Here is a 72089-nt window from a genome sequence, read left to right as displayed (position 1 = left end):
AGTTTCATTTTTCTTTCTCCGGAAATCCTCCTGGCTTAGACTCTTAATACTCCTGCATTTTTTTTAAATTATACTTGTGTTTTTAGAAAACTACCCATGCTTTTAAATGATGATTGAACTTAGACTAGTTTTCCCACTGTTTTTGACAAGGAGTAAATGAGGGTATGCTTTGAAAATAGGATTATGCGTTTTTAAACCTTGAGATTGATTAATTGAGATACTAGCCTTGTCGGAAGGATATTTGGGCCTTAATTTGTTAAATTGTGTGAATCTGTTTAGTTTCATATTTCTCTAGAACTTGCTGTAATTCTTAATCAAAGCCTGGTGAATCAACATGTTGTGGACATGACGGAGGTATTCGATTCCAAACCCCTATCACCCAAACACAAGCCCAAACACCTTACCATTGTCAACCCCTTTAGACCTACTCTTTGAGTACATGCATGCAATTAAATTGTGGATTTTGTTCTGATTGGCCATATATATATATGCCAAAAAAACACAAAAAAAGAGAAAAAAATATAATAATAACAATAATAATTATTTTATTATTATTAACTCCTTTCTTCAGGAAGGTTTATGTTTATGGCATAGGTAGAATAATTGTTATGCTTGTACTCAATTTTACTTTCTCTTTTATCTTATCCATTTCACTGGACCATCACCAAAATTTACGAACCCTAAGTCCTCTTGATTTGCAATGTGTGGTTCTTGTGGTGGAGAGGTAGAATTATTACAAGCCTATGGTAGAGATTGGACTGAGCAGACTTAGAGTGAAATAATCCCAAAATAAGTGAGTTGAGAGCTAAACACATACCTCTGAGAAAAATCTCTTTTGCTCAATCTTTTGGATTAAATGTCCATAGTGTTTATTTTCTTAGCATGTCTTTACTTTACTGTTGTCAATCTCTGTGGGAATTTCATGCTAATCTTCTACTATCATCTTTAAGCATGTTAGTATTTCTCATTGCACTTGTATCTTTTTGAGTCATTTTTGAGCTTTGTCCAGGAGTACAAAAGTCTAAGTATGGGGGAATTTGATTGAGCTCAAATTGTTTATACTAATTCATGACTTTTTCCATATTTTTGTTACATTTTTTTGCTCATTTTAATGATATTTGTGCTTAATTGAGATTGAGGGTCTTTGATCTGAGTTAGTGTTATTTGAGAGTAAAATTGTCATATTTATTCATTAATTGGATTTAATTAATTTCTGGGACAATTGATACCTCAAACCATTACTTTTTATTTCAAGATACTCAAGAAGAAGAGCCAAGAGTGAAGATCAAGGAAGTCCAGCACACAAGAAGGAATGACGCCTCTGCCAGGTTTCGTCACTGCCAACTTTGACTTCATCGCAGTGAAGACACTACTCCAGCAGAAGTGCTCTCAGCCAAGGTTCGCCGTGGCGAACAAATACTTTCGCTGCGACGAACCCCTCAAATTAGCAACCCAGACCCGAACCATTTTCAGAAATTTTACCTACCCACTCTCATAAATCGACCCAATACACTCCATTATCGGTTTAGAAACCCTATTTTCGTGCAAGTGACATCATTCATTTAGACTACAGCCCCCATCTTCGTTCTCTCTCATCTAACCCTAATTTCCTCCATTTTCACTATCAAACCTCCACCATGGGAAGCTCAGATTCATACTAAGTTGAGATACTTTAGATTTCTATGAGTGGCTAGGTGTTTTCTTTCCTCTTGGAGGTGTAGCAATGGTTGGAGTCAATGAGCTAAGAAGGGGAGTAGTTTAATCCTAGTTTAGTTATGAATTTATGAGTTTCTAGGTTTAGGATTTGTATTTTGTAGTTGAACTACTTGATTATAGTTGTAATCAGCTTGGATTTTCATATGTGTAGTGAATTGATTATTGTAGAACTTTGAGCTTAAATATGTGAAGTCTCATATATGTCAATTGTAATCTCTTGATTCTTTTTACTCTTGTACAGTTGTGTTTTGATATTGAGACAATTTTGATTGCATTTGACCTATTGCATTAATCAATTTTCCTATACACACTAAGAGCACTTAACAGGATCTTGAGAAATAGAGTTCATTTATCAAGATTCTGGACTTAAAGAGTACTTTGAGGTTTATCAATTCAAAACTTAGTGATTTCTACTCCCACACCAATCGATTTTGAACTATGACGGTCTGAGCACACTTTCAAGAGGAACTTGATTATCATTTGGTTATTGTCTACTTGCATCCATCACTTATTCCCTAAAATCCAAAAAAATTATATACATATATTTTGTTTACCCTTCATCCAATTCACTCAATGATTTTGAAAAAGACCAAAACCCCCTGTTTATATTCAAGCTTGCATTGCATGACATTTAAGCTAATTTAGGTCCATTTCGCTAAGGCTCCGTTTAAGTGAGACGACTCGAGGTTGCACCCTATGGTGCAATCCTTGGATAAAAGTTTTGATTTAACCTCCAAGGTCTAGAATAGGTACTGGGTAAGAATCACTCCCTTAGGATGCTATCATAGTCTCTAAGCTCTTTCTTTATCAGTAAGGGTCTCTTCTTGATTAGTAGGTTCTTAGCCTTGATCTGTTCCGGCTTCACAATTTGGATAGGTACTGCCCTGATGGCACTGGAACCTGCCTCATCAGGATATGGCTGAGTTCTTATGGTGCTCTGAGCATTCCCTTTCCCAGGCCTTATAATATCATTAGAATTTTCCTCCGAAAATATATCCTCTATCTCCCAAGAAGCTGGTAATATCTAGGTGGTGGAGTCGGGTCATCGGGGTCAGAAACATGTGGATGGTATCGGTCTGGGTACAGTTCCCCTGGCATCCTCTGGTTTACTATCTCCCCGGAATCGTCGCTACAACAGGCCATAACTCTTCCTGCACTCAACTCAATCAATAATATACCAATCCACCCCATATATAATCCCAACTAGAATTATTCAATCAAACAACCACAAATCATGTTCAATAGTAACAATCGGAAGAGTGCACCTACTAAACACTATTCACAATAATCAATCATTGTGCACAGTACATAACAGTAAACACAATGCACAAAAACAGAGCCAGAACCTTTGCTTTGATACCAAAAAGTATCGCACATCTCTTTATATCCAATTATACATTAATTGGAACCAATATAAGTCATTTCATAACATTCTCTGATGAAAATGTTTAGGGGGTGTTTGGATGAAACTAAATCATGGTTTGGAGAATAGCTTCTGGAGAATAGATTATGGGCAGAATAGATTTTGTGAAAAAGTGATTCTAAGAAATAAGAGTGTTTGGATAGTTGTTATCAGAAGCACTTTTTATATATATAAATTACTAAAAAAGACATAAGTTAATATGATAATTACATAAAAGATAGATTTTATGATATATTTTAATTTGAAGGAATAAAATTGTTAATAATATATTTTTTACCAACATAATTAATAATATATATTAATTAATTGTTAATATGTGTATTAATTAATTGTTAATAATTTTACATATATTTATAAAATATAAGAATAAATATGTTTTTAAAAAAATAAAAAAATGCAACAAAAAAATATTATTTTAAAAGCAAGAGAACCGGTCAAAAGGCAAAAAGAATTAGGGAGGAGAAAGAAGGAGAAATGTGAGGTGTGAAATTGTGGGGTTCCTCACTGACAACGTCCATCTTTCATTCCAAAAGCGAAAAATTTTCGCTCATCACAAAACCACAGTTTTGATGGGCAAACTATGGTTTCATGACAAAACCATGGTTTCAAAAAAATGAGGGGTGTTTGGATGTTTTTAAGGGCAAACCTTGGTTTGGGATGATACCTAAACACCCCCTAAATTTTAGAATTGTACTATTCATCTTGTCCGTACACTGTTCATCCAAAGAGGGCTAATTTTGAAAATTCATAACTAAATTTAGAAGAATCAAAATGATGTGGTTCTGATTTTCATGTGAAGCTTGCTAAGACTTTATGGAGGAAAAATAATGATTAGGTCCAATTCCATCCAGAATAATTCCAGGAAATTCGTCAATATGTACTATTCATTTGGTAAATTTTTGAATTTTCAGTATTTTTGCCCAATTTTGGAAGGACATAACTCTTAGCACACAACTTCACATTTAATGAATTACCACTTGTTTTAAAGCTAAAAGTGACATCTTTTAGCCTGAAAAATCTCATATTCAAACTTCGACAATTCTTCATTATTTTATGTGCCACAAATTTAGCAAATTTTAGAGAATTTCTATCCCCTAATTACCACTTTCTTAATTTATTTCCTCTTTTTCCTTCATCCATATTCTTTCTACAATGCACCAAGCATAATTTCGATATTGGAACATGGAATAACAATATAACTTATCATAAAGTCAACATAAAGTTTAGTACACTTGATAAAAGTTTCTAACATAGCATAATATTCATAAAGTCATTTCATTCCAAGTCCAATTCTTTCTATTGCTCCATGCTTGGTCCACTTCCTAGTTAGTGCATAAAATGACATAGGAGAGTGAGACTTCAAAGAAATCTTAGTAGTATATGAATTATAATTATCATGTAAATCAATGCAAGTTTAATTGTGACATGTCATGCAATCCAAACTATTCCCCACTCATATGTATCCATACCATATATCATGCAAGCAGAGGAATATTATATTATCCACATTGACATACCACAAAGCATTTGGTCAAAGCATAACCAATGTCAATCAAACAATGAAAATCACCACACAGTTCCGCCAATCCAAGCAAACAACAAATCACAACAAACAAGCAAGATAAACAATCAAATTATAATTCTAAGTTATCTTTTTAAAAGTTTGTCCAAATGATTACTCCAAAGAGCAATGCTTCTCCTTAGTTCCTCCTCTCAATGCCTATTAAACCAAGCATAAACATAGGCTGTATTAAGCACAAAACAACTTGGTTCCAACACTTTAACATTAACTTAATAATTTTCCCTTTTTTCTTTGATTTTTAACAAAATGATTCCTTCTTTAGAATCAATCATTTCATAACTTAATCCTACACAATTTTTCATGAGGAATCCAATGGTGAAATCAGATTTTTAAAATTCACACTCCTTCCCCATGATCTTCCCTTAGCCGAATAGGGGGCTATATGTTTCCAAATTTTCTATTTTTTATTCTAATGATTTTAAACACTTCCCAACAACATATCCCTACACAAAAACATGTTTTAAAGCCATTGGAATCATCAAATCAATGAAAAACAAACTCCTTCCCTATGAACAGCACTGGACGAAATGAAGAACCAAAACTGTAACTTGGTTTTCTTCTAAAATCAATCCATACACAACTTAATCTTCCTTATTCCACTTGATTATTAAGGCTTCTATCCTCTCCTAAGCATCACACATCCCAACTAAAATTTTTAGCATTTTTCAGCATTTTTCCAAGCAAAAATTTTAATCTAATCAATGTGATATTTAAGAATAATGATGCTTAGACATACCTTAATGTTTCCTTGGTGTGTGTTAGAAGATTTCTTGCCTAAAAAATATCAAAAATTTTGAACAAAGGGGCAGGGTGAATAGTGGTAGAGTCTCCCCTTATTTTTTCCAATTTTCCAACATTTTCTTGGTATTTTCTGGTGGTGTTTACAGAAAATTCAAGTCTGCTCCCTTGCCTCCTGATTTGGCTGAATTAGAACACCTAAGGAGGTGTATGCAGCAGCCATCAAGTGTAAGACATGTCAGGATTGAACAAGTGGCACGTTGCTAGATATTTCCAAGTATTTTCCGTTGATTTTTCATTTTTTATTTAATAAAAATGGAGGGACCTGGAAGGTGCATGAAATTAGACCCTTATTGGGCTTAACGTGGATCCCATAAATGGTTTGGGCTGGTCCAGAAAGTTGGCCCACAAACCAAATCATTATCCCAAACCAAGTTAAAACTTTATCAGTTATTATTCACTAGTAACATTTCATAATTTTTTCAGACCTCCAAAAATTCATTTCTCTCCATAGTAATTCACCTTTTAATATGGGAGTATGATCTGGAAATTTTCATAATTTTATCTGTAAAACATCCTACCTTTAACCCCTCAGAGTACGCATTAGTAAGCGTTATAGTTCAAGTAGGTCACGACACAAGCCCGTGGATTTAAAATTTCAACATAATTCCTCAGGTTAATCAACATAATTTCAACACAAGCCCATGACCAATTCATATAGTTTAATCAATAAAAATTACTATTCATTTGGTAAATTTTGAAACTCCCAGATTTTGTGCCTTAACTTTGAAAATTTGTATCTCCTTGTGTACACATCCAATTAAGGTGATCTAGCTCTCATTTTAAAGCCTAAGATATGTACTATAACTCTGCAAATTTAGTGGCTTAACTCATTCATTTGATATGTCAAATTAGAGCTACAAACTCACTGTTTCATGACCTATGTTTTATCCCTTAACCTCCTTTTTACTTTAATTCTTTATATTTCTTTGGCATACATAAATTGGGTTTACACTTTCCTAATCATCCTCATCTATTTCTATTCATCCTATAAATATTGTAATTAAATACATGGCATCATTGGCATCCATAACATAAATTACATGATAGGAGAATTACACATTGAATAATAACATCATTTATTAACATCAATAATTCTCCACTTTCTTCTCCTTGCCTCCCATGCCATTATTGCCCACTATTGATTGACCTAAATGGTTGTGATCTCAATAGCAAACACTACCTATAAGCATACAAGACATAATGCAAATGCATGACATGATATAATGTCCCAAACATTAACATGTGAATACCATGGAAAATAAGCTAAAGCATTTCATGCTTTCATAACATATTGCCAATGCAAAGCATAACATAAACTTACAAATATAACTTTGTAAACATTTCATCATAGCTTAACCACATCATGGCAACACAACCACATCATGCAAGCATACATATCAAGCACACAATATAGGTAAGTTTACTACCTTGTAACATAGCTTTCCTCTTGTTTTTCCTTTGATTACCTTGTCTTTCCAACCCTATGGATTTTCAGTCAACACCATTAAACGTCCTCTTGGATGTTCCAAGGTCCTACCACATCCATACACAATGCCAAACATTCATTAGAACCAAGACATCAACCTATTTCTTACTTGGTTCTTTCTTGAACATAATTGATTTCTAACTTTTGAGTTTTAATTCCAATCATCCTAAAATTAATTCCACATACTAATCCCACATAATTTTGCATATAGAATCCATTTCCAAGCTCAACACAATCCAATCCTAACTATTCAGAACAATCAAGGTCGAACAGAATCACAAACTAAGGGAAAGTTGGATTTCTTGCAAAATCAACATAGAACTACTTAATTCTTGTTGTTTCCAAGCCTCTAAACATGTTTCTAACATCTATTTCATCTTTTCCTAACCTCATCAATTTTGTGCAGCATGCCCCCTAAGGGTTTCAAGCTCCCAAAAGCCATTAAAATCCACAATCAAGCTCAACAACAACAAAGGTAGTGAAAACTATATCAAAAACGGCACACATACCTTGTTTTAGAGCTTGATCTGGCTTGGGATCACTTGGCCTTTCTTTCTACCTCTAGAAACCATTTTGCAAGAGCTTCCCCATGGGTTCCTTGTGCTTGGATGAAATGATAGGGAGAGGAGGGGTATTTATAGAAAACAAGACTGAATCTCGGCTGTTGATCTTAAAAATACATGGCTTGATTTGGACCGTCTATTTTCTCTTTGGATCTTGTGATGACATGTGTACTATGACATCATGCTTGCCTCATCTTGATGACATCATGCTTACATCATCAAGCCATATGGCTTCAATCCAACGGCACACGTGTCTTGCATCTGACTGTACATGTAATACCTTCTTTTCCCATCTAACCGTACACTTGTCTCTTCCATATTCCTTCATCATTTTGGCATTAAAATAGGGAGAAATTAATATAAAATTCATGCAAAATATAGCCCTTAGGCATTTCTCTACCTATTTTGCCATTCTGCACTGTATCAGGTATTTTTTTTAGAGTCTTGACTGACTTGGTACCACTGGGACATGTTTTGGCACCATTTTCTCATCTTAGTTAAATACATATATGGTGCCATCTTAGAGGAGCATAGATGAAAATAATTAGTTCTACTGACAGGCTACTTAACCTTACTGAGTCACGCAGTAGAGATTTCACTATAACGGGTAGACAATGGACTATCTAAAATATTCCCATACTGCGTTCTGATTTTTATGCTGTCCATAAATATCTTCTGCTGACTCAGGATGATGACTCGTAAGTGTCATGATTGCATTTGGTGACTCAGCATGATGACTCGTAGGTGTCATAATTGCATTTGGTGACTCAGCATGCTAACTCAGCACCATCATGATGGTCTTTAGATATTTCTTTCTCCTTTTCCCAGAAATATTATTAAATAATACTTAATCGGGGTTGCCTTCTCTGAATTCTTTCTATCGGTTTGTAACTTCGTTGATCTATCTCTGGGTTTCATTCTTTCCCTTTCATTATGGGAAATTCCTCTAATTTTTCTCGGGTCAAAAGTCAAACTATGGACAGCTAGTTTGACTTTCCCCGGATAGGGTATAAATAGACTTTAAACTTAATTAAAGCTAACCATGTCAGTTTCTGAGGAAAGAATTAATTTTACAATCTGTGTAAATTGCTCAACTACTGTTCTCGAATTTTTCCTGATTATTTGAGGCCGTCTTATGGCTTAAATAATTCAATTTAAGTTACTATCTCAAATTGTCCAAAACCCTAGAATGACTTTTGGGCATTTTCTTCATTTCTAGCCTTATATCGGCTCTGGGATCCTATTCCTATTTTTCTAAAATTTTTCTAAGTCATTTGGGCCTTTTTAGCTAACTCTGAGCATTGGCTGACCAGAACTTTTGTTATTTACAATTAGGTCCCTACTTGGCCTAGGAATCTTTTCTTTGCAATTTGGTCCCTCCTTAGGCCTAACCTTTAGAACCATCTCTTACAAGTTTCTGGTATAACCTTTGGCCCTTAGTTGTTTCCAGTTTGTTATTCTTTAGTCCCCGAACACTATTGTTTTACACATTTGCCCTTGAAAAATCTCTTTTCCTTCCGAGGGATCTTCGGGACTTTTGTTGCATTGGACTTAGTAATCATCCTTTCCTTGTGCTATTACTTGTGTCTATGAGCCAAAATTTGGGATGTTACAGTTTGCACTTAGGTATTTATTCTGAATTTTCTCCGATTAGTCCTCTATCGATAGTTCTGAAGGAAAATAAATTCCCTAAAATTAATTTTTGAGTTCCCAAAGCCTAAAACCAATTTTACAAATTCAAATAAAAATTTAGATGAATCATGCATCACTTTTTAAAATTTTTTGAGGCCTCTAACTAATTAAAATAATAATTTTCCTTTGATTTTCTAATATTTTCCCGAAAAACCTTTATTTACGGAAAATTTCGTAATAAATCATTTTTATCGAAATTTCATCTTTCGAGCCTCAAGCAAGTTTCCAAAACCTCTACTCTACACTTTTCCCATTTTTCAGAAATTTTCTGGAATTGTTCCTAAATTTTACTGTTTTGCCCTTCCTAAACCGATAATTACAGAAATGCCAGCCTAGACCTTATCAGGGTTTCACATCAAAAGTTTTTTCATTTTCCTGTCTAGTTCCTACATTGACTCATCCTAACTTTTTGATTCCCTATAACAAAGTGAAAATTCTTGGGATGTGACATAAATCACCATGAATAGCAGCTTCCATGGCTAAAATCGAGGGTATGCTTACTCCAGAAGATAAATAGGGAAAAGGCAGAGAGGATAGAGAGGACGGGTGGGAGGGAGTCAAAGGTGAAGTTCAACATTAAACCTATATGTCTGATAGATTGGTGATGATTTGGGTTTAACATTGACGATGAAGGAATTCAGCTGCCATTTATGACAATGATTGGTGTTAAACCCAAAATGAGGTTCAACTCAGGAGGGCATTCAATAGTGGGATATGGGTGTAGCTTCGATTTCAAGAACGTGGGCTGAGAGGTAGCAATCTCTTCCTCATATGAGTTTGTGCAAATATAGCTTGATTCTTATTTTCTTCCATTGATGGTTCTGGGTTTTTTTTTCATTTTGATTTTTGAGTATGCTGATCTTGCAAATGATGTGTTCTTTGAAGATTATTGGTTTTGATTTTGCTTGTAATGCATGAGCTCTCTACCTCTCCTTTAAGTGCTCAAATTCATTTCTTGGTTCACGGCTTCAAATAATCTTTGATTGCTTCGGCTTTCGACAAAGAATGATTTTAAAGTTTAATATTTGACTGTTGTTTTTAATGAGATCTAGATGTTAGGTGATTGTCTTGCATGATTCTTTTCCTCTAGTTTATTTTCTGGGTTGTGATAAACATTTAGAACGAAAGAGTGAAGGGGATGATGCAGATGTGGATTTTTTTATTTTTTAACTTTTCCATATAGCTCCCATATCAAAAGTTTAGTCAAACTAACAGTTAACATAACAGAGATTAGCAGGGAGGGTATTTTTGCTCTCATTTTAAAAGATTATAGGTACTTTTATACCTCCAAAAAGGTTATGGTGGTGGGTGCACTTTTGGTATAAGTTTATGGGTATTTTTGCACCTAGACCCATTTTTTTATCACTTTACCAAATTAGTTTGGTTTTAACTATTATATAACTAACTATAGACTGGTAATTTCACCTTATATTATACCTCTATTAAGCATTTGGGTAATTGAGTACTAAAAATAATTAATAATCCAGAAGAGAAGACTGAGGTTAGGATCTTGTTTCCATAACCACTCAAACAGAGCCTTAAGTTTAGTCAAAGTTTGCTGGGGTTGATAGAGTTTAGTAGTTCAAAGCATCTTATACTAAAGGAGGATGCTATTTTTGGTATCCTTGAGGCAAATGATGTTAGTAGCAGCTTCAGCTAAGAAGGGGGTCAATTGGGTGAGGTAAACAGTAAACCAAATTAAACAGAGGAGATTGAGTTAGGAAGATTTCATCGAGGAATGAAGACACAGAGTTTATACTAGTTCAGTCTCTACCACTTGACCTATGTCCAGTTCTCAGAACACCTCTGAGATTTTCACTATGTTTCTAAGATTAAACGGGCTCTTGGTGCCTGAGTATAGTAAGTGATTTTCTCAATCACTTCCTCTTACTACCCGTATGGCTACAATACCCTCAAGAGTTCACACTCTTGAGTTACTCTCAGAAAATGAGTAAAGAAAGGCGTATCAAACTCTTTTATAGAGTAAATGAATATTAAACATTGAAGCTCGATAAAAAATAAAAAAAGAGTATTGAATGCAACAGTAAATTTCTCGACAGATGGTAGCTCGCGTATTCAATACTTCATTTAATGCCCTTCGTGCCCTTTATAGTTGGAGAAGTTTAATTATCCGTTAGATTGAAGAGCGTCTAGCTGTTGGAAGATCGCTTGCGTGTGTTTGGCAGTTACAACAATAGTTCGCCATTAATGCTCTTAACATGGTAGGTTAAAGGTTACTAAATAACCGTTAAGTTTTGTAATCTGTAAAAAAAAAAAAAACTTTGATACAAGTAAGTCTTCTTTTTGAAGAAATTTTTGTAAAGATAATAGAATAAGTGATGATCATTGATATTGATATAACAGTTTGGAGAGCATAGAATCAATCATCAGATATTTCAAATATAATATGAACTTAATTTGTTGATGTCTTGATTGATGAATGGTTGATTGATCAAGTTATCGATTAAATACTAGGAAAAAGAACTGAAATAGGTATATACATTTATTGAGTAAATTATGGATCAAAAGACGGTTGAACATATGATTGATAAATGATGAAACACGAATACAGTGAGCTCTAAATAGATTATGCAAGAATAAACTCTTTAAGTTATGTTTGCCTTCAAATCCTTTTAATAGAGATTTAAGTCAAAAAGGAAGGCCAAGAAAAGCTTAAAGATAAAGAGATAAAAGATTTTGAAAGATTATCGTGAAAGGTTGTTATGAAAAGAATTGGTTCAATGATCGAACAAGTGATCAAAAATTATTTGATCGATCATATTATCGACAAAGCTAAGTATGAAAGAAATATATTTTCAAAGTGTGTTGATCGAATACTTTATCGATAAACGATTGATAGGAAAAATGATTGATAAAAGATTTCAAAGAAATTTTCACAATGAGGTCATAGAATAGATGATGATCGAGTAAATGATTGATTAATGATTAATCGATTAAGTGATCAATAAATGGTCGTTGAAATTTGTTTTTAAAAAAGATCAAGAAAAAGACTTTGATTGATCATATTATGCGAAAAGAAGATGCAGAGGTCTAGATGACTGATCATTTTATCGATAAATGAATGATCGATTAGGTGATCTGAAAATGGCTCAAAAACAAATATGTGTAGTAAAGGTAATTGATGATCGATCAATTTATCGACAGAACATATTATCGATAAACCAGTAAATTGACATGCAATATTTAAACAGGTTATCGATGAAGATCTAATCGATAAAGTGATCGATTAAAGGTGAATTAAACAGAATATAAAATGAGTAGGAAGACTTTACCATTTATCTGTGTTCTTATCGATAACTAATTGATCGATCTTGTGATTGATAAATGCTTACCAAGATTTTGTGGCTTTTTCTGATGGTTGGTCGAACACTAAATTATCGATCAATCGATCGATAATTTTCTACTAGCTTTTACATTAAACAGTGTTATTGATGATTAATCAACTCATAAATTTTGAATTATCTGTCAAGCTATCAATCAAACTTAGTGCTAAGTTACTAAAATACAAAGACAGTTTGTCTGATACATAATCGATTAACCTTTGATCGATCGGGTGATTGATCAATTTACTAAACCAAAAATAAATTAACTTGTTATTATCAAAACCTTAAATCTAACGTTCCCCTTTTTGATGATGACAAAACACATGTGTAAAGTTAATAATAGATAAAAGTTTAAGCAAAGTTTGACAGAACCAGAATTTAGCAGAAATGCGCAAGTTAGAGAAGAGATTGGCAGGTAGGGAAAAACTTAAAGCATCAATATTCATTCAATAAACTCAGAAAAATATCAAACTGTCAGAATACATAAACAGTTAAGCAATTTTACATGACATAAACATAGACAAAATAGCAAAGAACAAAAAAGCTAAACAGAACTTTTCTTCTTTTGTTAGCATCAGAGGAGGAGGAAGGAGAAGGGATAGTATGCAAGGTGAAAGGAATAGGGAGAGGAGGAAACTGGGAAATAGGAGAGAGAGCTTGAGAAATAGGTGGTAGAGTAATAGAAGGGGTAGGCTGAGGGACTGGAACAATAGCTAAAGTGGTAGAAAGAGGAGTAGGAGAGGATGTCTGTGAAACAGGACGAGAAACAGAAGTGGGAGAGGTAGAGATGGGAAAGGATGTTGGTTAGGATTAGGGTAAGGAGGAGAGGGTGGATGAGAAAGAAGATCCTCGAAGCTGAAAGGAGTGTTAGGAGCAAAGAAGTTTGTGTAGAGAAAGGCGACCATTCCCTTGAGTTCTTTGATCTCTTTTTCCACAAGGTCAAATCTTTCGGAAACTTTCCTTTCTAGGACTACCATAGCTTGGCTGTGTAGGTCCAACACAGTGTATAAACCATCAAATTTCTTATCTAATATTTCCCTATAGTCCTTGGCCGTTGCATACACTCTTCTCTCAAAGTCTTGAAGTTCTGCCTAGAACATTTCCTTGATTGAGTTTCCAAAAAATGATGGCCCAGAAGTGTGAGAGGGAGCTGCAGTGGACTCTGTCTCATCTTGGGGTCTAGAGATGCTAGGAACTAGCTGGTTGCCTTTTTCTTTTTGTGCCAATTTCTGTGAGGATCTAAATGACACTGATATCTTCATCTTATTGAGTTGATTGATGCCAAATGTAGGGACCTTCACTTTGACTTCTCCAGGCTCTAGGGATGCAATGTTATGCACTTGAAGTAAATAGGTGGCAGTTGAGGATATGGAATAGGTGTAGACTTGGACTTGTTGAGAACAAAGTCCTTCATCTCACTGTAAATCAGGGCTTCTATATTAATCTTTTCTCCACTAATGATTCTGGCTAATAGGAAGTAATCATTATGGTTCAGGTGGGAGAAACTGCTAAACTAGTTAACCGTGCTCCTTGAGTAAATGAAGTGGATTATTCTGTAATAATCATGCATATGCTTAGGATGGAAGTTCAGCTCGCCAAGATAATTATCACTTTGTATCAGGATCTTATCGACCTTTATCTTATTCATATTACCTCTTCTCATATGATCCTGAGTCCCTAGATGCTCATTCAACTTAACAGGAGTGAGTATGAAAGTTTTGTCCTTAGGTTTTGTGTTGAGATAATCACTTACTAGATTATCTTGTTCATCATACTCCTTAACAGACTCCATATTACAATAGAATCTCTTTACCACTTTAGGACAATACTCCCTACCAATGCTTAACCAATTAGCATAGTACTCTAGGGGGTTGCTTAGGTCCAATTGTATTTTCTCATTGTTCTTTAAACTCTCCAAATTTACAGAGACCACAGGACACAGCTTCCAAGTGGCAAAATTAGCCTTGAACTTAATCATATTGACATCCCTGTCTAGATTCCCAACTAAAAACTCAGATGATTCAGAGGGAATACCTTGCTCAGGAGGTTATTGAGACACACCTTTACTTGCTCTCTGTTTCTTGTGTCTTGGTTGCCTAGGTATGAGAATGTTTAAGGCTGTGTCCACAGCTTTCTGAATTGAGACTTCTTCATCAGACTCAGTCTCAGATTTCTCAGTTACTACTGGCAATTTGGATTTCGACCATGGGGACCTCCTCTGTAGTATGGGTTGTTCGCTGTTTTTAACTTGGCTCTCTTTGATTTTAAGCATCCCTCTTTTCTTCGAAGGTTCTTGTCTTACCTTCAGTTTGTACCTCTTTATCGTGGTTAAAGAATTAATCTCCTTGGACTGTGCTTGCTTCCCAATATTTTTTTCTCGGTCCCTTCTTACTTATTTGACTCTCGCCATTTCTCGTTACACGAAAGGACTCTAAGAGATTGTTTGGTGATTTGAGCGTTTGAAGGGTTTGGCAGTGATCGAGAAGGCTTAGGAAGTGATTTTGAGTTAAATAGAGTGGGCAATTTAATGGAACAATGGATTTTTGACTGTTACGTGAAACAGGGGAGAACGGTTTATCGAGTTAGGGTTCTGAAACTAATAGGGCTTTTCAAATTCTAAATGTTATAAACTCAAACATGATCGATCAAGTTATCAATCAATGCATGATCAATCATGTGTTCGATAAATATGAAGAACAAACAAGAACATTGAGAGCAATTATTGATCAAGTTATTGAACAATAAATAATCAATCACATTATCAATAAATATTGAGTAAAAGTCATACCTGATTTGGTTTATTGATCATTTGATCGATTAACAATTTATCAATCAATTTATCGATAATTCTTACCCATTTGACTAATTTGACTATCAGTTTCATTGTGCTGTTAATCGATGTGTTGATTGATAATTGAGTGATCGTTCAGCTTATTGATAATTCTCCTCACATCATCTCTAGTCAATTCCATATGCCTTATTTATCGATCAGCTGATCCATAATTTGGGTTTTTTCGATCAGGTGATCGATAAATTATGCCATCTTCAATACTTAATTATCAACGCCTTCATTGATCACACCATACTCTGCTCACCTCTGTTTTCCAGTGTCTGAACAGAGCTTCTTACAAAACAAATTTCTATCCACTCCGATGCTTAAGCTAGTCTTCTAATCATCAAAACTTTAAATCTAAATGCTCAAACTAAAGAGGTAATGCGAGATCTCTTACAACTCATTGGGATTTACCATTCCCAATTCTCTTCTAAAGTAAGCAAATTTCTGTTGATCGAGAGGCTTTGTCAATATGTCTGCTATCTGATATTCAGTGGGAACGAATTCTACCTTCACATCTTTCTTTTGAATATGGTCCTGAATGAAGTGATGTCGAGCATCAATATACTTGGCTCAGGCATGATGAATTGGATTCTTAGACAAACTTATTATGCTCGTGTTGTCACACAGGATTGGGATTTCCCTCAAGTTGATTCCCAAATCTTGTAGTTGTTGCTTTAACCATAGGATCTGAGCACAAGAGCTGGCAGTGGCAACATATTCTGATTTTTATAGAGGATATCACCACAGTATTTTGCTTTTTACTCGACCACGAAACAAGGCATCCTCCCAAAAATTGACATTGTCCACTGGTACTTTTCCTATATGTTTTATAGCCTCTATGATCAGTAAAAGGTTAAGAGGAGATGATGGTAGCATAATCCTATGCAAATCTGCAGAATGTCAGGTCGCGACTTCAGGAGTGTCAGGTCGCGACCTCAGGAGTGTCAGGTCGTGACTTGGCGGTCCAGGTTGCAATCTTAGAAGTTTCATGTCGCGACCTGGGAAGACAGAGATCACTTAGTTTTGACTTAGCTCCAAAACGCGTAGTTTCATAAAAAGGGAATCTTAATCGCGACCTGGGGAGGGAGAACACTCCAAACTCTTGTGTTTTGGTTCTTGTAACATTGTGGCTCCATCAATACTTTATCTTGGATCTTAGGTCCTTCTTAAATTGTCTGAAAATCCCAACAAAAAGCTTTGTAAAGACTAATAAATTACAGATTAAGACAATTATAATTAAAGAAGCAGAATTGACCTTTTTTACTCCTTAAATAGTAAAATGCAATGCGTGAATCAATATAACCAAAAAGCTATAAATGCATACATAATGAGGGTAAAAGTGTTGCAAAACATCAGAAAATACCTGAGAAAACCATATAAAGACATGGTTCTATCACCATGCCTTTAAGAATTAAGTTCAGGACAAAGTTTTGGCATCTATTTCGAGCGGAAAAGTTTTGAAGCCGCTAGAATAGATTAGTTGGATGGTGTTTGATTGATTGGCCTTAAGATAGAAGGGTGTTTTTATGTATGATGTTTTTTTGGTAACACATATTGAACAAGGTTCTAGCAGGTATTCCAACCAGGAAAGCTCTTGGGAAAAACAAGCCAAAATATATTAAGATACTAATGATCTTGAGATGAACTTCCCCCCTCCCTGTAAAGGAGTAGGGATGGATTCTTTTGTGTAGACGAACTTAAGTTTGCAAGTTACAATGTTCATTTCTTTTGGACTAATGTTCAGTGGGGAAAAAAGAAAAAAGAAAAGCTCCACAAGTTCCATTATGAATTTTCAGTATACGGCATAAATTTTTCATAAAAAATGATACGGCCAAAGGCAATTCCTTTTTGTCCATGCTTTTTCAACATATGTCAAAATATTTCAGAAGAAAAAAGCTTAAGCCAAGGATCATGATGAATAATTTTTCCAAATGTAATTACCTCTTTCATGAAAAATGAGCAGCTCTGTATATTCCCTTTTGTTCATTGTTTTTCATTAAAAACCAACAACAACATATCCCAAAAAAGCAGGATACCACTTGGGCAATTTCAGAACATGAAAAGATTTTTCACAAAAAATCACGTTATCCCCCGAATTATTTTCCGCTCATCATCGTTTTTTGCCCAAACATAATAACACCTTATCGTGAGAAAAAGTTAGCAGCTAGAGACTCCCGGGTTCAGCCTCTTTTTTTTTTCCCGTTTTTTTTTTAAATATGTGCAATTTAATGTGCTAGGAAAAGTTTCAAACATATACAGGATTCTTCCATATGCCCTTTGCATAACTTTTTTTTGGGTTTTTTTCCCCCTTTTTACATTTGAAGTCATCAAGGCCAATTTAGCTGGTGTTTGGGTAGCACCAGAAGTACTTTTGAAAAACACTTTTTTAAAAATCGAGATAAACTCCTCTACATATTTACTTTGTATACCGTAAAAGCACTTTAGGATTATGGTTTTGATTTTATCCAAACACCTTTCAAGAACTCTAGTCTTTAAACTGAACCCAAGCACCCATTAGGGAGGGGCTGAATGGGAGCCTGGGAGGCCAAATTTTAATAAGAAAGTGGAATTAAAAACTTTTAATTAATTTTTCTAATGTTTTTATCTTACATAACTTTTTATCAAAATTTTATAGGGAAAAAGACAGAAAAATGCCACTTGAACTTCATAATCCCCAAATGGTCTGTTGAATTTGAGAAATCCCAATTTGGTCTCAAGAGAGACCAAATTGGGATTATCATGTTAAAAGAAAAGACCAAATTGCCCTTCATTTTAAATATTGTTTTTAAAATATCATAACTCCCACTGCCTGGTTGGTCACCGGAGCTCCGGCTGCGGCAGTCACCGGAGATCTGGCGACCGACTGATAATTGGTCACCGGAGCTCTGTCGATCGGAAAAATCATTTTTGAAAATTTTTACAATTTCAGTATAACGGTTAACAACTTTTGTAATGCTATTAACAACTTCAGTATAGTAGTTAACAACAGGTTTTCTGGGAAATTCAACAAGCTCCGGCGACTGGAAACAATTTTTTTGAAAACTTTTACAACTTCAATATAATTGTTAACAACTTTTGTAACTTTATTAACAACTTCAATATATCAGTTAACAACAGATTTTTCGGAAAATTCAACAATTGGTCGCCAGAGCTCCGGCGGAGGAAAATAATTTTTTTGAAAATTTTTACAATTTCAGTATAACGGTTAACAACTTTTATAACCCTATTAACAACTTCAGTATAGCGGTTAACAATAGGTTTTTGAGTTTGTTAACGGCATTACTGAAGTTATAAAAATGCTACTTTTTGAATTTTCTGAAAAATCTGTTGTTAACTGCTATATCGAAGTTGTTAACCGTTATATTGAAATTGTAAAAATTTTCCAAAAAAAAAAATAGTTGTTAACGTTATATTGAAGTTGAAAATTTTTACAGCTTCAGTATAACAGTTAACAACTTTTGTGATGCTATTAACAACTTCAATATAGCAGTTAACAACAGATTTTTTGGGAAATTTAACACTTGATCGTCGGAGCTCCGATAGTCAAAAATAATTTTTTTGAAAATTTTTACAACCAACTTTTGTAATGCTATTAACAACAGGTTTTTCAAAAAATTCAAAAAGTAGCAATTTTACAACTTCAATAATGCCGTTAACAAGTTCTGTAACTCTATTAACAATTTCGGTATAGCATTTACCAATATGTTTTCTTAAAAATTAAAAAAAATGGCAATTTTACCACTTTAGCAACTATTTTTTCTCAAAAAAATTTTATAATTTCAGTATAATCGTTACTAACTTTTGTAATGTTATTAATAACTTTAGTATAATAATTAACAACAATTTTTCTGAAAAATTCAAAAAATAGTATTTTTACAATTTCAGTAATGTCGTTAACAAATTCCATAATTCTATTAACAGCTTCGATATACTCCCTCCGTTACTTATTATAAGAGACAAATAACCGAATTATGTTGATAAAAAAATAGTTAAAATTAGTTAAGAACAATCAATGTGTAAAAAGTATAATTTTTTTCCAAAAATGCCCTCATTAATAAGGAGAGAGAGTATGAGAGGGAACAATTAAATTATTAAAAGAAAGAGAAGTGGGAGGGAGAGAGAGTGTAAGTTAGAGACAATAAATATGGGCAAATAGAAAATCAACACAAAAAAGTAGAGACAACTTGTGTCTCTTATATATAGGAACATGTTATAAACATCAAATGTCTCTTATAATAAGGAACAGAGGGAGTAGCATTTAACAACAGGTTATCTTAAAAATTCAAAAAAATGGCATTTTTATAACTTTAACAATTACGTTGTTTTTTTGAAAATTTTTACAACTTCAGTATAACGGTTAACAACTTTTGTAACTTTATTAACAACTTCGATATAACAGTTAACAACAGATTTTTTGGAAAATTCAAAAAGTGGCATTTTTATAATTTCAGTAATGTCGTTAACAAACTCGAAAAACTGTAGTTAACCGCTATACTGAAATTGTTAATAGGGTTACAAAAGTTGTTAACCATTTTATTGAAATTGTAAAAATTTTCAAAAAAAGTGTTTTCCTCCGCCGGAGCTCTGACGACCAATTATTGAATTTTTTAAAAAATTTGTTGTTAATTGATATACTGAAGTTGTTAATAGTGTTACAAAAGTTGTTAACGGTTATATTGAAGTTGTAAAAATTTTCAAAAAAATTGTTTCCGGTCACCGAAATTTGTTGAATTTTCCAGAAAAGCTGTTGTTAACTGCTATACTGAAGTTGTTAATAGCATTATCAAAGTTGTTAACTGTTATACTGAAGTTGTAAAATTTTTCAAAAATTTTTTTTCCTAACCGACGGAGCTCCGGTGACCAATTGTTGGCTGATTGCTGGAGTTCCAATGACTGCCGCCGGCCAGTGGAGGCTATGGTATTTTAAAAAAAAATATTTAAAATGAAGGGCAATTTGGTCTCTTGAGACCAAATTGAAATTTCTCAAATTTAGCAGACCATTTTGGGATTATGAAATTCAAGTGGTATTTTCCTGTCTTTTTTCCAATTTTATAACTCTATTTCTCCAATTTTTTAAATCAACCTCATTAAAATTTTTCTTTCCTTCTCCCGTAATTTCTTGACACGAAACCCAGGGTAAAGAGGGGGAAAAAAACTTGGGATTAATATATTTAGTTTTCACATGCATAAATAATTGCTGGCAAAATGAACAAGAAAATATTGTACCAAAAAAACAAAAAATGAGAAACCGAGCTAAAACCCTAGACTAGAACCTTTACACGGTTACTCTTGCTTTCATACTAGCCCCCAGCGTCAACGGGAGACAAAACCTCGCTTTTCTTCTGTGCCCATCTGTCTAGCTCCGTATCCCTGTGCTTGCAGCTAGAGCTTGGGAGGTTGTCTCACCACCGCCGTTGGACTCGCCGCCAGAGCTTGCTGTCGCCATCGTCGTATGCTTCAGTCCCATCAGGTTTCGCTGTCGTCTCCTTTCTGTGAACTAACCGCTCAAACACTCCAACAATGGCGAACTCGATAGCTGCACAATTAGAAGTTATCAAATCCTTCGTACATGTCGATTCTCAGCCTTTGAAGAGGCCGTTTACCAGGCCTTCTCTTTTGTTTGATCCCAAGGAAGCGGCAGATATTGATATTGAAACCATATGGAGTATTGGGATTCAAGGTAACTGCATAGCATGAAGTGATTTGATATTTTCCAATTTGAAGATACAAACAAACGTACATACATATAGGTAGATATTCACTCAATGCGGGTCCAAGTAAAATTGCTTTGTCACAATTAATGTCTTAATAAATACTATTAGCTGCCTCTGAGCTCGTTTCTCTTGCGACCTCTCTTTGTTAAGTTCTTTGTTTTCATTCCTCTGTAAATAGTCCCAAGTAACATGCTGTGTCATAGATATTATGTAATGGCTAAGTTGAGAATTGAGACCCCACACACACACACACAGTTCGCCATTTTTTTATGTCGTAGAAAGATATGCTTGCAATTGAAGTGACTGTTTTGTGATGTACTATTTCAGGTTTAGAGGTTCTCATAAGCTCTGATGAGCGGTTTCAAAAATTCAAGGATGAATTGTTTAGCCACAGAAGTAAAGAGTTGGATAGAGAGTTGATGGGTATGGAAGAAAACAATCAAATTAATGTCTCAATTAGTTCGTACTTGAGGGTACTTTCGGGATTTTTTCTTCTACCCTCTGCTCTTAAAACCCTTGAGTATCTGATACGTAGATACAAGTAAGTAGTTTGTTTGATAAACTTATGTCTTTGTAAGAATTTTAGGATATTGATAGCCCACTTTTCTGCCATATGTTTTTTGTGATTCTGACATGGTTTACTTGGACTTTCAGAGTTCATGTATATAATACTGAGGACATAATTTTATGTGCTTTGCCTTACCATGACACACATGCATTTGTTCGAATATTACAGATACTCGATACAAGGTTAGAAATTTATGGCATAGCAAATCTATGGTTTTTTTCCTAATCTTTATATTTTATTGATAGGAGTGGGTTATGATATTTCACTATCCTTTTTATAGGAATACTAAGTGGGCGTTTCTTGATGGGGTAAAAGTCTCTGGTGCTCCTCCACCTAGAAGTGTTATAGTGCAGCAGTGTATCTGTGATAAGGGTATTTTAGATGTTTTGTGCGACTATGTGAGTACTCGTTTAATCTTTAATTGATGAATTTAATCACCTTTTGTTGTAATCAAATAACTAGTTAAGCAATGGCTGCAGGCATCTCCAAGAAAGAAGTTTCAACCTTCAAAACATGTGATCAGTTTTTGTACTGCTGTTTTCTTTGAAGTTCTGGGTACTTCTTTGACAGTTAATGATGATATTATTAAGAGGATCCTTCCTTTTGTTGTCTCTGGCCTTCATCCTGGCGTTAAGGGAGCTTTAGATCACAGGGTTTGATCCCTAATTCTTGTTCTTCATTTTTTTCCTTTTTTTTTGAAGTACTTCAGTATCGCTTGTGTGTCAACTTGGTACTTGTATGTTGTACTATTTGACAACGTGCTTTATTTTGGACTGATGTAATCCTTATTTTATGGATCCTTTTTCTATTTGGGGCATTTTCATAGTTGCCACTCTTTTGATTTCAAAAGCAGTTTGGAATATGGATCAAACAGTTGGGTCTATAAAAAAATCAGATTCATTTGTTAATTATCTTCTGAGTTCCTTTCTTGTACCCTGCTGCAACTTGTTTTCCTTGTGGGCAGTTCTTGCCCTTTTTTTTTGGGGGTGGGGGTTGAAAAATGAAGGCCTCTAAGTATTGACGTTCACGTAGTTTAGGGATTCTTTTTATGGGAAGATGATGTAGTTCCCATACTCTGATTATGGGAAGATGATCTTGGTTCCTAGATTCTGTTTGTGGGAAGATGATGGAATACTTTGATCTTAGACTGTTGTTTCATGTACTTCTATAGTTGAGACACCCGCAACTGTTTGGTCAGTCTGCCCTCCCCTATGGCTTAGACTGTGTGGCATAAGGTTATTTGCTATCTTCAATTTTTATGGGTCTATAGATTAACTTTTTCCTAGATTTTACTGATTCATTTTGGAGGCTTTGGAAGTATGATGACAAGGTCTTTTAAATATTTGGAATATTTTTTGAAATAATAAAATCAAAATCAGGCATATCGTTGTCCCCATCACCTGTGTTTTTGGATATTCTGTTTTGTCACAGTTAAATACCATTTTGCTTTCTAAAGGGTCTAAAACCGTAACTTCTTCCTATACCCCACCTTATCTTTGCTACTTGAACTAGCCTTAGGTTGCTTAAATACTAGAATCTTTGCTGAGCATATGTCCGCACCTCATTTATTGTTGGGTAGGATTGTCTGTTGGACTTATTTGTTGCACTTTGTTGGTATTTTATTGATGCTTAGTTACCTCCTTCTTTGGTAATATCATGTTAGATTTGTGCATTATCTGGCCTCTCCCAATATTTTTTTATAAAATTATTTGAACCCTTCATCCTACTTAAGAGGAATCAAGTTCTTTCACCGAAATTCTTGTTAAGCTTGCTGTCAGTTCATTCCTTTCTCCAGTAATACATATCTTGACATATGAGTTGGCTTTCAACAGTTCAGCCTTTTGAAGTTTCCATTAGTCATTAGCCTCAAATTCTAAAAGATTCTATTATATTGCTAGCTTTTTCTCCCCTTTTTGGCAGAAAAGAAAAGAAGAAATGCTAATATAGAGAGAGATGAGTTAACCTCCTTAAATACAGGGCAAAAAATATAAATGAAGTAACTTAAAAATATAAAATCGATGGCCAATGAATTGTTTTCTATCATTTTAAGGCTAAATAAAATTTTTTTAATTGCATTAGTGCTTGGGTTGCTTAACTTTTGACATATTCTAGTGTCCTGGCTACCTCTAATGTATAGTTTATTTCCTTGGGAATATATAGGCTGCTTCTTTTATGATCATTGGATTGCTAGTAAAAAAAGCTGCATTGGCTCCTAAGCTTCTAAATAGCTTGATGCGTTCAGTTGCTGAGGTTGCTTGTGAGGCGGCAAAAGGATCGACTGAACTCCAGTGGTTTCGTTTATCCCTTATTGTTTTGATCAACCTTGTTCAGGTACTTTTGTTCTTATATGCATTAGTCTTTATTTGCAATACACAAGTGCGCACGCGCTCGCACACGCACACACATATTAAAGCATCGTATAATATGAATTTTCATGTTTTAGTGATGTTTCCGTATCTTGGCATTCTAAAATGTTTACAGTATTTTTTTTTAATATTCCAACAAAATTATTTTTCTGTAGAGGAAAATCTTGCAAGACAATTTGTTCAGTAAAGAAGGTTACTTAGCTAATGAGGTTTCCTAATTCTACATAATGGGCTTGTATATCATCATCATCATCACTACTAGTACTACTATTTTTTTTCCCCTTGCCCACCAGCAAGTAGAGGAAGATCGTACTTTAAAAAGCATAAGGAAAAGTAAAGACACGATGCATATATGAATGGATTAGTTCTGAAGTCTAATCATCTTTAAGCTAATTAATGGTAGTTAATAAATTACATTTTTGTCCTAGCAACTATTAACTCTGATGTGATAAATACTTATTAGGGAAAATGTCTTGTGTATTCTTTTATATGGGTTTTAATTATTCTTATGGCACCTAGCATTTAATGTGATTGAAGTTTCTGGCAAAATGACCTTAAGCAAAATTTTGTGCTTATACTGGTCTATCAGATTGCAAAGCACAGCATTTTTGGGGTTAAACTTTTGTGGTGTGGTGCATACTAGGGTCTTATTTATCCTTACTTTGTTCTTTTGGATTGTTATCAGTCACAAAAGATCGATATTCTTCCAAAGAAGGCCACAGAAGTTTTGAAAGAGATAAGGTATCACTTCATGTTGTCAAAAGTTCTCATAGTTACTCTGCTTTGTTTTTTGTGTCATTCATGATATCTACGTTTTACCTTTTTTGTTTGAAGAAACTTGGCTGGGACGTTATTAGAATTGTCTAAAGAGTTCAATGTTGATAATTTCCTTCTGGTGCTTTTGGATTCCTTAATTGACTTAAGGTTAGGATTTTGACTACTATATTTATTTCATTGGTGCCATGTTGCATAATAGTTTGTGTTTTAACGTTAATTATCATAATTTTGCAGTTGGTCTGATGATTGTTCCCAGCAGGCTTTGATATCTATACTAGAAAAAGTGCCAATACAGAATTATGTTCATCACGTGGTTACTAAGATCCTATCAAGTTGTGTGAAGTTAACGCAAAAAGTTAGCAATTTAAAATTTTCCATGCCAGGTATGTTCTGGATCAACAATTGGTCACTGGGATCCTACTTATGTCATTGAGTGTCAATTTCCCCCTATTTAACTAATCTATTGTCCTATGTCCTGTAAGAGTGAGTTAATATTCATAATAACCATGAAGTTTAAAGCTTCTGTGAGAATTTGCATGCTAAAGTTTCTTTTAAAAGTTGCTATGTCTAAAATTGCTGTTGCAATTTTTGCTTATTATAAAGGAACTTATAAACATAAGATATTGAAATTTTATTATTATTGTTGTTGTTGTTGTTTGGTTTCATTTTAGTTTGTCTTTCTGTTATTGCTTAAGTGGGTGAGAATTTTAGCATTAGCATCAATGTAAAGTATCAAACTGATAAGACTCCTAGTAAGCCAACTTTGATTTACTAGAGGCCAAATAAAAGGAACTTAGTTGAAGTCTGACTTGGTCTTGTTTTATTTTATTTTTGAAATCCTTTTATTTAGGTTTATGGAGTCTGTTAGCAAAATAATAGGACTACTAGGTCAGTCATGGTCCGCCTTGTTATTCAGTTTTCCCATTCTCATCATGATCCTGAGAATGTAGGGATATTCAGTTATTTCATGTTTTTTTCAAGTGTCATTCAACTCTATGAAAATGTTAGCCTCCTTATTAGCTGACATATGAGTGAAATACAATTTGAACTCAATATTTCAGAGATTCTCTTGGGCTATTTTCTCTGCTTATGGTGAGATACTTACTGTGAGGGAGAGATTAGAGTGTTATTCCTTTTCTTTTCTGCCTTGTTAATTTTTCCAGGTATAGCACATGCCCCAAACTGTCAGAAAAGATGCATTTATAATACGTGAAGTGTTATGTAATCATAATCCGTGTAAGTTAAGTAAGGGTAGATAAGTCATTGGAGTTAGACCAGGATTTTTAGTTCTTTCCATATGGAAGTGTTGGTTGGTTGGTTAGTTGGTTACATTTTTCTTCCTTCACATAATACTGATTGTCGCATAAAATCTGCAGCACATTCTTCAAATGGGAGGTGTGGTTTGCAAAAGTAGGGCTGTAGATTAGTATATCATCAAAAAACACTAAAACAAACTTTCTTAAGTAAGGTCTGAAAATAGCATTCATAGCCCCCTGAAATGTAACAGGGGCATTGGTCAAGCCAAATGGCATGACCAGCCATTCATAATCCCTGAATGTTTTTTAAATGCTGTTTTATACACATCTTGAGGCTCCATTCAAATCTGGTGGTAACCAGCCCTTAAGTCAACCTTTGTGAACCACCTAGCCAGACTGAGCTCATCAAACAGGTCTTCCACCAAGGGAATGGGATGCTGGTTTTTTGCAGTTCTTTTATTAAGAGCATGATAGTCTATACACATGCTAGGATCCATACTTCTTAACTAGTACTATAGGTGCTGGGAAAGGAGATGAGCTGTCTTGTAAGACTCTAGTGTGAAGTAACTCAGTAACCATTTTTTCAATAATGTCTTTTTGGGCAGTAGGGTATCTATATGGCTTCACATTAATCGGGTAGTTCCTTCTTGTAAGATAATTGGGTGATTATGGCCCTCCCTTAGAGGTGGCTGCTTCCTAGGTTCTCGAAAAATGTCCTGAAAATCACTCAAAACATATTTGCTTGGGGTAGATAGGCGTCGTCAATTTGTGTAACAGTAAAACATTCCAACTCCCTGTCTTTAATGTGGACTAGTTGTAGCAAAAATTTCTGGGTTTCCTGGAGAAGGTGAGCCTTTGCAGCCTTAGGTTGAATGATCCTCCACGAATTAGGAGGATTTGCCTGAAATTTGCAGATCTGGTTGTCCTTCCAGAAGTACATAATCATCTTTTCATAATCCTAGAAAGCATTTTTTATTACTTTTGAGCCATTTGACCCCGACGACCATGTCATAGGTGTGTAAGTCCGGTATCCAAAAGTGAAATGTGAAGTCTAGCCCTTGCATCTTCCATTTGAAGTCTTTCCAAATACCATGGACTTGTAACTTTCCTCCCCTTGCTACCTGCACATGAGAAGATGGTGCAGGATCAGTCTTCCATCCGAGCCTTTTGGCAAATGACAAATCAAGAAAGTTATGGGTACTCCCATTATCAATTAAAATTTGTATTTGTCTTCTTCTCATATGGCTGTGGAGTCTCATGGAATTTGCATCATCAACCCCTGTGATAGCATGTAGTAAGATCTATGGAACTACTTCATCATCATTGCTATTAGGTTCCTCTTCTGGTTCAGCATTAGCATCTCTGTCATCCCCAATTTCAATAAAGTGGAGTCGGAGTTTCTGCCTCTGGGACATTTATGGTCCCTGGAGAATTTCTTATGGCAATAGAAGCATAGCTTTTTTGTCTATGTTCTGCCTCTTCTTCTGCGGTCAATGCTTTTTGAAGCTTCAGTATGTTTTTAGTGTTCAAAGATTGGGTCTTGGGGGTGACCGCAATACTTCTTTCCATGTTCTAGGCTCAATTTATAGTCGAGACCTCCTTATTCGGTGCAAAGGTGTAACGGGTTGGAGGTGCCACCACATTGACAGATGTTGCATACCAAAGCCCCTCATCTGGCTCTTTCTTGGTGTTTTGTCTATCTGTCATGAGTTCTTGCATGCGTGCAAGACTCTTTGCCTCACGCATGGTTCTGGGCTTAAACATTCGGATTGGGCACGCCAATTCTTCCCTTATTAAATTCAGATATGTGTCGACTAGCTGTGCTTCAAAGAACCCGAAGCTTCAAAGAACCCAACCTTCGCCGACATGAGATCAAATTCCTCATTGAAGTTTACGAGTGTACCCACGTGATGAAGTCACAGAAGGTCGCCTATAAGTGACTTATAGGCCGGTCCGAAGCAGTCCTTAAGAATGTCAACTTACTCCTCCTAGGTTGGTGGATCTGCACCCCACTGTTTCTTATTCGCCAAATGCCATTGAAATGCACGATCATCAAGGTGCAGACTTGCAATCTTGACCTTGGCTTCCGTTGGCATCTCCTCAAGTTTGAAGAACCGTTCGCATTTGAGTATCCACGTCAAGACATTACTGCGTGCGAATTTGGGGAGCTCTATTTTTGGAAACTGAGTTGCACGTTGACGCCCATTTCCATTTCCATTTGGCCGATGCCTATTCCACATCTGTTCTAAGTTGCGAAGGGCCGTATTTACCTCATCGATGTTTCCTCCGTGGTTTGAATCTGCATCGACAGATGAAAGACAGATTCTTGAAGTGTGGTAACGGTGCCTATTTGGTTTTTGACTACTTGAAGCCTCTTGTCCATTATTGGGTCGCTTGCTTTTGATTTTGATTGGGTGGTGACCATAAAGATTCAGGTACGTAGCATAGGTTTGAGTAACGGTGGTTCTGATGCCACTTCGTACATTTCTGTAATTAGAAATGCAGAAAGGAGAAAGAGAGAATCGAGAAGAATAGGAGAGGGTAGAAGGATGGAAGAGAACAGGGAGGTAGGAGAAAATGGGGAACAAAGAGAGATGGGGATAATCCTGACTTCATTAACAATGCACATTACATCTAATTTAGTCCAGAGGGTATCCTTTTATAGAAGGAAAAGGGGAAAAGAAAAATGTAACTAACTAACCAACTAACTAACACTGCCATACGGAAAGAACTAAATATCCTGGTCTAACTCCAATGACTTATCTGCCCTTACTTTACTTAAACGGATTATGATTACATAACATGAAGCTTATCCCCTTTTTTAAATTTATGCCTTTACTTTTCCTGTTGGTTTAAACTGGCCATTGCTAAAAGATTAACTCCTTGTGATCAGGATTTAATAAAGGAGTCCGAAGATAAATAACTCGTGTTGTCCTTCTTTAAGAATATAATAGATCATAATCTTAATACGTACACTGAATAATAAGATAAAGAGAGTCATCTAAGGCCTGTTTGTTTGGAATTTAAGGATGAGATTTTCAAATCATTTAGATATTTTATGATAAGTGATTTGTTTTTAGGGATTTTTTTGAAAAGAAAAAAATTATGTTTGGTTAATGATTATCCTAATAAAATCTGATTTATTTAGTGATTTGTAAATTTTATGCAATCTTTTTGTATCTCCATTTTTATCAATATTCTTGCTCATTTATTGCAGTTGATTATTTCTAGAAGTTACTCAAAAATAACTTTATGAAATAACTGAAAATCTTCTTTTTTTTTTTTGGGGGGGTTAGATTCTAATTTTTTTGAAAGCCTAGACAGACATACTTAGATTTCTTACATCTAAAAAATGCTGGAATAAATGGGGCCTTCATACTTCCTCTTGCTTTATACAGCTTAATACTTTTTTTTTAAAAAAAAAAAAAATAATTGGTCATCTAATTACCATAATTATTGTTTGCTTTCTAATTATCATAATTATTGTTTGCTTAGGAGGATGGGTGAAGAAGATTTTGATTGTTTTCAATAAAAGGTATCCATCCGAGCTACGCAGAGCAGTTAATCAATTCCTTCAGGTCTGGTGATCACCATTCTGTTCTTGCTTCTATGTTTGTACCTGTGCATGTGCATGAAATCTTTAATGCTTTTAACCTGTCTAATAGGATAACAAAGTTCGTTCTAAGAAAGATGGATCAGTGTACAAGATTTTATGTAAGATACTAGATGGGAATCTAGATTCATCACTCAATATGTCAGATTCCAAAATTTGGCTGGCCTTGCATCATCCTAAGGTATTATCTATTGACATTCTGTCTTGAAACACGAGGTTTTTTCTAATACTTCAACCGTCATTGATATGTTGGCAAGCTATTTTCTGTCATTGAATAAGCAACGTTAGAATCATTTTTGATGTGGCACAGGCTGACGTTCGATGTGCTATGTTGGCTGATTTAAATTCATCTGGCATTCTAAAATCTAAGGAAGTTGTTTCAGAGGTATTAGATCGTGAACTGTATCTCCTTTCTCTTGTCAATATTAATCTTCCAAGTTTATTATGCATGTACAGAGACCACATCTTACCTTGTTACTTGCATGGTTCTCCATTTAATTTTCTTTACTTCAGTTCAGTAAAAGTTAAAAGCTTTTCATTCTTGTTTGTTAAAAGCTAAAACAAAGCTTCAGTTAAGTTTTGTTGCCTGTTGTCTGATATGGGCTGATCATAATGAATAATGAGATGTGTCTGAGAGCCCTTTTTAAATTTGGCTTTTTGCATGACATAGTCGGTGGTAATGTATATGCTGAATTACCATCAATGGCTCATCATTTGTTAAGGCTGGGCGTGCATGTGTTGGGTTGGTTTTGACCTCCCTGGGATGACCTGACCTGGTGCCTAATTAGGTTGGGCTGGATGAGCATCGGACCAGGATTGGCTTGGTACCAGAAAGTTTTAATAAAATGATCAAAAAATTGTAAAGACAATTTCATTTACTGATAAAAAATATGATTACTTTCACACAGAATATATTTTCTTGGAAAATAATGACAATGATTTTGTCAAAAGTAACACTTTTTAAAATTATGAATACTTATCAATCATCAATATCAATTACACCGTGTTTACATGATATTGTTTAAAAAATCAATTTAAAGTTTTAAGTTAAATTGACGATTAAAATCGTAAAAAGTCTTCATAACAATCATAAAATCAATTTCTTACATGAGATGTATCAAGAAAAACGATTTTATAAAGTAATCAATATTTATAGAAAAGTAACAATGTATTGGCCCGAGCAATACAAATAGAATTGCTACATCGACTAATGGATTAGGTTACCTTTTGTCTGTCCCTATGAAAAGTGACGGGCAAACAAGCTTTTGAAAGAATCCTTCTTTGATATCTTAACGCAAACTAAATTTCAGCAAACGGCTTGCAGTCCCTGAGGCTTTAACGGAATTTAAAAAGTTTGCCCAGGGAATTGGGCAAAAGCAAATCTTACTGAAGAATTCAACTAGATGATTAATCTGTGCCTAATGTATTAGCAATGTAATGAAATTGAGATCTGAAGTATTTTTTTAAACAAAATAAGCTGCTTTTGGAAGTTCCTCTTGTTTGCAGTTTGGATAAGGCTTTTGATAGGGTCCTTTACTAGTCAACAGAGAATTAACACAGAAGTATACGAAGTGTTATGAAATAACACTAGATAATACTCTTTCGTTCAACATGAAAGTGATATTAATCCATAATACAATAACTAACACTTAAACAACAACATTAAAACTAGATTAAAATGGATTCCGTGACAGGAGCTAGCATATCAGAGGCTGGCCCTCGCCCTCTTTCCATTTTTTCAAACGCTTATGCTTTTAGCCCCCAGGTAACCCACAAATAGGTCTGTTATTTTCTCTTCTCACTCCCTCAGGTCATTATTCCTTGTCAGAAGTATATGGTCAGTTATTTGTTGAAATTTCCTACTCAGTTTTTCCAGCCACCTTATGATCCTTTACTTTTCTGGAATAAAATTTAATTGCTGGTTGACTCTCTTCTATCCCTCTCTTTTCTTGATCATCACATTTTTTAAGTGTGTTGTTCACAGCTGGGTGGTGATCCAATTTGCTTGGATCTTGAGTTGACAATATTAGTTGTTCTATGCTTTGAGAAAATATTCATTTATGCTCTCTGTCATTCTGTGCATGTGCATGTGAGATGGATGTCTTTTAGGCCTTCAATGATTTTTTTCATAATATTTTCGTTTTGATCAGAGTCTTGTAGACATTCAAGAGGCCTTATTGAGACAACTCAATGATAAAGACCTGACAGTTGTTCGAGCAGCTTTATCTGTTAATGGACTGCCAGATGTAATAGGTTCTCCTGAGCTTTTTGATGCACTTCAGAAAGTGCTAAGAAGATGCATTGACAAGCTGCTATTGGGTAAGTATGCTATATATTAGAAATTTGACCTCTGTTTCTTAATCTTATATTTTAATAACTTAAGGTTTTCAAACAATAGCATGAAAATTTCAATTTTTCATAGAATACTTGTCAAAAAATGATACATTTTGAGGCAGAGGAAATAAATGGTGAATAGTCATTTCATTTTGATAGAAAAAGAAACTATTAGAGAGGAAGATATGTGTGGCTGGAGAACAAATGATCACATTCCCATGACAGAAGTCCACCTAAATCAGCCTTGATCATAAGCCGAATACCAAGGGAGACAAGAGAGAAAATCTTGTCTTATAAGGTATCTCGAGACAGTAAAACTCTATCAAAGAGTCAGGGGCATGTTCGAATATTAGTTGCCAACACAATTTCATAACTTTCAAGAAAAAAGCAACACGTATGCTTGTTTGGTGAAAGCATGGTTCTGGGCCATTCAAACACTGCACCAAACATATTCTTAAGCATTGTGTTTTTTAAACCCATGCTCACCAAAGCCCTGTGAAAACTTGGCATTTCCTCAGAACTATAGCATCTTTGTCATGACCAAGTCTCTACTGGGTCAGTAGAAAACTGATCAAAATCCTCCAGCTGCACCTAGTTTTTTATTGTGGAAAAATACCAAGCAGATTATTCCTTAGTAGAGATTGTTGAAATGAGGGAGCTGTTTCAACGTTAGTCTCACAAATAAGACAAATAATAAAGGGTTGTGCCTTATGTGTCATTATTATTATATTGCTGTTACCTTTGAGAAGTATATTTCCAGACAAGAACTGCTACCAATATTCACCTTTGGATGAGGTGGAAGATGGCTTCTTGGAAGCATGTGTGGTGAGTTTTTTAAAGCTAAAGTTGCTTGCTTGGATTTTTCCAGTAACAGCTTCTTGAAGTGCTGATATCACAATTTAAAGTTTCACAAGTATTGCATTCCTAAGAGCTGAAGTCTAGTGCAGTAGTGGCAAGGAAATTGAGAATTTTCAGTAGTTGTGTTGTCCATCACGTATGATTTACATATCCTGTTTTCCTTACTTGCAGGTTCAGCTGAAAATGTTAGTTTAACCAGTGATGTTGCTATCAGTTGCCTCAAAATTGCCATCTCATACTGTCATGGTCATACTGATCATATGAAAAGAACAGCTGCCATGATATTTCCATTGCTTCTTGCTCTGCCTCAGGTTCTTTTTGACTTGGACTTGATTTCAGATTTAATAGCTTTCTGCCAACCTGGTGTTTGCCCAAGTTTAAGCTTTGAGATTCTTCCTTGTCTGGTTCATCATCACATTAATCAGTTTCCTTGCATTGCACAGACCCAAAGCTTGAATTTGAAGGCTATGAGACTGGTTAATGAAATAAACTGGCCCCTTTATCAGACTCTTGCTGTTGCACCTGATGGAGAATTGGTACAAGTTATTCATGGGTGATGCAGTTTTCATTATTTTTCTTTGACGTGTTTATCTTATATGAAGTGTAAACCTTTGGTGAAAATGGCAAGTATGATGTTGAGGATTATAATAAAATTGATGATGGATTTTCATCTACCAACCCAAGCTTTTGGAGTAGAAATAGTTGTCATAATGGTATTAAAGCTTCTTTGACCAAGGGGTCAAGAGTTTGATCCCGCATAATTAATTTGTGCACAACCCATGCTAGGTTTCTTTCTGTGTCTAAGCGTCAAGTCCTGTGGGCTTTGTATATGAATGTGTTCGAGATATATTAAAACCATTTCTGGTCGTCTAAGATTTTAGGCTTGGGAGTTGAACTGGTCCATGACATGGTTCCAGAACCTTTATGAACTGGTCAATAATATGATCTTTGCCAATTATATGAACATTGTAGGTTTTGGTATAGCACACCTGTGCTTTATTACCGTCAGGATCCCAAAAGATTTCAGTGGGTGATTGTCATGTTAGAAGAGATCATGACAAAACTATTCTGACTTTCAGCAAACAATTTTAGCTTGGGAGATGAAATTGCCCTTAATATGTTAGAAATTCTATGAAAACCATTTTTGGTCTTTCTCCTAATGGATCTTGGCAACTGTCAAACTGTCATTTCTCGTATTAGTCCAGGTGAACTAAAGAGCCAGTAAATTTATTGTGATTTGTGAGATCCTGTCTCTAGTATCGGAACAAGACTCATAATCATGCACATTTACTTGTAAAGAAATCATTAAATACACAACAGATTACTAATAGTTCCAATCTTCGCTTGCATGTAGATAAATTGGGGGAATTGCATCGGTAAAGGTGTTTTCTTTCCATAAATGTCAGAATTTTTCTCTTTCACATTTTCCTTATTGATACTGTGTTGTTTTCTTGTCCTTGCCAAAACATTTTAACAGGAGCTATATAGACTTGAAAAGTAGCCAGTTACCTTGCGCTTTTGTCGTGATTTATCCTCTTAATAAATTCTTTTGTGGTGATTTATCCTCTTGATAAATTTGAGGCATAGGCTTGGAGGGAGCTTGCTGTTGGACATCATTCTTGTTGCCCCTGGCTGACACTTATCAGAGGAAATTAAAATGAATCATGACTATATAAGATTCTGCCATGATGAAACCATCAGAATAAAATGAAATTGTGGCCAAATGCATTTCCAGTAGTAATTGTTATTTCGAATCCTTTTGGAGGATTTAGTAAGTGCCTTCTCGTAGTTGTGAGTGATTTAATCTAGCAGAGGTGTAGTGGTCTGAACATTTTGAGCTAAGTTGGAAAGTATTTATTTATGGTGAAGAAGAAGCATCTGAATCTTGAACCTAATCATCAGATCTTAAATGTGATTTACTTCTGTACTGCCTATGTGGTTTGTTGGATTTCCTCTTATAATAGAATTGTGTTTTTGATTGCAAAGTAGGCCATCGGCTAGTAAAATCTGACAGGATTCAACTAATACCACTCTTCTAGAAAAAATACCCACGCCAATGTTACTCAGGAGCATAAATATCACTATTTTCATGATAAATGATTTATAATAGGAAAAATGTGCTAGATGGATGAGTTTTAGCACAAGGCCTTTCTGGTATTTTATTTGGAATTGTTATTTGATTTCAGAATTGTTGATCAACGTGATTATGTTTCTGTTGTTTGAAATGAGTTTCCTTTCACATTACTGACTATGAAGATGTAATTGCAGACTGTTTCTGGAAGTTTATCTTCGATTAACCTGAAGACCATCAACATCATGGCTGAGAATTTCAGGATCTACCCTGAAGACCATATTACTTGGTTTGTTGAAAACTGCAGTGATTTGGAATTGTCGAAGACGCTCTTCTTTTTGATGTTATTTCAGGCTCTAGTGTTAAAACCAAGCAGTGAGTTTCTCCCTCACTTTTTCTATGCGCTACTTTATAGTTTCCAATTTTTCTGAAACATTCACTGCTTGTCAACAAGGAGTGTTAAGATTAAGCAAATAACAATATAACATGAGAAGTTAATTGAATGATTTATAGATGCTGAATATGGACTTTTTTTTCGTTTTTGGCTTAGGTGATGACTTTCCTGCAATTTTTGAAAATGTATTTCCTATGTTAAAGGCTGAGTGGGAATCATTAGTGTCTGCAGGCGATTTTATGTTGGAAGAGGTAGAATGAATTTATGATTTTAGTGTATTTATCTAAGTGGTTATCGGACATAAATACTAATTTGTTTTTTGGGTTGGTTGGTGTTTAATTTACAGTTCAATTCTGAAATTCTGGACTGGGACTGCAGTTCAATTCTAAAGTTCTTGGATACTGATCTCAAATCTCTGAATGCAAAACTTATTGTTTGCATATTTTGGAAGTTGGTTGCTGCACTGATGTTAGCAATGCCGTCTGACATTTTACGGGTTTGTAGTTCCTTATTTCATTTTTTGCCTGTGGGGGAGACTGGAGAGTTCTCCGCTGAATTTTCTGTGTGTTTACTTAATTGTAACCATGCCTATGAGACAGGATGATAACGATAAGTGGGTCAGCTGGACTAAGGATCTGTTTGTATGTTTTGCTGCCTCAAAATTCAAGCATGCTTTTCATGAACATCTCCGTTACTTGGTGGCTCAATGCAAGATATCACCTCCCTGCCTCTTATCCAAGTTTTTCACGGAGGAAGGTACTTTTCACTTGATCCTGTTGGAATCATACTTCATGAGCTTGGACAGTAATCTACCAACTGATGCCTTTTGACTTGTTGACATGATTGCTTTCATTTGAATGTTGTGGAATATGAAACTCACTTTTCTTTCGTTTAGGACTTTTCCCCATTTTTGTACCTGAGGAGTAATTGATTGCCTTTAATTACTAGTAATCACTGATTGGTATCTCCACAATTGCTAATTCCTGTAACTTCTGTAGTTGAAAATTAGGTCTTGAATAGAATTGTTTTGGCATGTTCAAATTGGTGATTCCAAAATTTTGAATTACTACTGGGCCTTGATTTGCTGTCACACTGTTCAGTTCCAACTTCTCATTTTTATCTTCTTTTTTCCTGTTTCAAATATTTTTTTGGTTTGACAACTGGTCATCAAGTGGAATCAGTCTAAGCTGCCTTCCACAGACTTAGCAGAGTCTGATTTTTATTTGCATTATGGTTTGACGTATATAAACTTCACTGATTGTTCGTGGATCAATGTCTCTAGAACGCCTTTGCATGTGTATTTAAAATGTCTTTACATACACACCCATTCAAAGCTAATATCTCATTTAGATTCATTCTCTTTAATTTTTTGTGGTGGTTTTTCTGGTTTAGTGAAATCTCTGTTTGGGTTTATTCTCTTGGTTGTTATATATGGTCATGGCTTTTTTAATGCCAATATGGTCATGGTTGTATTCCTGAAAAAATTTTTCATCTAGTTAATCTTTTGCTGGTCTTGTCATTCTGTAGGTGTTCCTGTTGAAGTCCAAGTTGAAAGCCTTCGGTGCTTTGCATTTCTTTGTAGCCTGTCACTAGAAAGATGTCAATTTGAACTTCTAGCTGAGTTTCCTTCAGTTCTGGTTCCATTGGCTAGTGATAACCAGGTATGAGTTTTCCACCATAGTGCCAAACATTTTGAGGTGCTTTTCCTTTTTCTACCCTCCTTTGTTTTTCATTCTGAAAATACATGGTCATCAACAATTGTTTTCTTCCATATTGTAATTTCAGAAGCCTATGACACTTCCACTTGTGCTATTCTTTTTCCGTGTGCTTCTCTCTTGCAACAAAATGGAATTGGCCAAATCGATTAATTTGCATTGTCCGTCTTTTTTAGGATACAAGGATTGCGGCCATGAACTGCATTGATGGGCTATGTGTATTATGGTCTCATCTTGAACGTTCTGGAAGGAGAAATGGTACTGTACCATCAAAATAATTGGATTCTGCCCTACATGTCAAATGTTACCTTGTTATTTTACTAATTTTTTTTAACTGGCGAAAACAGGGAGCAATGCAACATGGAGCCATTTTCTGGGTGAACTTTTGGGGTTGATAGATCAGCAAAAAACACTAATATTGTCTGATGAGAGATTTCTTCCTTCAATGTTTGCATCTATGCTGGGCTCAACCTGTCACAACATCTTGGTACCCCAAAATATTGAGAACAGGTATGATATGGTGCAGATTCGGTAAGAGAGAAATAAGAAAGGAAAATCTTTATTGAACTGTGAGATAAGAATCTAATTTCACAAATTAATAAAGATGAAGGAAAATCTTCATTAGAATGAGTAAGAATTTTAGCTCATAACTAATAAAGCCTTGGAGAATCTCCACTCATAAAACAAATAGTGATTATACAGATGACATTTACATGCATTGACCCTCAATATTTATAAACAGAAAAATAACTATGACTCCTTAAAATTTAGGCTAACACATGATTTAGGAAAATAACAATAAAAATATTTAAAATGAAATATCTGACTCAGTAAATAATCCTAACAGACTCCCCTAGCTCCTAAATTTGTGCTTCACTTCACCTGACCACCAAGACTACTACTAAACCCACTAAAATAAATATTAATGAAATAAAATCTGGTTCACAGATTAGCCGCTCGTTTGGTACTCTATCAAGAGTATTTTTATAATGCTACCATAATTATGTATTTGTCTAATGGGAGGCTGACGGGAGACCGCGGGAGACCAAGTTGGATAGGGTTATTTTGTTTCTCCCTATGGTGATAGGATCTGATCAGCTTTACATTCAATGTATAATGCATTGTTGGTCATTTTTCTTTTTCTTATCAAATAATTGGTCGAACTTGCTAATTTTGTTAAATAATTGGTTGAATTTGCTAATTTTCATTTTCCGTCTGTGCCTGAATTTTTCCTTTCAGATTTGATCAGCCTACAAGGGAAAAAATTCTTGGCTTCATTTTGGGTTCTGCTTTGAAACTTTCAAACTATGGCAAGGTCTGCTGTCTTTTCTAAACTGTTTCCTTCTCTGCTTTTACATGTAAGATTTGTGTTCTTGATCAAACTTCCATATCTTCAAAAAATTTTTTTACTATCATGCGTATTGCTTTCACATAATCTTAGAAAGGACGTTTATATTTGTACCGTGGTGCTTCTTGCAGCTGAAGATTTTATCCTTGCTCAAGGGAATTGGAAAGGGCATTGTGTGTGTTAAAGAAGTTGTGTCTCTGTTGTCCTTGCTCTTGCATAGGCGGAATCAGTGCTTTAATGTGCTAGATGAGTTCTCTCAGAAATTGTCAAGCATTGAAATTGAAATGCTATGCCTATTACTTGAAGTAAGTATATCCAGTTGTTTTTGGCTGAGGGCATCTTTCCAATATAGGATTTGAAGTGTACTAATTTCTACTATTGTGGTAGAGTTGTGTTATGTCCTCTTCCTCGGGGGGAAATGATTTTGAAGGTCATTTATTGACAGCTTTGCGGGTAAGCAATATAGTATTTCTACGTTAGGTCGTTTTGTCATCTTTGATGTGCTTACACGCTCTGGCTGCTGTCTTGGCCAGTTGGATTCTACTAGTTCTGGTCACCCTGCCTATGTACAGCCCTGTTTAACCATTCTAAGGAAACTAAGTCGTCAATTCTATGGGGGATTGAAGAATGAAGTAAAGGTATCAGGGGACCCATTTCCTTTCCAAATGATATCATTCCCTTCATAATAACTTGATCAATTTAGGCCCATGTTAAAGCAGATCACATTTGTTCTCCTCGCTTGATGCATTAAATTTCTGACAATGAACTTTCTTATTTTTTACAGGAGCATTTGTTTCATGAGCTTCTGTTTCTGTGCTGTAATGCTAATGGTGAAGTACAAAGTTCTGCCAGAGAGGCCATATTGCGCATAGATGTAAGTTCCTTTCTCATATTTTTTAATTTTACGGATCTTCTGTTCAATTTAGTGCATCTTTTATTATCTGTTGGTTAGTGTGTTGTATCTATTTTGCTGTTGCTTGCCAGTATGATGCAGAACAGTTTATGGGAGCATCTGACATTCAAATAATGAACTCAAGTGGTTGCCAAAGAGACGTTTTTTTCCTGATGGACAATATTTTTGCAGAATTTAAGAACTTAAGTTTTATGCCTGTGCCATAAGATGTATAATCAGTTTGGTAAATTGGAATCAATGGTATCCTGGTTTGCATGCACAGAAATGCTCATTTGTGCGTGCATTATGAAGTATGATTACAAGAACGTACACATTTTTAATGTGGGTTTATTTGAAAATGGGGACTTTTTTCTTTTAAAACTGTTCTATAGCCAGCAGTGATTTGAGGGAGCATGTGGTTAATATTATAAATATTTAGGTACTAGGTTCCCTTTTTAATGTAGTGTTATAATTCTTCAGCTTATCCATTTCACCTTCTAAATTATAGAAGTTCTGTAGGAGAATAAGTGAAAGATTAACTGGTGGTCAATGGTTTTATCTCTTGGAATTGCAGATTAGTTTCTCAACATTTGGCGACATGCTTGATATCATACTTGAAAGGGGAAGTTGCATAAATATCTCAGAATCCAAGAAGAAAAAGAAACTAAGTGTGCATGCAGGGGATAACATATTTAGAAGGGAGAAATCTTTCTATATCCTTAGTTCTCTTCTTGATGTTTTATTATTGAAGAAAGACATAACGAAGAGGTTAGAAGATAATTGCTATTTCTGGATCAACAAAATAAATAGCATATTTGATTGTGCTAACTATTAACTTTGATGGCTGCAGGCATATGCTCATAAGCCCCTTATTTAAGCTTCTTAGTAGGATTCTTTCTGAGGAGTGGTTGAATGATGCTCTTTTCCAGGAGAAGGGCTTGACCCAGCCTTCATTAAGTGAGGCCAACCGTAATGCCATATGTCATGTTCAACAGACTTTGTTGATAATCCTTGAGGATATAATCACATCCCTTGGTAGCACTGCTCCGTTGAAGGTTCATTTTTATTCTAGATGCTTGAAATTTCAAGATATCTTACAGGTTATTTGGTGAACTTGCTTTTGCCTAATTCAAATTTATTTTGCTATTTTTGTTCTCAGGAAAATATAACAAATGAAATTAACTTCAATGTCCTGATAGTGTGCGCCCATTCTTCAAAGGATGTAGTCACCCGTAACCATGTATTTTCTCTGCTTTCTGCTGTTGCGAAAGCTTTTCCTGAAGAAGTTTTTGGGCATATACTTGATATTGTTGCTGTTGTTGGAGAATCAACTATCACACAGGTTTGTTAATATATGATTAAAGCAGCTTTGAAAGTTGGAGTAACAGTGATGAGTGTGCTTGTATTTTGGTTACCTCTTTAAAATTGATTATATAAGCGATACAGGGGACGGGAGAATCATAGATTGAATTTTTGGTATTCTATATCTTTAAATTATAAGCCAGATTATAAGCGATACTTGATATTAAGGACATTTTATTAGAATTGATTGAGGTGGGGGAAGTTTGAGCCTGATAGAAAAGGCCTGTCCAATGCCAAAATTCTTTCCTCCATTTTTTGTTTTCCTTTTACTAAAACCTTCATATCAGATTTATTATAGCCAATATGAGAGTGGGGGGTCTTAATTGTAAGGAGAGAGACACTATCACGGAATAGGATGACAAAAAAGATGACATGTTTTGCCTAATTATATCAAAACAACGTACATTTTCTAAAATTATACGCAAATAATTGAGTAAAATTTAAAGACACGTTTTAGATGGATTGATTTCTCAGTATTCTATTTCTTCAAATACATTGTATTTTCACTGACACAACTGAACAGTGCGGACATGCAGTAAGGGCTTTCAAATATGTTTATATGATAACATACTCAGATGGGTGAGGCTAGGGTTTGGATCTTATAAAAAGTGTATGCTTGGCCTGTTCAATATATGGATCCTTCAGGCTCATATATCATTTTTATTTTTCATTTCATTTCATTTGATTTGATTTTATTTTTTTTGGTTTGTTTGGATTGGGTGGGTTTTGCGCCATGATCTGGTCTAGTTCAATATATCATCTGTATTCTCACTATTTGGCTATTATCTGTAGATTGACGGTCATTCAAAGCATGTTTTTGAGGATCTTATATCTGCCATTGTTCCTTGTTGGCTGTCTAAGACTGACGATGTTAAAGCATTACTGAAGGTAGTTATTCCTTGATACATGTTGGTTCCAAATGAATGGAAGCAATTCTAAGCATATCAATATTTTAATATTGTTTTCTCCCTACAGATTTTCATGGATACGTTGCCCGAAGTTGTTGAGCATAGAAGATTGTCAACTGTATTATACTTGTTAAGGTAAAGTACTTTTTATGCTATACTTCACTTTTATTAACTTTGTTTATCCGTTCACGAGCTACATGTAACCATGCTCCAACTTTACAGAACTTTGGGTGAGGATAAAAGCTTTGCTTCATTGCTTGTCCTGCTTTTCCATTCATTAGTTTCAAGGGAACAAACTACTTTGCTTAATATCAAGGCTCTGGATGCATTGACATTTTATACAAGAGAGTGGGAGTATAAACTTGCGGTGCAGATATGTGAACAATACACAAGTCCGACGTGGGTTCCTGCTTTAGTTATGCTGCTTCAACAATTGGGAAATGAACCTCTAGAGTTGTTTCTTGCAATGCAGTTTACTTTGCACAAATTGCAAGATCCAGAATTTTTATTCAAAATGGAATCAGGGGAGGATGCAGATATCATTCAGGTATAATTCCGTATGTTTTCATGATTTTGAACTCCTCAAGTCTTCAAGTACCTGACTTTATTAATGGCATAAGCAACTAGCAAGGGCATTCAATGTCTTTCCATTTCAGAGAGGGTACGCTTTATAAGGTTCATATCCTACCTAGTGGATCCTATAAGTGCCATTGCATTGTACAGCATAGGACAGGTTTGGCAAGGTGGCGCCTTTCTATATACATGCATTCCTTTCCAACCAAATCTGCCAGGATTTTGAACACCGTAGTGCCACAAAACCCCCCCCCCTGCCAGACACTTTTAAATAAATTGATGTAAGATGCTTTGAAGTCTCAGGGATAAAAATGCCAATGAAAGAAATATAAACTGATCGTTACATGGTAAATCCATAGCCTTGTGGTGAATAGAAAACTGAGATAAAGCATCTCCAATTCACACATATCGTGGGACAGTTTTTTGAGGTTTGCAATCCTGTCACCTGTCATTAATGTTAATCCTGTGTCTATTACGCCTTATTATTGTCTGGGGGATATTTTCCACCTAGTTAGTTAATCTCCCAAAACTACAGGCAAGAGCTGCTACCATCCAACTTGAATGAAATTGGCTTTCTAAAAAGAACTATATTCCTGACATGTCTCATGAGAGGTATTGCATTTTTGGCATTACTTCTGCCATGGTCTTAGTTGTGCTTTGGAATACCTGATTCCATAAAGTGTTGTACCCTAACATGGCCTTCAAAATTCAACTTCCTAGATTGAAGAAAGCTCCTCACAGTTCTCTCAATCCTATGCGTTGGCATATATTATAAGTCTCCTGATGATATTTTAAGGGTCTGCTATTGTTTAGGCAAGTGACTCGCATAATCCTTGGCTGATGCAAATTTTCAACTTTGAGCATAATAATTGCTCATTATTTGACTGTGTATTCAATTTGTTTCATTATTCTTATAGTCTTCTTGCTGAGATGCTCATTCTAGTCTTGTTGTAATAGTTTTCCAAGCTAAACATGTGTATTCATGCTGCTGCTTTTTATAGTTGAATAGTACTGTTTGTTGCCAAAATTGATTTCCTCAAAAGTAGACTGTTTTGACATTGCAGAAGGGACTTGGAGAGCTTATGGAGCAGATTGTTTTTCTCTTGCAACATGTACTTTCAAAAAAGAAACAACTGAAGTTTCCTGTTCTTCTGAGAAAAGAGTTGAAAGAAGCTTTGCGTGCTGCTGGGAGAAATATAACCTTGGCCATGAGACCATCAGCGTACTTTAGCAGCATAATTAAGTTGCTTCGTCATGAAGATAAGGATGTTGCTGAAATGGTAATTTCTTAGACTTGCGTGATGCATTAAAATGTTACCCCTTAGGACCATGTACGATAGATACTTCAAAAAAGTTAATATACCCATATCAGTTACATTTCTGGTATGATACATGTATTGTATCTCATGTTACATGCGATCTATTTTGAAGCTACCAATATCAGTTACATTTCTGATATGATACATGTATTGTATCTCATGTTGCATGCAATATATTTTGAGCTTATATTGACTTCCCCCCTTTGAAATGCTTCAAAATAACTCAAAAACTTAATTTTGTTGTTAATATCACTTTATTGCTTTGGAAATACATATTTAAAACAATTATTTTTATGTTATTCTTTTGTGTGTTAATTTTTTTTTAAATATATGCATAATTATATATGCATGTTTCTTGCGCCCATAGCCTAAAATTTTGAACTTCATCATGTTTAATATATCATATTGTATCGCACTCAATGCGTGTACCCATAATTGCGTAGCTTTAAGAAGTTTTTCCCTAAGTAGTTGGGTAGGCACAGCATATATTTCCTGTTTCTTATGTAATTCATGCAATGATGAACAATGTGAGATGAGGAATGGTTATTCAATAATTACATAATTTGTGTTGCAGGCTCTTGGGCTTTTGTGTGAGACTGCAAGAAATCATAAAGTTGTTAGTTCAAAGAGTAAAGAAAATAAAACTCGATGTTCCAATCCATCTTTTCCTTGGCTTAATATGAACGAGAGTGATCAAAAGTCATTTGATAAGATGTGCTTGGAAATTGTTCGGGTACTTGATGATCCAGCTGAGGGTTCAAGTACATCGATGAAAGTGGCAGCAGTGTCTGCATTAGAAGTTTTGGCCAACAGCTTTCCTTCTAATAATTTAATCTTCGTTCTGTGCCTTAGATCCATTGCAAGATGCATCAGTTGGTGCAACTTGGTTGTGGCCTCTAGTTGCCTTAGAACAACTGCTGCCTTGGTCAATGTTGTAGGTCCAAAGGCTCTAGCAGAGCTTCCTCACTTAATGGAAAATATGATGAGGGTTTCTTCTGAACTGTTCTCTAATTCAGATACAAAACCCCAAAGTATGGAGCCTGTTTCCCCAGTCTCTAAAGACTTGTATTTGTTGTCTGTTCTCATCACTCTGGAGGTAGTTGTGGACAAGCTTGGTGGATTTCTAAACCCTTATCTATCAAGTATAATAGATCTTCTGGTACTTCATCCTGAATATGTTTCTGGAAGGGACACAAAGTTGCAATCTAGAGCTAGTGGACTTCGCAAGCTCCTTGCGGAGAGAATCCCTGTAAGGCTTTGTTATTTTATAGTAACGTATAACATTTGTATGAAATCAACATTTTGGTGTTCTCTTTTTATTTAGAAAGCTTTTATTTTTGATACAGGTTCGACTTGCCCTGCCACCGTTATTAAACGTTTACCCTGCTTCTCTTAATGCTGGGGATAAAAGCTTAGAAATTATGTTTGACATGTTGGCAACCTTGGTTGGTACCATGGACAGGCCATCTATTGTTGCTTTCCATGGAAAGATTTTTGACCTTTGCCTGCTTGCCCTTGATATTCGTCATCAGAGTCCTGTTTCTGTCCATAATGTTGATGCAGTAGAAAGAAGTGTGATCAATGCAATGATTGCTCTGACTATGAAACTCACCGAGAGCATGTTTAAACCTCTATTCATAAAGAGTATTGAGTGGGCAGAATCTGATGTGGGTGAAGCTGCATCTGTGGGTAGTACTGATAGGGCGATATCCTTCTATGGCATGGTAAATAAACTTGCAGAGAGCCATCGGTAAGTCAATATCTGTGTATTTCAGTTGGTATTCTTTTCAAAAGTGCTTCTTTCTTACTAGCTTGATCTCCAGAGACTTTGTTGAGGCATTCTCTCTTGAATTATTGGGTTTGTAATATTTCACTTTTTTAAAGAATAGAACTTTTTTTTTTAATTTAGAGTGAAGCAGTTTTATGTTATGTGTATAAAGGTCCTTGCATATTATACAATCTAATAATAGTGGCTGGCAGTTGAGTTACTACAAACTTAATCTGAAAATGATATTATTATATCCATAATTTGTTTTCAGTGAGAAGTCTTGGCTCATTTGAATTATGCTTATATAAGTAACTTGAGCAAACACGATCATTTTTCTTAAGGTCGTGATTGAAGTTTGCTTCATCATTTCTTCACTGCTGTGCCATGTGTGTAGGTCGTTGTTTGTTCCTTATTTCAAACACTTGCTTGGTAGCTGTGTTCACCATCTTGGCAATGCCGGAGATGTAAAACTTCTGAGTCGAAAGAACAAGAAGGCCAAGACTCAGGATGATGACAGCACAAAGGGAAGCATTGTTTCTATCAAAAGCTGGCATCTTAGGAAGCTAGTCTTGTCGTGTTTACACAAATGTTTTCTCTATGATACTGGATCCACCAAGTTTCTTGACTCTTCAAACTTTCAGGTGAGCCAATTCTTTTACACTGCCACCATTATGCCATATCTTAGTTGTCATGAACTATTGTACATATCTCTGACATTTAAGTATGGATTATTTCTTTAAAATGTTTTGATTAGTTTGCGGTCATATCTTCACAATGCTTCAGGAGCTGAGTTCTGCATCACATGCCTGTCTTGAACTTCCTTTTCCTAGAAGATAAACACTTCATTTGATTCAATTAATGGAGAACTTTGATATTTACAGATTAGAGGAGCACTGAATGATTATGAATATGTAGGGTATAAATGACATTTTACATCCACAAAATCACTGTTTAGTTCCATTCCCTTTTTCATCAAGGGATTCCCAGTGATTAGGATTCTATTCTGTACTTTTGAACTTTCCAAATTATCTTTATTCTTGTTCCTGTTGCTGCCTTGAATGAAGTTCATTCAAAGACTGATCCTCTTTCAATAATGTTCTTGTTTGTACATTCCTTCACCTAAATTATGGTTGTTGCAGATGCTATTGAAACCCATTGTTTCACAACTAGTCATAGAACCACCCGCTTCGTTGGACGACACCCCGAGTGTGCAGGAAGTTGATGACCTACTGGTTGTATGCATTGGACAAATGGCCGTCACCGCTGGAAATGACCTCTTGTGGAAACCCTTGAATCATGAGGTAAATATCTAGATTTTTACTACTGAGGGAGATTTTTCTTTTGGGCATTCCCAGTCATATAGTGGTAAGCTGTAAAAAGTTGTACTACCTCCAGTCCTTAAATAAGATTCAGCTGACTAATTTGGAAGTTAAATAAATTACTTTAAAGTATTCATATTTATTGTTTTTCTCCAAACTAATTTACTCAACTTCTAAACTGATATATAATCTAGTAATACACAAATATTTTAGGGAGATAATGTAACATATAATTAATTTATTTAGCTTCTTTAATCTCTTTAAATGAGTCAATTAGATTTTATATTGAGGACCAGATATAGTATTATCTAAATTTTAGTTTTCATGCATGATCTTTATGTTGGCTCAAAAAAAAAGGGGGTCTTTATCACCTTTTTTCTGCATTCTGAACTCTGGCCAGAATGTATCTTTTGTTTTTAAATCTCTTTTGATGGCTGCGGAGTCTTCAACAGCTAATTCAGAGATCATGCCTTGTTTGTTTCGCAGGTATTGATGCAGACACGGAGTGAGAAACTGCGAGCAAGAATGTTGGGCCTGAGAATAGTTAAATATCTAGTGGAGAATCTGAAAGAAGAGTATCTTGTTTTCTTGGCTGAAACAATCCCCTTCCTTGGAGAATTGCTCGAGGATGTTGAGCCTTGTGTTAAATCTCTTGCCCAGGAAATTCTCAAGGAAATGGAGTCCATGAGTGGGGAAAGTCTTAGGCAATACTTATAATGATGTAAATTAAGGTAGTTAATACGATGATACTGAGAAAATTTTGAGGAAGTTAGAGACGTCTCATTAAATTTGTGATTTAGGTGATTATATTAATAGAAATGTTCTTTTTTGTCAATGAAAGCTTTTATATTTCCCTCCTTGGTAGCTAAAAGGCTAGCATATAATTAGTAAAAGACCAGCCTTTTAAAACACTAAATTAATGCCACAATTAGGTATCTAACTAACTAGGCTTGTTACAATTTCCTTTAATATAATCATGAAAGTTGTTTCTTTTTATTATTTGCATCGTTTGGTCAGTGTAAGCATATTGATTTATTAATAATCAGATTAAACTCATGAATTTAATGATTATCTGGTAGCTAAGACTGAGTTGTTCAGTTTTAGTGGTATCAGTGGTAAAATTAGTCATTATTTTTATGTATCTTGAAAAAAATTGAAGTAAAATTCTGGCAGACAACGTACTGATTAATCATAACTTTTTTGGAACTTGATTTGCCCGGTCCAACTCGCAGCAGCTTGGATAGAACTAGTCTACCCAACGCGGGTCAGACTGAGTTTAGGGCTGATACTTTAGTCCATTGGGTCTAGCCTCGTCCAAGTATGATTTTTTTTTTTTAAAAAACTGTAATTATTTAATTAATTTACTGTGTCCTAGTTATATAATCCCTTTCAACAGTCTCATTCTCTTATTGTCTTGCACTCGGTCGTCTCTTTCTCTCTTAACACTCGTTGTAGGTCCTTTTATTAATTTATATATATTTAATTATTTAATTATTTAATTAATTTATTGTATTTTATATTGATTGAGCATTGGAGCTTCTTTTATTATCAAAATTTACTTCTTTGATAAGTGAAACATCTATATTTTACAACATTAATTTGAGTTTTTTTTTTTGGGTGACAAATGTATATGCGCACACAACCCTCCCATCCACAAGTTTTTAGTCCTGTCATTTTTCATACATACCAGCTGCGAACTGGCAGTTACATTGGTCCAGTATGTTCTTTGTGAAGCCCTGCAAGTGCTTTTTGTTTAGCTTCTTTTTTTTTTGGAAAAGGAAACTTAAGAAGTCAATGCTAAGAGAGGCAAAGCGGTGGCTGAAGAAGAATTAGGCGCCAAAAATTAAGCTAATAAAGTAAATTGTTGAATTGGGCAAATCTCCTCAAGCTTATCAACTACAGCTTTGCACCTTCAAAAAGTTTATGATACTAGATGCATTTTGAGTCGTACTTTAAAAATGGTGGGCCTCACAATATTTGTTATGAAAGTCCTAGAATACCCCCAACTCAAAAAAAATCAAACTCAAAAAACATTAGTCAATCTCAGTAATATCGAACTCAGGCCAAGATGAAGAAAAGATTGTAAGGTGAAAAGGCAGCCAAGTTATAATGATAAAAAATTTAAGTCATGGAGAAAAGATAATTATCTTGTAATATTCCAAGGATGAAATAATTTCAAATTAGCAAAACACCGATCACCCATATCTTATTGAAAATTAGAATTAAAAGAGTTAGAATTGAAATCCAAGATAACGTTGTTGATGATGATTTGGGCGTGGGTTTGAATGAGTTGAGAGAGAGAGCAGAAGAGGCAAAGGAAGAGGTTTTGATTGCTTGGAGACTAAGAGAAGTCACCTCCTTCTTGTTCCTCATCTTTTGGATATGGAATATCTGAAATCACGGTAGACAATGATGACAGATTCACAAGGCCAAGGAAGAAGATCTGACTACCAAGAGATGAAGAGAAGCAGCCTCCATCTTCTTCCTTGTCTTTCGAATTTGGAAGATGGTGCAAGAGCTCTCAGATTCACAAGGCCAAGGAAGAAGATCTGACTACCCAGAGATGAAGAGAAGCAGCCTCCATCTTCTTCCTTGTCTTTCAAATTTGGAAGATGATGCAAGAACAAGTTGAATGATAGCGCCCTCATTTCTCGAGCTCTTGTTCATTCTAGTACCCCCATCATTCTCTCCCCCATCTCTCCTTCTCAATCGAAGAGACGGATGAACAAAAAGAGAAAGCAACATGATGATCAACTTATCACCTTCCTACTCACTCTCGGCTCTTGCTCTCCACTCTAGAAGAATAGAAACTGAACCTCACAGACAGATGGCGAAACAGTGGCTCGGATTTGAGAGGTTGGGAGGGAGAGGGAATCTTTTTTTTTATTTTGAGTTGGGAATGCTTTGCGTTTTTCATAACAATATTGTGAGCCCTACCACAAAAAGTAACGGCAATTGTGCTATTTTAGTGTGGTGTCATTTTACCACCATTTTGAACTTTTATAGCTTACTTTTGCACATCAGAAAATGTTATGGGTGCACTTTTGATAAAAGTTTGAGTATTTTTGCACATGTACCCTAATTTTAATATTAATTTACCCATACCTATAATTTTTGCTGCATTTGCAAGAGTCAAGAAATAAGCAGAAAGCCCCAAAAAGCCACGAATGAAGAATCTAGCTTTCTTTAAACCAACCTATTGCATTTTTCCGATAAGGAAAAACTCGACGAAGAGATGGAAAGAGGGTTGAGGAAGATATCGACAGCAAATGGAAAGTGAAAATGAAGTCGAGAATGGGTATCTTGCAAAGATTTTGTCATCAGTGTTAGATCTTGTCCTTACACTGCTCAAATATCTAATTCCCATGAATCATTCTCCCCCCTTAGATCTTCTTACTCTAACTTGCTTTAGAGAATAACAAGCAGTGCATGGTTTGTCTTCACCTCTCACCCTGAAATTGACCCAAAATGCAATATCCTATTTTTAATTGCAAGGATTAATGTGATTAAGTCTTGATTTGCGTGGGATCGAAGACTAATGCTATTGCTTGAGGTTGCAAGATTGTCATTGAGATTAGATCTTGTCCTTGCACTGTTCACCAAATCTCTCTGATACCCATGAATCATTCTCCCTCTTTAGATCTTCTTATTCTGGCTTGATTTAAGCAGCGCATGGTCATTATTCACCCTCAGCCTTGAAGTTGACCCAAAGTGTAATATCTTGATTTTTAATTTTAAGGATGAATGTGATTAAGCCTTGATTTGTGCAGGATCAAAGATTAATGTTGTTGATTGAGGTTGAATGAGGGTTAGAAATATTAAGGATGCCAATTTGAAGTCATATCATTAGACTACTTTTAGTAGTCTTGGGATTTGGGAATTTTTTTAGGATCAATGACAATATTTTTCGGTGATTCTTCTTCTTTGGAAAAATAGACACCTCATTCTTTTTCAAAGAATCCTGATTTAATGAATTTTGGGAATGTGTGGAGTTAATTTTGAATTTTTATAGTTAGAGCCCTTGTTATTTCTAATTTTTTTAGCATCCTTGGTAAGCTATTGCCTGCAAAAAACCGTTCTTTTGGCCATGATGGAGGTTGTAAAATTTGTATATTATATGCAATTTTAAGTTGAAAACATAAGCTTAGAAGAAGGAAGGGTCCATGGTGGGTCATCTTGGCTCAAATAGGGCTTATGAATTTTGACCTACTTTTTGAGTTTCCAAATATCAAAGTAAATATTTCTAACTTGATTTCTCTCATTTTTAGCCAGATTTTTCAGATTTTGGGAATCTAGGGTTCTTGGAATTTCAAAATTACTGATGACTTCACCCGACATTTGGGGTTGAAATGAATTATATATACTAAATTAAGCGTTTAATCGATTTACTTTTATTGGATTTCAAGTTTTTATCATATTCACAGTTAGAGTTTGTTGTTATAAGAGGGGTTTTGTTGGAAAATAATAATGTGATGGTTTAATATGGATTCAGTTATGATTATATGCGTTAGATTAGAAATTAACTAGTTTAGATTGTTGATTGGACTTGAAAATTAAGTTTGGGTGTGTTTGAGGTTTGACTCATAAATTGTAAATTGAGAATTGGCTTGTATGGATGTTATTGAGATTGGTGATTTATTCAAATGAGTTGTTTGGGTTAAGGAGAATTTGAAGAATGCTTTTTGAATGAGAATTTGTGTGCTTGGGAGGAATTGAGGATTTTGGTTGACTCGATATTATAAAGTATAATGTTGGGGGACTTTCTGTTTTGTAATTAATTGATGGTTGTTGCTTTTATTAATGTGTATCTACATTGTTGAGTAAATTAAGATCGAGTTAATTCTTTTTTCTCTAAAAAAACTGATTACTATGTGAGTAATCAGCTGTATTTCTTCCCTCTTCATTTTAATTACTAGCAACCCAAATGCTTGGGAATGTTTTGCTGTGCAATGTTGGATTTGTTGTGTATTATCTGTTCACAAATCTCTTTATTGTCACATCCAGTAATATGGCAATTAGGGATAAAGAATATTCCTCAGCAGTTAAAGGCCAAAAGGATGAGGAGAAATAGAAGAATTTTTAATGAAAAATAATTATTATGATTTTCCAAGTTATGTGAAAGTTTGACTAATTAAGAAAAATTGGTTAAAGATAATCGTGAAAAAATATTTCCAAGCTTCACAAAATTAAGAAAAAATTAAGGATAATATTTCTTGAGAAGTATACGAGGTTATATAATTGATTGTATGACCAAATTACCCTTGAAAAAATTATAAAGGAATTTAAGGATAATTTAGGCTAATTTAAGGGCTTTTATTTGGAAAGTTCCAAATAAATGTATTTAAGGCAAGAACAATTTCAAGAAAATTTCTATGATACCCCAAGAAATTATAAGAGATATTGGGATTAAAAAGAGTCTCTCAAATATCTAAGATTTTTCCCAATTCCTTGGAAAAGTGGAAAAATCACTAAAGAGAAGGAAATTAGTTTTTCTTTTTATTTAATTATTGGAAAATTGATTATGAGATAAAGAGGGCAATTTGGGAAGATAAAAATGAAGCAATTAAATTATGGATCTGACAAAATAATTACAAAGGCCAGAGTACTATAATTATAGAAAAGGGATTAAACCTGGAATAAAAGTGTACCGATAAAGTGAAGACTAGATTCTTGGACTTTAAATGACTCACATTTTGCCATGTGTCAAGCCTCCAATAGAGAGAATTTGAAATTGCCAAGTGTTACACCTGAAGTGGAGAGGGTTTTGACTTTTGGTAATTAATTTCTTTTGGAATCAGTTAATTAAGAAAGAGAAAGCAAGAGGAAGAGGGGGATTGACACTTGTAACTTCCATTAACGTGGTAGTTGGGATATTTTGCTCATTAGAGAGCTCTTCCTCCCCTTTATTGCAGATCATGTTTTGGCCAAAAGAGTGAAAGCGAGAGCAAGAGAAAGTTGAGGAAGAACCAAGAGGAAAAGGCACCAACTTTGAGCATCTAACCAAGATTCAAGGTGAGTTTTTGGTTCTCAATTGTTCCTTGCCTTGCTTGCTTGTGTTGTATGGTTGAAAATGTTGGTTTTCCTTCTTTGTTAGATCTGGCCAAAGTGTTTAAGGAGTGGGTGAGGAGGTTTTGTTGTTCAAACTTGTTAAGAACACTTAAAAGCATAGTTATTGTAGGTGGATCCAAGTGATTGTGGATTGTTTTAAAGAGATTTCCTTGTTATGTTTCTTGAGGGCCATTTCAGCCAAGGCAAGAACTGGACCCTAGGGTGTGTTTTTCTTTGTTTTGATGCTTCTATTGTATTCAAAATAGAAAATGGTGTAGGATAAACCTAAAGAACAAGAGTTGGAAGCATTAAAGCCAAAGTTGAAATTTTTAGGAAATGAACCCTAATGGTTCGGTCATACCAAAACTAGAAGAAGGAGTTTTCTTTTCTTAAATCCAAGTGGATATTTGAAATTTACATGAAAAATCATGTAAGAATAAGTCTAGAGGAAATTTTTTAGACTTTATGGAAACAAACTTTAAAATTTAAAGAACAAAGGTGGAAGCTTCAAGGGACAAAGGTTGTCCTTGAGTTGTATTTTTGTTCTCGTTTAGTTTGGCTGATGATTGCTGCTGCCTTTTTTGTGGATTGCCATGTTAGAGTTTGGAAATTGTGGAAGCAAGGAAGAAGAACAAGAAAATTAAGAGCATTTGGAAAAAGGTAGCAAAGTTGAACCTAACTATTAACATTAAGTTTGCATTGTTGATTATTGCATGATTAATTGCTATTATGTGGATGAACTTTCTTGATTGTGATATGGCTGCTCCTTGCATTTTATTGCCTTGGCTTTTGTATGTTTGAGATTGGCAAATTATAAGAATGTTAGTTCTCTAATGGTAGCTAATATCGTTATGCATAATAGTGATGCTTGTTGATGATATAGTTGTTTAATTTTGCTATTGGGATTTCTTAAAATCTCATCCCCCAAATACAATCTAACATTTTTAGGGCCTGAAACTTTCAAAGGTAAGCTGCAGATTGAAGGATAATTATGGTGCCAAACCATAAAAATTCATGGACTTTTGGTTATGTAATTATTCAGCTTGGGTAGTGCTATAAACCTAATGATACCGCCAACTGTAAGTGACGTTTTGATTAAGTTCTCGAACACTTTTGATCACAAAATTTGGCATGATTGTAGATCACGTCCTAAGCTTCATTTTGATAGCTAATACATTAAAAATGGCTAACTACACGATTTTTAATAATTTTTTAGATTTAAGGACCAGAATCTGGAAAAAAGAGTTTTTACCAAAAGGATAGTAGTGACTTTCACAAAATCCTGACACCTTCTCAAATGGAATCGATTCACAAGATTATTTTTTCTTAAAAAATAATTCAAAGATATTTTACAAAATTTTGAACCACTCTATTTTTATTTTTCTAGATTAAGTTATGAATTGTTAAAATTGGGCCAAAAAACTGAATTTTTACCTGATGAGCAGTAAAAATCCGAAAATCAGCGTTTTGTGGTAAAATTGAGTCCAAGACCATCCAATGTGGTCTAAACTGGTCCTAATTGAACTCTAAGTTGATCTGATAGTAAGGTGTAACATTTATCATCCATAAATAAAATTCCCAAGACATTTGTGATGCATTATCATGTAAGGGACTTGCTCAAGTTATGGTGAACAATTTAGAAGCCATAATTTAAATTGTCGTTCTCTGTGGCTTGGAGTTTTTTGAATCAATTGGCTTATTAAGGCATCTTCATCAAGGTAACTGGAACATAAAATTAAAAGGGTTTCATATCAAATTTGCATACTTTAAAGATTTTAATGTGGATAGAGGGTGGGTGTAATATAGTTCCGTCTATGCCTACATATGTAAAATTTGTAATATTTATGCAATTTAACTTATTGACAACCATCACTGGTCTACTTAGTTCTTTATGATTTTGTGATTTAATTTTGTCTAAAACCAATTGAATCCATACACAAGCATAAAGACATGAGAGATATGCATATTAAGCTTGAAGCATATTAAAATATCTATAAACAAAAATAATCCCCCTTGAAGCATATACAATAGAGTAGTGAAAAATGTTGACATTAATAAAATAAAACAAGGACAAATCATTCAGGGTAAATGTTACATATGATGATTAGTTTTGATGATGTCAAATAATAAAGCAAAAAGTTTACATAAATTATTTATCTTATATTTTGACTAACTATCATACTTAATATCTTGTGTAGTTTTCTCGAGAAAAGAAAGGAGTTATTATGTTGAACTTTGAGTTATGGAGAATGATCAAAAGGAGGAAGAAGAGGAGAGATTGAGAAAAATAGAACTTGCAAGATCAAATGGAAATATCAAGATTCAAATTCATAGATTTGATATTAGAGGTTGCTATGCTCAATTAAAAGTTTGAATGGCTTAATCAGAAGCTAAAATGCATAAAATGAAAGTTATATCATCATATATTAAGTCGCCCTTCATATAAACATTGAAAATAAGCTTCAGAGATGATTTTCATGGGCATTGATCGACTAAGAGCTCGAGTAGAGGCTTACCAAGTAAATTATCAAGCAAACACATACTCTGTTATGTTCTGTTCTTTGTTCAGCTCTAACACATGTTCAGTATTTCTATAATATCTCTTAAACCATAAATTTGTTTGAGGTAAAACTTGGTTTATATGAAACTAGACTCAGAACATGGTTAATTTACACTAAGATCAACTTCAAAGAGTTTCATATGAAGGAGATATATTGTTTGAAACATTACAGTTGTGTTTAACACCTTTATTTTGACCCTTTGTAAATATGATGAAGATAACTTTGTGAATACAACGAATTTTGGGATGATTCTTGTTTCATTAGAAAGTAGACTCAAAGAATTTTCTGGGGATAGGTCATTTGAAAAATTTAAAGTTGAATTGGAAGATTCATGATCACTCAAAGTTGACCTTCATTTTGCTTGAATTAGAATTAGAATTTATTGAGGCAAAGACCAAAAGTTCTACATAGATCCATTAAGTTCTTGAGCAACATGCTACTCAAACATGTTATTGAGTAAAAGCACTAGAAGAAATAAAAAGCCATTATCAAATGTTACTCAATCCAGTTATCGAGCAAAACTAATGATTCGAGTTGATGATCGAGCAACAAAGGAAAAAGGTATAAACCTTCAGATTTGTAATAGAAGAATTATTGATCATGGATTGGATAAGTGGCTAAAACTCTTTGAATAGTACTATTATTAAGTATTTATCGATCACTTGATTGATAAATAAGGTTTTTGATAAGCTATCAGATAAATAAAAATTATCGATCATTTAATTGGTAATTGGTTGATCGATGAGTGGTCAAAAAAAGGTTCAACTTCGTCTGTCTCATAACAAAAGGTTTATCGATCACCTGATCGATCAGGAGGTAATCGATAATGACTCAAATAAATTGGTAAGCTTCCTAGACTCAAGTATTGTGTCAAATAGTTTTTGTATTATCCATCACCTTATCAACTATTATTTTATCAATAATTTATTCGAACATTGTATGGTAATTTACTTCTAATTATTTGACAATGTGTTTTGTCAAAATTTTCTTTCAAGGTATTTCATCGATCAATTGTTTTTCAATCAAATGGTTGATTATCAACACCTTCACTACACATATCTCATCAAGTATTGTTTTGAGCTATTTTCAGATCACTTGTTTGATCATTCACCTATCGATAAAATGATCGATCATCTTGAACTTTGCATCATCTTTTTTCACATCACTTGATTGATCAAAGTCTTTTCTTGATCTTTTCTGAAAACAACTTTCAATAAACATTTATCGATCACTTAACCGATTAATCATTAATCGATCATTTAATTGATCATCATCTATTCTACGACTTCACTGTGAAAACTTCTTTAAAATCTTTTTCTGATCACTTTTCCTATCAACCCTTTATCGATAAGGTATTCGATCAACACACTTTCAAAATATATTTCTCTTATACTTAGCTTTATCGATAATATGATTCATCAAATATTTTTTGATCATTTGTTCGATCATTGAATCAGTTCATTTCATAACAGCTACTTACGATGTTCTTCAAAATCTTTCATCTCTTTGTCTTCAAGCTCTTCTCAGCCTTCCTTAATCATATTATTCTCTTTACAAAGACATGAAGGCATGCATATTTGGATGAAATTAGCATTGCACAAAATACAAAAGTATTTCACTTGCTAAGGACACTCTGTCTGTATTTCTTCATTTGTCGATAATTTGTTTGATCATTGTTTGATCCATAATTTACTCAAAAAATGCTTATATCTGTTATATCTATCTCTTTGTTAATTAATCGATAATATGATCAATCAAAGAGTTATCGATTAAGGCATTGATCAAGTAAGTTCATCTTACTTGCTGAATATCTGAACATCCGGTGAGTGATTCCATATTTTCCAACTTATTGTTTCTAAGATTATTAGATACTTATCACTTGATTTGAGAAAGAGTATTTCAGGTAAAGAGCCACAATGAATTTATGATGTGAAGAATGAACTTTTGTTAGAAGCTTCTAATGGCTAGTTTCAACGGTCATATTCTTCAAGCCAAATAGGAAGAAGATACTTAACAGTTAAATGCCCAACATCATCTATAAAAAGAAGAGCATTCAAAATGAGAAAAAGAGGAGAGTCTAAGCTTATAACATCAAATGCTCAAATGCTGAATCAACATATTTTCATTTTAGAGCTCCAAGAGAAAACTCCCTTTCTCTAAACTTCAAAGACTATAACATATGTATTTGTAAGATAGAGAGGAGATTTTCTCAAATGTGCTTAAGATTCATCTATACGTCTTTGAGAGAAGAAATATTCGATCGTCATTATCATTATCAAATTGTATCCTTACAGTGTGTAAGGGGGAGTATTTACCTCTGTTAGGTTGCTGTTGAATAGACTGATTAGTCCAAGGATTGTAAGTGGCATCACAAGTGCCCAGATTAAACTTGTGATTGTAATGATTCTCAAGTACCAATGTTAAACTTAAGGAAGATAGTGGATTGAAAATCTTAGTAGGAGCCTAGGGACTAGACGTAGGTTAGTGAGGATCGAACCAGGATAAATCACAGTTTGCATCTTCTTTTCTCTTACCTCTTTGTATTTCCAGGTAAACTATTTTACCGCTGTCATTATGCTTATGTTGATTCATTATTTTTATACTCAGAATCTCTTATGAATTTCATTATTTTGCAAAAAGGTTTTTAATTTTAATTAACACCCAATTCACCCCCCTCTCGGATGATCAGCCATTCTTATAGTTAAACTATTTTTTTGTCCCTCAAATTTAAGCACATCTTGGTTTTGCTTTCTCAAATTTCAGATCCACAATTTCAATCCTTGAAATTTAGTTCATTTTCAAATGTTAGTGTCTTGAGTGATAATAGTGTTTTTTTTTTTGCCAACTTGAGTTATAATAGTGTTAATATCTACTACAGTATCATAAATGGTATTAAAGTGACAATGTGGACTCACAAAATAGCACATAGCTTAATCTTATGTAGATAACAGGAAAAAAGGGTCCTCAAAATGCAACATAGAAAACAAAAAGGAATGAGTTCTCAAAACACTATGCAGTGAACAATTCCTTAGACGAACAATGAAAGAAAAAAGGGCTAAACAATTGCTTATCAGGATTTTCTTTTTTCCCCCTGTTTTATCTTTACAAGATCTAGTTAGATGCCATTTGATGAGTTTACATAACCACTTTATTGCTGTTTATGACATTTCAGTAGATTTTAATTGTTTTAGGGTCAAGGTGCAAAAATACCTATAAACTTATACAAAAGTGCACTCACCACTATAACCTTTTTGAAGGTGCAAAAGTATCCACAATCTTCCAAAATGAGAGCAAAAATACCATCACCGTTAATCCCGATTATGTTAATTGTTAGTTTAACTAAAATGCTGACATGGATGCTGACGTGGTTATAATAACATCCTTGGTAGAAGGGGAAGGGAAAGATAAAAATATTGAAAAATAATCCACATGCATGCTTAGATTAATTTATTACTTTCGTAAAAATTTAAAAATAAACCTTCCTAAACCTATCAGCAAAAAGACATACCCTTCAACCGCAACCTCTCCTTTTGCTTTTCTACAACCGCAAACCAGATCAATGAGGAGGAATGGCTTTGATGACTAAGCTATGAGAATTAGTGAACCCCCTTCGATGCTTGCTTTGGTGTTCTCTTGGATCGAAAGTGTCATTGGCCATTGCAAAAGATGAGGAGTTGCTTCCGTGGCTAAATTGTCACACCTCTCTTTATATCCCATTAAATGTTAATTGGAACCAATATAAGTCATTTCACAACATTTCTAGATGAAAATGTTTAAATTTTATAATTGTACTATTCATTCTGTTCGTACACTATTCATCCGAAAAATGGACCAACTTTGAAAATGCATAACTAAATCTAAAAGAATCAACACGATGTGGTTCTAATTTTCATGCGAACCTTGCTAAGACTTCTATAAAGGAAAAATAATCATTAGGTCAATTCCATCCAGAATAATTCCAGAAAATTCGTCAAGGTATACTGTTCATTTGGTAAATTTTCAAATTTTCAATATTTTTGCCCAATTTTGGAAGGGCATAGCACACAACTCCAAATTTAATGAATTATTACTTGTTTTAAAGCTAAAAATGACATCTTTTAGCATGCAAAATCTCAGATTCAAACTCCAACAATTCCTCAATATTTTATGTGCCACAAATTTGGCACTTTTTAGAGAAATTCTATCCCCTAATTACCACTTTCTTAATTTATTTCCTCTTTTTCCTCCATCCATATGCAAGTTTAACTGTGACATGTCATGTAATCTAAACCGTTCCCAATTCATAAGAATCCATACCATATATCATGTAAGGAGAGGAATATTATATTATCCATATTGACATACCACAAAGCATTTGGTCAAAGTATAACCAATGTCAATCAAATAATTAAAATCACCACACAGTTTTGCCAATCCAAGCAAATAACAAATCACAACGAACAAGCAAGATAAACAATCAAATTATAATTCAAAGCTACCTTTTTAAAAGTTTTTCAAAATGATTACTCCAAAGAGCAATGCTTCTCCTTAGTTCCTCCTCTCAATGCCTATTAAAGCAAGCATAAACACAGGCTATATTAAACACAAAACAACTTGGTTCCAACACTTTAACATTAACTTAACAATTTCCCCCTTTTTCTTTGATTTTTAACAAAATGATCCCTTCTTTAGAATCAATCATCTTATGACTTAATCCTACACAATTTTTCATGAGGAATCCAATGCTACAATCAGATTTTTGAAATTCACACTCCTTCCCCATGATCTTCCCTTGGCTGAATAGGTGGCTATATGTTTCCAAAATTTTTGTTTTTGATTCCAATGATTCTAAATACTTCCCAACAACATATCCCTACAAAAAACATGTTTTAAAGCCATTGGAATCATCAAATCAATGAAAAATAAACTTCTTCCCTATGAATAGTGCTGGCCGAAATGAAGAACCAAAACCCTAACTTGGTTTCCTTCCAAAAATCAATCCATACACCACTTAATCTTCCTTATTCCACTTGATTATTGAGGCTTCTATCCTCTCCTAAGCATTACATGTCACAATCAAAAATTTCAGCATTTTTCAGTATTTTTCTAAGCAAAAATCCTAATCTAATCAATGTAATACTTAGGGATAATAATGCTTAGACATACCTTAATGTTTCCTTGGTGTGTGTTGGATGATTTCTTGCCTAAAACACCTCAAAAATTTTGAACAAAGGGGCTGGATGAACAGTGGAAGAGTCTCCCCTTATTTTTTACAATTTTCCAACATTTTCTTGGTATTTTTTACGGGTGTTTATAGAAAATTCAAGTATGCCCCCTTGCGTCCTGATTTGGCCAAATTGGAACACCTAAGGAGGTGTATGTGACAGCCATCAAGTGTAAGAAATGGTCAGATTTGAACAAATGGCATCTTGCTAGATATTTCCAAGTATTTTCCCTTGATTTTTCACTTTTTATTTAATAAAAATGAAGGGACCTAGAACGTGCATGAAATTGGGCCTTATTGTGCTCAATGTGGGTCCGACAAATGGTTTGGGCTGGTCCAAAAAGCTTGCCCACAAACCAAATCACTATTCACTAGTAATATTCCATAATTGTTCTAGACCTCCAAAAATTCATTTCTCTTTGTGGTAATTCACCTTTTAACATGCGAGTATGATATGAAAATTTTCAAAATTTTTTGCCACCTCTAGATATTTATTTTGAATTTTTTCTGATTAGGCCTCTATCGGTAGTTTTGAGGGAAAATAAATCTTCTAAAATTATTTTTTTAGTTCCCAAGGCCTTAAACCAATTTTACAAATTCAAATAAATTTTTAGATGAATTATGCATCACTTTTCCAAATTTGTTGAGGCCTCTAACTAATTAAAATAATTATTTTTCTCTGATTTTCTAATATTTTCTTGAAAAACCTTTGTTTAGAGGAAATTCCGTAATAAATTTTTTTCACCAAAATTCCACCTTTCGGGCCTCAACTAAGTTTTCAAGACCTCTACTCTACACTTGTCTCATTTTTCAGCAATTTTCTGGTATGTTTCCCAAATTTTTTCTTTTTGCCCTTCCTAGACTAATAATTACGGAAATGCCAGTCCGGACCTTATCGGGATTTCACATCAAAAGTTGTTTCATTTTCCCATCTAGTTCCTACATTGGCCCTCATCCCAATTTTTTGATTCCTTATAACTAGGTGAAAATTCTTGGGTTGTGACAATTCCTCCCCCTTTAAATAAGTTTCATCTTTGAAATTTAGAAACTTACCTTAATTAAATAATTCTGAGTATATGGCCTTCATGTTGTCCTCCTTTTCCCATGTAGCCTCCTCTTGAGTTAGATTCCTCTAGAGAACTTTGACCATCAGAATAGCCTTATTCCGCAGTTGCTTGATCTGCCGATCTAACACTTTCATCGGTTTCACCTCAAAAGTGAGGTTATCTCGCAGCTCTATTGTCTTTATATTTCAAGACATGTGAGGCATTCAGCTAATACTTTTTCAACTAAGAAACATGGAAGACATCATGAATTTGGCTCAGATTAGGGGGTAGGGCCAATCTGTAAGCTACTGAACCAACTCTTGACAAGATTTGGAAGGGTCCGATAAACTTTGGCATCAATTTACGAGCTTTGATTGATCTTCCTACACTCGTAGTTAGAGAGATCTTTAAAAAACATGATCTCCAACTTTAAATTCTAGAGGCTTCCTTCATACGTCGGCATAACTCTTCTATCTCTTTGTGCCGTGAGTAGCCTCTGTTGAATCATCTTAATTTGTTGTGAGGTTTGTTCTATCAAATTGGGACTAAACACTTTTCCTTGACCTAATTCAGTCCAACACGATGGGGACCTATATTTTCTCCCATACAATGCTTCATAAGGAGCCATTTGGATACTGGAATGGTAACTGTTATTATAGTTAAACTTTGCCAGAGGCAAGTATTCATCCCAATTCCTTCTGAAATCTAGGACATAGGCTCTCAGCATATCCTCTAGCGTTTGAATAGTATGTTCTGTTTGCCTATCAATTTGAGAATGATAAGCTGTACTGAAACTCAGCTTAGTGTCTATGGCTTCCTGTAATGCTCTCTAAAACATAGAGAGAAACCTCAGGTCCCTATCGGAGATAATCGTTTCGGGTGTCCTGTGCAACCTTATAATTTCTTGGATGTATATCCATGCCATTTTCTCTAGTTGATACTTTTTCTTAAAGGCCAAGAAATGAGCTGACTTCGTCAGGCGATCCATAATCACCCATATCGTATTATAACCTGATAAAGTATGGGGTAATCCCATCACAAAATCCATGGAAATGCTTTCTGTCACATCCAGTAATATGACAACTAGGAATAAGGATATTCCTAAATATTTAAGGGTCAAAAGCGATAAGGAGAAATAGAAGAATTTTGGTGGAAAATAATTATTATAATTTTCCAAGCCAATTATGAAAGTTTGACTAATTAAGGAAAATTGGTTAAGAATAATTATGGAAAATATTTCCAAGCCTCAGAAAATTAAGAGAAAATAAGGACAATATTCCTTGAGAATTATATGGGATTATAAAATTAGTTTTATGACCAATTTGCCCTTAGAGAAATTATAAAGGAATTTAAGGGCGATTTAAGCTAGTTTAAGGTCTTTTATTTGGAAAATTCTAAATAAATATTTGGAAGGAGAATAAAATCCTAAGAAAATTCTTATGATATCCCAAGAAAATATAAGAGATTATGGAATTAAAAGAAGGCCCTCCAGTATCCAGGATTTTTCCTAATTCTTTGGAAGAGTGGAAAAAAATCACTAAAGAGAAGGAAACTAGTTTTCCTTTTTATTTAATTATTGGAAAATTAAATTTGAGACAAAGAGGGCAATTTGAGAAGATAAAAATGAGAAGAATAATTTAGGGATCTGAGAGAAAATAATTACAGAGGTTAGAGCACTGTCATTATAGAAAAGAAGTTAAACCCGGAGTAAAAGTGCACCGATAAAGTGCTAATCGGAGTCTTGCACTTTACTTGGCCTACAAGTTGCCACTTGTCAAGCCTTTAATGGGTGGTAATTAGAGCTTTCCAAGTGTCAAGCTACCATTAGAAAGGATCTTGACTTTTGAAATTAATTTCAATTGTCATTAAGTTAATTAAGAGGGAAAATTAAGAAGGAATAGGCACTTGACACTTGGCTCTTCATTAATGATGGTTGGTGGGATATTTTTTGCATTGAATGAGCTCATTTTCCTCCCCTAAATCTGATCCATATTTCGTGCAAGGAGGGTGAGAGAGGAAAAAGGAAGAGCTTCAAAGGAAAACCAAGGAGAAGGCATCAACTTTAAGCATACAAGTGAGATCCAAAGTAAGTTTTCGGTTCTAAGATGTTCTCCACCTTGTTTGCTTGAGTTGTATGGTTAAAAATCATAGCTTTTCCTTCTCTTTTGATGCTAGGCAAAATGTATATATAGTAGAGGAGGAAGTTTTATGGTTCAATCTTGCTAAGACACAACAACACAAACTAGATCCTAGTGTTTGCAAGTGATTATAGTCGGTTTTGAAGCATTTTTCATGGTTACTTCCTTGAGTGTTATTTTCGGCCAAGACAAGATCTGAACCCTAGGATATGTTTTTCAAATTTTTGAGGCTTCCATTGTGTTCAAAATGAAAAATGGTGTAGGGTAAACCTAAAGAACAAATGTTGGAAGCCATAGAAGCAAAGTTGCAATTTTTGAGTTTTAAACCCTAAGGGTTCGGTCAAGCTGAAACTGAAAGAAGGAGACTTATTTTGTTAAATCCAAGTAGATATTTGGAATCTACATGAAAAACCATGTAGGAAAAGGTCAAGAGGGAATTTTTAGGGTTTATGGAAACCAACTCTAAAAATTCAAGAACAAAGATAGAAGCTTTAAGGGGGTTTAGGAGTTACTTGAGTTATGTTATTGATTTTTATGAGGAATGGTTGATGATTCTTGCTGCCATTTTTGTGGATTGTCATGTTAGGGTTTGGCATTTGTGGAAGCAAGAAAGAAGAACAACAAAATCAAAAGAACATTGGATTAAGGTAGTAAGATTTAATTAACCTTAATGTTAAGTGTTGCATTGATTGCTATGCAATTTCATGTGCTATTATGTGGTTGAACTAAATGATGATGATGATGATGATGATTGTGTAGCTATACTCCTTGCTTTATGTGCCTTGGCTATTGCATGTTAGAGTGCTACATGTATGAGGTAAAGTAGTTCCCTATTAATAGCAAAAGGTTGGAATGCTTGTAATTGATGCATGTTAATGTTTTGGTTGATTGATCTTGCTACTGGGATTTTCAAAAATCTCATCCCGCCAATTATAATGTAACATTTTAGGGCCTGTAACTCTCAAGAGCAAGCTGCAGATTGGAGGCTAAATTATGGTGAAACACCATACAAATTCGTGGACATTTGGTCATGTATAATTATCTATGGTTGGTGCTGTAATCCTTAAGTAGGATGTTAGTTTAGAGCCACATTTTATTTAGTTATCTAGAGAATCTCTACACGAAATTTGGCGTGGTTATAGTTGACGTCCTGAGCTTCAAATTGATAGGCAGTACGTTAAAAATGGCCAAGTATACCATTTTTAATGATTTTTCAAAGTTGAGGTTCAGAATCTCAAATAAGGATTTTTGACAAATGGACAGGGTTACCTTTCACAAAAACCTGATGCTTTTTCATAAGGAATTGGATCATGAGAGTATTTTTCCTTGAAAGAGGACTTAAAGATCTTTAAATAGAATTTTGAACCACCCCAATTGGATTTTTATGGAATAAGTTATGAATTTTTGAAATTGGGCCAGAAAACTGGATTTTTATCCGATGAATAGTAAAAATCCGAAAATCAGCGTTTTTCGAGAGTTTTCGAGCCCAAGACCATCTAATGTGGTCTAAAATCATTTTAAATTAAATCCTACATGGATCTGATAGTAAGGTGTGACACTTTCCCATTTTCATTTCGGGATACTCAGGGATTGTAAGGATCCTGGCAGCTTTTGGTATTTCGTCTTTACTTTTTGGTGTTCCGTCACATCTTTCTTCATACTAGGCCACCAGAAAGATTCTTTAAGATCCCGATACATCTTAGTCATGCCTGGATGTATGGTGTACCGACTCTTGTGTGCCTCCTCTAGAATTTGTCCCTTAATCTCTGAGTTCAGGGGAATATAAGTTCTTCCCTTATGTTTCAGGATCCCTTCCTGAGTTATCTTAAAATCTTTCATCTCATTTCTCAGTACTCTGGCTTTCAACATGTCGGCCAGTTGATCTCTCTGTTGGGCCTTCTTGATTTTTCTATGATTTGCACTTCCACTTTCATAATGCTAATCTGGCCTGTTATTAGCCGCATCTGGCCTGTAAGATTTCAATCTCGAATATTCTCAGTCAACTCTTGCTCTTTTATCATTAACGATACCCCCGCACTATTTTCCTGCTCAATAGATGTGCTACCACATTCACTTTTCCCGGATGGTATTTGATTTGATAATCATAATCCTTAAGTAATTCCATCCATCGCCTTTGTCTCATGTTGAGTTCTTTCTGGTCTTGCAAGTACTTGAGGCTCTTATGGTCACAATACAGTTCAATAATTGCCCCATATAGGTAATGCCTCCAGATCTTTAAGGTATAAACAATCACTGCCAGCTCAAGATCGTGAGTAGGATAGCTCTCCTCATGAGTTTTCAACTGCCGTGAGGCATAAGTGACTACTCGACCTTGCTGCATCAACACACATCCTAATCCTTGCTTACTTGCATTTGTGTATGCCACATACGGTAATGTAGGATCGAGGATCACCAGCACGGGAGTCAGGATCAGCTTCTGTTTCAATTCCTAGAAGCTTATTTCACACCTAGTTACTATCCCAATTGAATGGCTGATTCTTTCGGGTGAGCTTAGTCAGTGGTAAGGTAATTCTAGAGAAATCTCGTATAAACCTCTGATAGTATCATGCTAGAGCCAGAAAGCTTCTCACCTCAGTTACCATCTTGGGTTGTTCCCAATTCAACACGGCTTCTACCTTACTTGGGTTCACAACCACTCTATCTCGGGTTATCACATGGCCCAAGAATTTCACTTTATTTAGCCAAAATTCGCACTTACTCAACTTGGCATACAATTGTTTTTTCCCGCAATGTGCCCAATACAATTCGCAGATGCTGTTCATGTTCCTCTGGTGACTTAGAATACACCAGGATGTCTTCAATGAATACCACTATGAATCGGTCTAAATATGGCTAGAAGATGCTATTCATGTAATCCATGAATATAGTGGATGCGTTTGTCAATCCAAATGGCATCACTAGGAATTCATAATGCCTTAGACGCAAACGATTATTGATATATTGCAGCTGTTGAACAAAATTTGCACATCCAGTAATATGGCATTTAGGGAATAGGAATATTCCTAAATAATTAAGAATCAAAAATGACAAAGAGAAATAGAAGAATTTTAGTGGAAAATAATTATTATAATTTTCCAAGCCAATTATGAAAAGTTTGACTAATTAAGGAAAATTGGTCAAGAATAATTATGGAAAAATATTTCCAAGTCTCAGAAAATTAAGGAAAAATAAGGAAAATATTACTTGAAAATTATATGGGATTATAAAATTGGTTTTATGACCAAATTACCCTTGGAGAAATTACAAAGGAATTTAAGGGTGATTTAAGCTAGTTTAAGGTCCTTTATTTGAAAAATTCCAAATAAATATTTTTAAGGAGAATAAAATCCCAAGAAAATTTTCTATGATATCCCAAGGAATTATAAGAGATTATGAAATTAAAAGAGGACCCTTAAGTATCCAAGATTTTTTTCCAATTCCTTTAGAAAGAGGAAAAATCACTAAAGAGAAGGAAAATAGTTTTCCTTTTTATTTAATTATTGGAAAATTAAATTTGAGACAAGGAGGGAAAATTGGGAAGATAAAAATGAGGAGAATAATTTATGGATCTGAGAGAAAATAATTACAGAGGCCAAAGCACTGTAATTATAGAAAAGAAGTTAAACCTGGAGTAAAAGTGCATTGATAAAGTGTTAATCGGAGTCTTGCACTTTGCTTGGCCCACAAGTTGCCACTTGTCAAGCCTTTAATGGATAGTAATTAAAGCTTTCCAAGTGTCAAGCTACCATTAGATAGGATCTTGACTTTGGAATATAATTACATTATGAATTAAGTTAATTAAGAGAGAGGTTTCAAGGAGGCTTAGGCAATAGACACTTGGACTTTCATTAAATGTGGTAGATGAGATATTTTGAGAGCATTAATTGAGTATTTCCTCCCCCCATAATCTGATCTCACTTCGGCCTAGAGCAAAAGTGAGAGAGCAAGAGTGATTTGTGAAGGGATCAAGCCAAAAGCAGGCATCTTTGATCTTCCAACTAAGATCCAAGCTTGGTAAGATGTTCTAAGATGATCCTTGCTTTGTTTTATTGACTTGTATGGTGAAATTTCTGGTTTTTCCTCTTCATTTTGAGCTGGCTGAAATGCTTATGGGGTAGGGGAGGAAATTTTATGGTTCAATCTTGCTAGAACACTTCAAAATATGATAGATCCTAGTGGTTACAAGGGGTTGTAGGTTGATTTTGAAGTGTTTTTTTTGTTAGAAGCTTGAGACCCATTTCAGCCAAGCCAAGATTTGAACCCTAGGATGAGTTTTTCAAAGTTTTGAGGCTTCCATTGTGTTCAAAATGAAAAACAGAGTAAGGTAAACCTAAAGAACAAGTGTGGGAAGCCATAGAATCAAAGTTACAATTTTTGGATAATCAACCCTAAGGGTTCAGCCAGTTCAAAACTGAAGGAAAGAAATTTATTTTGTTAAATCCAAGTAGATATTTGGAATCTACATGAAAAACCATGTAGGAAAAGGTCAAGAGGGAATTTTTAGGGTTTATGGAAACCAACTCTAAAAATTCAAGAACAAAGATAGAAGCTTTAAGGGGGTTTAGGAGTTACTTGAGTTATGTTATTGATTTTTATGAGGAATGGTTGATGATTCTTGCTGCCATTTTTGTGGATTGTCATGTTAGGGTTTGGCATTTGTGGAAGCAAGAAAGAAGAACAACAAAATCAAAAGAACATTGGATTAAGGTAGTAAGATTTAATTAACCTTAATGTTAAGTGTTGCATTGATTGCTATGCAATTTCATGTGCTATTATGTGGTTGAACTAAATGATGATGATGATGATGATGATTGTATAGCTATACTCCTTGCTTTATGTGCCTTGGCCATTGCATGTTAGAGTGCTACATGTATGAGGTAAAATAGTTCCCTATTAATAGCAAAAGGTTGGAATGCTTGTAATTGATGCATGTTAATGTTTTGGTTGATTGATCTTGCTACTGGGATTTTCAAAAATCTCATCCCCCAAATATAATGTAACATTTTAGGGCTTGAAACTCTCAAGAGCAAGCTGCAGATGGAGGCTAAATTATGGTGTTACACCATAAAAATTTGTGGACATTTGGTTATGTATAATTATCAATGGTTGGGTTGTAACCCCTAAGCAGGACGTTAGTTTTGAGCCACATTTTATTTAGTTACCAAATGAATTTCTATACGAAATTTATTATGGTTAGAGTTGACATTCTGAGATTCAAATTGATAGGCAGCATGTTAAAAATGGCCAAGTATACGATTTTTAATGATTTTTCAAAATTTAGGTTTAGGATCTGGAAAAAAGGATTTTGGCTAAATGGACAGAGGTGAATTTCACAAAAACATGACCTTTGTCCTAAGGAATTGGATCATAAGATTAATTTTCCTTGTAAAAGGACTTAAAGAGCTTTAAATAGAATTTTGAACCACCCCATTTGGATTTTTTTGGAATAAGTTATGAATTTTTGAAGTTGGGCCAGAAAAACTGGATTTTTACCCGATGAACAGTAAAAATCCAAAAATTAGCGTTTTTCATGAATTTTTTAGCCCAAGACCATCCAATGTGGTCTAAAATAGTTTTGATTAAACCCTAATTGGATCCGATAGTAAGGTGTGATAGGCGAAGTCAAATGTTTACCACGGCAAAAGGTGACAGAGAGGAGTATTCAGAGCAATTTTCAACTCTTCAGAAAACTAAGTTTAAAATATTCACAATTCAACCAATTTATTAGTTCAACAACACCTCAAAATCAAATAGATGCATGAGAATTATTTGCTAGAATCCACAATAGGTCCCTCCCCCACACTTAAACACAACATTGTCCTCAATGTTTAAACCGGTACAAGCAAACCAATCACAAAGTGAACTGGAAGTTGTGAAGTCCAATTGAAATTGAAGCACAACACATCGAATTCACAAAAAGAAGGAAGAAGGTGATAGGTTGCATGCAAAACAAAGAGGAGAAGGAAAAGAGTAGCTGGGACCAATGTAAGAGTAATAGCAAAATGAAAAGGCCATCAGTAGCCAAGTGGTTAAACAACTTCCAATGTATCACAGAAATGCAAATACCAAAAAGCTTAACAAGTAACTAGTGACACCGACTCAAAAGAAACATAAAGAACAAGAAACAAAATAAAACACAAAGAAAGAACTACTGCTGAGTCCCACTATCATCCTCCCTAGATCCAGATGGTCCTGTACTAGAAGTACCCACTCCAGATGTCCCAGCTCTGCTCTGAGGGTCTTCCTCTTCGAGAGGTAGGAGGAAGTTCAACCAATAAGCGATCAGAGCATCCACACAATGGTGGTAACGTTGGTCTCGATCATAAAGAGCATCACGGTCCTTCTACCTCTTCATCTCTCGGAGAAGGGTGACTCGCAACTGGTGGACATGGTCTACCAGCTCATCGATATCATCAGCCAGGGTGTCCAAGGTGATAGGTTCAGGAGCTTCTGGATCTTCCTGTCCTTCTTGGCCTTCAGGAGCTGGTGCACCGGCTGCATGCGTTGCGCCAACATCATAAACAGGGTGGATGGGTGGAGGTGGTCCAATGACAGGCTGTTTAAGGCAGTCATATCGAAACAAAGAGGCTGGCTCAAAGTTGCTGTCATTATTGTACTCAGGGACATTGGTAGCGCGAAAAAGGTCAGTGACTAGGTGGGGAAAAATGATGTTGTTGGTGAGTTTGGGGGTGTTGATGGCATCATGGAGGGCTGAGTAAATGGTGTCGGCTACATCAAAGGATCAGCCAGTCATGAGAAGGTAGACGTAAAGGGCTTGGTGCTTAGGATCATTAGCTAGGTGGGTGGTGGGTACTAGGTTGTTGTAGACAAAATGTAGCCAAGGGCGAGCCTCAGGTCGGAAATCAGATCGCTTAAGGTATTGCTCAGTAATGTGGGGGCGATGCCAAGTGGCTCTATCATGACACAAGGTTTGGACCACATCATCAAAAGGGTAGTTGTCTCTGTAAGCCGAATAAACCGAATGGCGACAAGGGGGAAGGCGGTAATGGAAACGAATGTTGTCAGTGGTAAAGGAATGGTGGACAAGGACATTGCGAAAGTCGGCGACCATGGAGCCATGGAATCGGGCATAGGTGTAAAAATGGCGAACAAAAGCATCATTGCCCATAGAACGCTCTTGGACCAAACTGGTCAATTGGGAGGCATGGAGCTGGCGGACAAAAGGGTGATCAGGGGGGTCTAAAGGAAAAGGTCGCTCCTTGATGAGAGGTCTCTGGTCAATCTTTTGATATAACTCCTTAAAGGTATACTCATCCCCAGAATCAGATTCAGACACAGGCATAGGGTTCTTAGTACGAGGCATACTCTGAACACAAGAAACAAAACACACTATACAAGGACCAAACAACAAGCAATGAACAATACCCCAGAGAAATTAGAATCACAACCTAGACAGTAGCAAATGGCTATGTAATGATTCATAGGTTTCAGTTTATCAAAAACTTTCAAAATTAATTAAAGAGATTAAAGAAAAACAAAATGCACCATGAATCATTAGATAGCCTAAGAGCTACATAACTATAAACTGATAATAAAATAACCCAACCTAACAACACAATAGCATAATAAAACCAACAGACCAACAACTAACTGAACTAAAACAAAAGAAAGAACAAAGGAAGAGAGGAATCATACCACAACTAAAGGAAGTCTTCAGCGCTGAATGAGGAAAGTAGAGGAAGAGAAGGAGTTAATGCAATATGGAGATGGGATGAGAGGCTAGAAAACTAAAGAGGGAAGAGATAAAGGGAGAAGAGGAATGAGGGAGAGGGGTGACTGAAAAGGCTTGGTTGCAGAGAGCCGACAATTGCTAAAATAATATGGAGAGGGGGGTGGGCGGTTTCTGAAATAATATGGAGAGGGGGGACGGGACCGACGGTTTTAAAAATTGAAAGGGGTAATGGAGATGTGGGAGTTTAATGGGATGGGGAAGGGAAAAGACAGAAATGGATTTAAGAGAAGTGAGTGGGTTGGTAAAAATGAAGGGTAAAGTGGGGATTTCACATGGAAAATAGGGTTAAAAAGAAAGATCTGATGCGCTGAAGAGAACCCTTCCCAAGATGAAAAGCAAAGGGAGAAAAGGATGTTTCGCCGCGGCGAAGGTAGAAGTTTGCCGGGGTGAAACCATCCCGAGAGCGACACTAGAAATTGGTGATCTTCGCCGCTGCGAAGGCTGGAGTTCGCCACGGTAAAAGGTCATAGAGAGCAACCTAACAGACAAAGAACCACTTTAAAGTACATCAAAAGAGATCAAAGGTGCTCAATAAGTCCATGATTAAGTAGCATACCACAAACAAGCTTTCTCAATCAATCTGATTCATATAATTCATTACAAGCATCACATTACCAACAAGCACAAAATGAGATAGGGTAGAGATCAGAACTTGCAGGGGGTCTTATTGAATTCAAACAATAACTACATTACTATACTACTAAAATGGTTTCTCCCCCACACTCATTCAACATACAATGCA

At 35.0% G+C, this 72089-nt stretch overlaps 1 protein-coding gene across 2 annotated transcripts; it reads left to right on the top strand.

Moving 5' to 3' along the window:
- Positions 1-20757: 20757 nt before the first annotated feature.
- LOC114755282 (uncharacterized protein At3g06530) lies at positions 20758-47462 on the top strand. Of its 2 annotated transcripts, XM_028944145.1 has the most exons (39): positions 20758-21123; positions 21485-21698; positions 21812-21907; positions 22006-22123; positions 22205-22378; positions 23886-24056; positions 24777-24832; positions 24926-25015; positions 25103-25251; positions 29620-29702; positions 29790-29918; positions 30048-30122; positions 31888-32056; positions 33101-33240; positions 33373-33465; positions 35198-35375; positions 35551-35645; positions 35741-35890; positions 35994-36150; positions 36922-37055; positions 37286-37367; positions 37457-37619; positions 38349-38424; positions 38589-38762; positions 38845-38910; positions 38991-39095; positions 39242-39331; positions 39924-40117; positions 40200-40404; positions 40509-40691; positions 41504-41599; positions 41687-41754; positions 41842-42166; positions 43257-43472; positions 44086-44760; positions 44858-45261; positions 45674-45920; positions 46419-46580; positions 47085-47462. In XM_028944145.1, exons 1-39 carry the CDS (start codon positions 20964-20966, stop codon positions 47313-47315), a joined length of 6393 nt encoding a protein of 2130 aa, XP_028799978.1. In that variant the 5' UTR covers positions 20758-20963; the 3' UTR covers positions 47316-47462. The 2 variants fall into 2 exon arrangements, with proteins under 2 accessions (XP_028799978.1, XP_028799979.1); XM_028944146.1 differs by lacking the exon at positions 30048-30122.
- The last annotated feature ends 24627 nt before the right edge of the window (positions 47463-72089 follow it).

Source organism: Neltuma alba, unplaced genomic scaffold (genome assembly GCF_004799145.2).
Source record: "Neltuma alba isolate B1F8T4 unplaced genomic scaffold, ASM479914v2 tig00010247_pilon, whole genome shotgun sequence".
Classification (NCBI taxonomy): domain Eukaryota; kingdom Viridiplantae; phylum Streptophyta; class Magnoliopsida; order Fabales; family Fabaceae; genus Neltuma; species Neltuma alba.
This window is presented reverse-complemented; position numbering and strand designations above follow the sequence as displayed.

Bases quoted from the DNA above. Each gene is read 5' to 3' on its own strand.
- LOC114755282 (XM_028944145.1), top strand. From the start codon at position 20,964: ATGGCGAACTCGATAGCTGCACAATTAGAAGTTATCAAATCCTTCGTA. The intron at 24,057-24,776 runs GTACTTTTGTTC...GATTGTTATCAG, and splicing joins TTTTGATCAACCTTGTTCAG to TCACAAAAGATCGATATTCT. The intron at 44,761-44,857 runs GTAAGGCTTTGT...TTTTTGATACAG, and splicing joins TCCTTGCGGAGAGAATCCCT to GTTCGACTTGCCCTGCCACC.